Genomic DNA, 72,089 nt, shown 5'->3' with positions numbered 1-72,089 from the left:
AAAAGGAAGGATCAAGGCTGCCATCACTACTCCATCCAGGGAGAGCAAGTAGGTTCATCCTCAGAGCCAGTTCTTTGTAGTGGCTGCCTGGAGCAATGTGTTGGGAAGGATTCGAACAAAGGCTGAGCTCAGGGAAGAGTGTTCTGTGATCCATTAATGATGTCTGCCAGAGTGAGAAGGGGATAGAATGGGGGGAGGTTCACCATGTTTTTATTACTCCTGCACCCAGCTTCTACATTTATGTTCCTGTAGCCATGAGCCCATGGACCCAACGCAAAGTAGGAAAATGCACATGATGAAATCTTAGACAGAATATTTCAGGAAGCTGGCTCATTTGGGATAAGAGAGCAAGGAATCATGAAGTCTGGGTTCTGTTCTTTGGTCTGTCACTAAATAACTAATAATCTTGGAGGAAATCAGTAACAGGTTGGGAGCCCTATTGAAACCAAGTCCCCCTAAAACCGAGTTCTCCTGTCAAGTTTATGATTAACTTGTCCTTCCAAAACTTCATTCCCTTTCTTGTCCTGCCTCTGTTCCCCTCAGGATTGAGGACTACGAAAGAAAAGGGGGTATTGAAGCTGAGCAGGACCCTGCGGGACCCTCCTGGGTACAATCCTCTCCAAGTCCCTGCATCTCATTTAACCTTCCCTGAGTTCCAAAGAGCAGACTCAAGCAGTTAATGATTAGAAAAACGGAGTCACTGGTCTCCTAGTTCCTCCTGAAGGGACAGACAAAACAATCTGATGCATATATCTGAGTTTTTCAGCAGAAATTAAGATCTCCACCAGGTGGAGGATGGTGACTATGTGGTGACCACAAGCACGTAGATGCCAGACTGGTTCGAACCAGAAGGTTGATGATTAAGGTTCCTGACACATCACCCTGTTACCTCACCACCAACCAATCAGAAAAATGTCCATGAGCTGATCACCCTGAGACCCTCACTCCCAATGCTGCCTTTAAAAACCCTTCTCTGGGGACTTCCCTGGTGGCGCAGTGGTTAAGAATCCACCTGTTAATGCAGGGACACAGGTTCGAGTCCTGGTTTGGGAAGATCCCACATGCCACAGAGCAACTAAGCCCATGCGCCCCAACTACTGAAGCCCGCATGCCTAGAGCCCATGCTCCACAGCAAGAGAAGTCACCTCGATGAGAAGCCCGCGCACTGCAACAAAGAGTAGCCCCCACTCGCTGCAACTAGAGAAAGCCCACGTGCAGCAATGAAGACCCAATGAAGCCAATAAATAAATTTATTTAAAAAAAAACAACAACATTCCTCTGAAACCATTGAGGAGTGTGGGTCTTATGAGCATGAGCTGAGCTGCCTGCTCTCCTTGCTTGGTACCCTGCAAATAAACTCTGTACTTTCCCTCTCCACAACCTGGTGTCAGCAGATGGGCTCTGCTACATGTTGGGCAAGCAGACTCTTGTTCGGTTCGGTAACTCTATGGTCTAGCATCTGTTATGGTTTGAGGTGTGATAAGGAAGGCCACTGAAGGGTCTTTGAAGTCAGGGCGGCATATGGACCAGCCCTAATGGTCCTGCAGCCACGGAAAGTGTTTCTTATGGGCAGTTTGGCCCAGTTTTGCCTTAATTAATGTTGTAAGTGTACAGACTTTTAAATAAATAAGGTGATTTATATATTTTTCCATTGTGATATATTTAAAAGGGCAGAAAAAAGAGACCAAAGGAAAATTGCCTATACTCCTATCACTTGGATCTAACATTTGACATCTTGTTGTATTTCCTTATAAAGAGAATTTGATGTAAATGTCTTCTTTAATAAGTAGTAGATTTACTTTTTTTTTTTTTTTTTTTTTTTTTTGGTCACATTCAGGAAAGTAAACCACAACCCAGAAGAATGAGATATATTAAAAATTCATTAGGGCTTCCCTGGTGGCGCAGTGGTTGAGAGTCCGCCTGCCGATGCAGGGGACACGGGTTCGTGCCCCGGTCCGGGAAGATCCCACATGCCGCGGAGCGGCTGTGCTTGTGAGCCATGGCCACTGAGCCTGCGCGTCCGGAGCTTGTGCTCCGCAACGGGAGAGGCCACAACAGTGAGAGGCCCGCGTACCGCAAAAAAAAAAAAAAAAAAAAAATTCATTAGATAATAATTACTTAATAAAGTTAATTGGTAATAATAATTTCATGTTATGATTATTACCATTATTATTGTTACTGAGCAACTAACCAAGGCCAGGTGAATGTGACACTCTTTATGCCAACATTACTTCTCAGTTTGCATATAGAATTGAGGCAAACCAGGACCTTGTGGGAAGTTATATGTAAACGTGAATAAGGACCAGAAGGTAACACATAAAAATAATAAACTATTTTTTAAAACTTTATTTGAAATTATCTTATTCAACAAAATAAAATAAACATCACTTGCACATGTGAAGTGAAGCCCTAGGATGGCTTTCCAAGGCAGGGAGGAGCAGTGTAGCATACTGTACTGGCTAGACCTATTGGTTCTGAAGTCAGACTGGCCCAAATCCTGGCTTGCCCAAATGAAGAGGATAATAGTGCTAACTGCCTACAAAATCACTGTGAGGATTAATTGAATTAACACATGTATGATGTGTAATTTTATATGTCAACTTGACTGGGCCATGGGGTGCCCAGACATTTGATTAAACATTTTTCTGGGTGTGTCTGTGAGGGTGTTTCTGGGTGAGATTAGCATTTGAATCACTAGTCTGAGTAAAGCACACAGCCCTTCCCAATGTGGGTGGGCCTCAGCCAGTCCATTGAAGGCCTGAATAGAACAAAAAGGCTGAGAAAAGGAGAATTCTCTCTCTCTCTCTCTTTCTCTTCCCATCCTCAAACTAGGACATCAGTCTTCTCCTGCCTTCAGACTGGGACTTGAACTAGAACTATACCCTCGGCTTTCCTGGGTCTCCAGCTTGCTGGCTGCAGATCATTGGGTTTCTGACCTTCACAGGATCTAACTCCGTATACTAAATCTCTTTACACATATGTATGTATATCTCCTATTGTTTCTGTTTCTCCAGACAACCCTGACTAATACAACGTGTCAAGTTCTTAGAACAGTGTCTAGCACATACTTAGCACTCAATAAATCTTGGTATTAAGATGTTGAATCAATATCATCTCACACCAGTCAGAATGGCCATCATCAAGAAATCTAGAAACAATAAATGCTGGAGAGGGTGTGGAGAAAAGGGAACACTCTTGTACTGCTGGTGGGAATGTGAATTGGTACAGCCACTATGGAGAACAGTATGGAGGTTCCTTAAAAAACTAAAAATAGAACTACCATATGACCCAGCAATCCCACTACTAGGCATATACCCTGAGAAAACCATAATTCAAAAAGAGACATGTACCAAAATGTTCATTGCAGCTCTATTCACAATAGCTTGGAGATGGAAACAACCCAAGTGTCCATCATCGGATGAATGGATAAAGAAGATGTGGCACATATATACAATGGAATATTACTCAGACATAAAAAGAAACGAAACTGAGCTATTTGTAATGAGGTGGATAGACCTGGAGTCTGTCATACAGAGTGAAGTAAGTCAGAAAGAGAAAGACAAATAACGTATGCTAACACATATATACGGAATTAAAAAAAAAAAATGTCATGAAGAACCTAGGGGTAAAACGGGAATAAAGACACAGACCTACTTGAGAATGGACTTGAGGATATGGGGAGGGGGAAGGGTAAGCTGTGACAAAGCGAGGGAGAGGCATGGACATATATACACTACCAAACGTAAGGTAGATAGATAGTGGGAAGCAGCCGCAGAGCACAGGGAGATCAGCTCGGTGCTTTGTGACCGCCTGGAGGGGTGGGATGGGGAGGGTGGGAGGGAGGGAGATGCATGAGAGAAGGGATGTGGGAACAGATGTATATGTATGACTGATTCACTTTGTTATAAAGCAGAAACTAATAAAAAATATTAAAAAAAAAAAGAAATGTTGGAGAGGGTGTGGAGAAAAGGGAACCCTCTTGCACTGTTGGTGGGAATGTAAATTGACACAGCCACTATGGAGGACAGTATGGAGGTTCCTTAAAAAACTAAAAATAGAATTACCGTATGACCCAGCAATCCCACTCCTGGGCATATACCCGAGAAAACCATAATTCAAAAAGACACATGCACCCCAATGTTCATTGCAGCACTATTTACAATAGCCAGGTCATGGAAGCAACCTAAATGCCCATCGACAGGCGAATGGATAAGGAAGATGTGGTATATATATACAATGGAATATTACTCAGACATAAAAAGGAACGAAATTGGGTCTTCTGTAGAGACATGGATGAATGTAGAGACTGTCATACAGAGTGAAGTAAGTCAAAAAGACAAAAACAAATATCATATATTAACACATATATGTGGAACCTAGAAAAATGGTACAGATGAACCGGTTTGCAGGGCAGAAATAGGGACACAGATGTAGAGAACAAACTCACGGACACCAAGTGGGGAACGCAGTGGGGCGGGCGGTGAGATGAATTGGGAGATTGGGATTGACATATATGCACTAATATGTATAAAATGGATAACTAATAAGATCCTGCTGTATACAAAAATAAATTAAATTAAATTAAAAAATTTTTTAAAAAAAGACTAGTTTTTTCTCCTTTAAAAAGAAAAAAAAAAATTCTTCATGCCCAGGCACAATACTGCACACAGGGCAGTTTCCAAAGTTCAATACCAGATGGACTGATTGGCTGGAATTCTTCTGAACTCAGTTGAGAGCCAACTCCAGACCTTTCCATCTGTTGTCTCCTTCTTTGTACGAGAAGACCACATTTTCCATTTGCTTTAAGACAGCTTAACATTTTTGCTGCATTACTGAGGCCACTTTAATTTATCACTTTGTTTTAAAGAACCACACCATCCAAAAATAGCATAAAATTACTCATTCTATTGGAGGGTGGATAGTACTGCAGCCTTTATATGAGATGTGCAATCTTTCACTGTTTGGGTCGGTGTGAATTCAGTCGACTTTCTATGAGTTCTAATGGTCATGAATGGGAGGCACTTGTCTTTCTGAAGCAAGTTATAAAGTTTTTTTTGTTCTTTGTGTCTTTTTTTTTTTAACCACCAAAGCCACTGAAGAATGTCTGAGCAGCCACAGAGAGAATCTGGGCAGCTGGGTTCTAAATTCCTCCCTTGTCTAGATCCAGGCAGGCTGAAATAGTTTAGAAAGAGTTGACTTACCAAACCTTCTCTTTCTCTCAGCTTTCCACAATGTCATTTCATGTATCTATTTCTAAAATGTTTACTTTTACATCAGATTTCGTATTTTAAGCATCCTAAAGAACTTAGTTTGGGATTTCACTGGTGCCTGGCAGATTATTCAAAGGGAGAATTTCTTGAGGAATAGAAATCAGGCTGGTTTTTCCAGAAGTTTTGTTGGGATTATTCGTGATTGCTCTCATTATAGTCCCTTCTTGCTCCTTTTGCTTTCTGCCCCCTACCCCACCCCACGTACAGAAGAGGGTCTGGTTTTCATGGTCTGTCTTGAAAAATCACCATAATGGAATATATATGAGGATTAGGCACAGAAACGACAGGCCTTATTAAATCTCAATAATCAAACTCACTCTTGTGTTTCCCATTACCGCTCCGTCTTTGAGACGTTCCAGAAAGGAAGAATTCGCTCGTCCCATGGGAGATGCAGACCCTCCCCCAGGTTTAGCAGAACCTTGACTGGGGTCAGTCATTATTGGAAGACTGAGATGTTTTCCCTCTTGTTGACTTTTAGAAAATTCTATTTCAGAGAAAACTTTTGGGAGATTCAGGTCATCAAATTCTGTCAGGGAGGGGAATGTCTAATTGTTCGTGGTACTATTAAATGCCCTGTATAAACCACAGAATCTGGGCATTCATAATCCCTCTCCCCAAGGAGCTCAGAGAGCTTTGGAGGCCTTGCTTTCTTTTACTTATCCTCACAAGGGACGTGAAGAGAAAGAGGGGGCCAGAGTGCATTAACCAGTTCTTCCAGCATGCTCAGCTGCTATAGTACCACATTCCTTAATTTTCATTCTGGGCTCCTCCAACTAAGGAGAAATGTGAAGACTTAACAAGGTTTAGAAGGAACCCTAAAATAACTACTAAAGGTAGAGCCTCCAGAACGGGGGCAGTTGTCAGGCTTTAGAGGCACCCCTGCTTTCATAGCTAGGCAATGACATTGGCAATCCACTTGTGAGGGGGAAAGGAGGCTCCTTACTTTATTTAATGCATGGAAATAAGCAGGTGACTTCAGGCCAGAAATGATTTACTGACCCAGGATACACCTTGCCCGAAAGGGAGGCTCTCCCCACTTCTGCCGCCAAGGAGAGTGGCTGACACATCTCGCTGGCAGTCTTCCACTTTAAAGAACTAATCTGCTGATCAGTGTAGACTCATCTTCCTATGGGCCGACAAGAAGAATCTGGGTCAATGGAAGTTTATGGTAGTAGGAGCAGCCAGGCCAGGATGTGAACTATGGTCTTTCCATATCTCACTTTGTGGCCAAAGTGACCAGGAACACTCTCAAAGGAAAAAAATCCCTGATGTCAGCCCGGTCTCTAGGCAAAAAGTAAATCCAGAGTCATCTCTTCCCTTTTGGCATCATATTCCCTCTGGAGGGTTGGAAACCTTGACACACACACACACACGCACACACACACACACACACACACACACAGAGACTCTTCCCCGAGCCCTTATTAGCCCATGACTTTGCTCAATATGCTTTACAGAAAAGATTTAATGAGGTTGCTCTCAGTGAGATTGTTACCTCACCGAGGGGTATTTGCATTTACAGAAGAACCAAACTAGAGGTTGAAGAGAAAAACTGATATAGATGGGAAATTGGCAAGTCAAGTGGAGGAGGTATAGTACATCCATCCCTCCCTTACACATAGGTTATAACAGAAGTGTGGCAGACATCTGTTCTACCTACTCCAAAATTCAGGGCATAGAGAAGTGCAGAGACCAGCCTGGAGGAGACCTGAGTTATCCTCAGAGGTCCGCTGCCGACTCTCCAGCACAATGGCTTGGGCCTGACCCTTCACCTCTCTGGGTGTCAGTCTGCTTCTCTGGAGAATGACAGATGGGAAGAAGATGCAGTCACACCAGTCCTTCTCCATCTCCTCTGCTCATCCCTCTTCCTTCTCCCTCACTGTTGGGGTCACTGTGTAGATATCAGAGTTTACTGGCCACCTGTGTAAGCCAGAGTGGAAAATCGTCGCCTACTGCCAGGTGACTCCAGAATGTTTATATAAGTCAAGTTAGGGAGTAGCAATTTGGTGGAAGGGTGGAATTAGCATGCACTGAGCTTTACATAAGAAGGTATCCATTTCCCCAAGCCTTCTTTGGCTCCAATACTAACTACCTGGTCCACAAGACACCTAGAGTTTCTTGGGGATAGTCTAGAGTTTCAGGATTCAAAATGTCAGCCTCAACGCTGGGGTCTGATCTTCTGGCTGCTTCAGATGGACTCTCTCTTCAGCTCTTCTGTGCTCCTTTATCTTCCCTTCTTTTCTGCTCCAGCCGTCTGGAAACATGCAGTCCCCTGCTGGGCACTCCCTTTCTTACATGGGAGGGAGAGTGGAGGCACTGGAAAGCTCATCAGCTCCCACCAGCCCTAGCAGAGGCATCGGGATGGGCAGAGCAGCGGCCAGGAAAGGGCATAACCCAACCGGTTTTATCCGAGCTACCTGCCTGAGAAATAGCAGGCAGGGCGCAGGTAATGATTTTAATAAAAATTAAAAATAGAACCTGCAGAACAGGTCTTGTTCTTTTTTCAGTGTGCTACTGATCTTGGAGCCTACTGCCAAGATCAAAGTGATCCCCACGGGTGTGATGACTGTGGGGGAAGACCAGAGAAAGCACTGGTGAATGCCATGAAATTTGTGTTGTTTTAACCTTTCTGCAACACTGCTGAGGTCCATGCGCCTGGTTCCATGCTCAGATGCTATCCAGATGATTCATAATCTAGTGTTGTTGGCTTCAACACATATTGAAAGGTAACTAGACCAAGTGTACACTAAGCCAGGAGCTACTCACCTGCAGGCCCTTCAGTTCAGGGCACCAGTTGTGTCACGGGGCCCCTATCACGTGCTAACCATGCTGCTAGGGGCTGAGGATACACGGTGAACACTCCACTCTCCCTCCTTCCCTCCCCTCAGGGGCCAGGCGTATAGTCAGGTGACTTTAAAATGACATGAGATGCAGAGAGGGCCATGGGAGCACAGAAGCGGGCCCCTTCCCCTCTCTTGGTGGTAGGGCAGGGCCTTGGGGAGACAAAATGTGAGGTGTGCCTTACAGGATGAAAATTTCCCAGGTGAGAGGGAGGAAGGGAAGAGCATTCCCAGCAGAGGGAGCTCTCTTTTTGTATATCGTGGTTGGGAACTCAGGTGGGAGATGGGAAGGAAGTGATCAGGGGGAAGAAAACGATTGCATCCTCTCTTTGTTCGGTTCTCCCCACCTCCACTCTTATCCCTGCAGGAAGAGAGAAAAATCACCTTGCGGGGTGAGTTTTTGCAGCTTAAAGAAGATATAATATTGGAGTACTGTTTCTGATAGCAACAAAACCAACTAACAAAAACCCAACCTGCAAACAACTTGAATGTCCATGCACAGGGAAATGGTTAAACGTATATGGTGCATCCATCTATATTAAAAGGAATAAGATAGATCTATATGTGCAAACAGATATCTAAGAAATATTAAGTAAAAAAGTAAGTCGTAGAGAAAATAAGATTAAAAAAAAGTAAGTCATAGAAGAATATGTATAATGTGTTCCCATTTTTGTAAAGAAACAAACACTTCATCTGAATTTATTTACATGCATATACATATATAAACACAGAAAAAAAGTTCTGGAAAGATACTCAACTTCTGGGGAAAGGCGTAGGATTGGAGGATGGCAAAGAAAGAGGGACTTTCACTTCTTATTAAATTCACTTCTGTATTATTTACATTTTTACCTGAGCATGTATTATTTGGGTACTTTTTTTTCAGTGGAGGAAAAAGCAATCGAATAGAAGGACAAAGTTCTTCAGAGGAGTGCTTACAGAGTCTTCTTTGTGCATGCCTTTCACTCCCACATTCCTGCCTTCTGGACACTCACCTAAATCCAGGGGAGACCAAGATGCCCCAGAAGCTCAGCTTTGCAACTCTCACCATAAATAAAGCCCAAGTGAGGGAACCAAAGTGAGTCAGTGTACGAGGAGCCATTGACTCGTTTGCAAGCTTCCATGTTGTTAGAAGAGGGTGGTTAATTTGATTTTCTCTCAGGGTTATTTTTCTAGTATTAAATAATTCTGGGGAGCCCTTTTGTGATAGCCTACAAATAAAGAAGTGAAAATGTCATTAAAATAAATCATTAATCAACTTATTTATTTTAATATATATTTAACATATATATGACTGAATCACTGTGCTGTACACCTCAAACTAACACAACATTGTAAATCAACTATACCTCAGTTAAAAAAATTATAATGTTGTGTCAGAGGCTATCGTACCCAAGAGCAGTATCTTCTAAAATAGTTCCTCTCACCCATCTCCCACTTCCACCCACACATCAATAGATTTCATTTGATCCAATGTAAAATCAACCACAAAACAGAAGTATGTATCGCTAACAATGCTTCAATGATATCATGTTAAAGATTTCCCACCAATACTAGATCATCTAGTTCTTTAGTGTCTCCCCTGCAGAAAAGTTCTAGGGAAGGTGCTGTATCAAATCAACCCCCCTAGACGAGGAGTCCCTGATTATCCTTGAGATTCCTTTCCTGGACCTCTGGTTCAAGTCAGATCTAGTGAGAGCCTCTGGCCTTCTTAACCCTTCAACTTGCCAGGGATAGAAAATGACCGTAAGTAACAGAACTTTCTCCCAAGTCCAGAAATCAGAGGCTGTGGTGTTTGATGGCCTTTCCCGCTGTTTGGTTCTGGAGGCCTGGTCACTTAACCTACTTATGTTCCCATTTCCTCACGTCTACAATGGTTATGCAGTTTTTATGCCAGAGAATGTGTTTAAGCTGGGTGCCATCCTCAAGGCAAAAGCTCTGAAAGTAGAGAAGAGAACGGTGGTCTCACACCAAAGCAAAGCAATCCATAGAGGACCATTTTCTTTTGCATAAGATATTCTCCAAATGAGAAACTAGAGGTAAGGATGTTGCCCTGTTAGTCAGAGACCCTTACGCCCAAGTTTGTCTAAGTCCGAGGTTTGTAACTGGGCTCCCAGGACATAGTTCAGAGGGTTCATGAGCTAGCTGGATGCAGGAAAAAAATCTGCCTTTATTTTTACTAATCCCTTTCTGAAATTTAGCAACTTTCCTGTTTTAAATGTGCTCACAAACCACAGCAGTATTATTCAGTCAGTACCTGTGACTTGGTCACCACTAGGAATCACAGATAATCTATAGAACATTACAGTTATCCCAGATATTGGCACTCATCTTTACTCCAAAATTATAGTAGGTATTTGACCTGCAGTTAGATCTTGTTATTTAAGGCTTAGTCAAGAAGCACATATATTATTACTATATCACAGATTTTTAAAAAATATTCCAATAAGTTATTTCAATATAATCAGATTCCTTTATAACCTAATATGTTTTCTTTTACTGTCTTCTTTAAAGACAATATTCTGAGAGGGGTTCATAAACTTCACCAGACTGCCAGAGGAGTTCATACCCAATAAAGATTAAGAACCTCTGCTCTAAGTGGGGTTAGAATGGGGCTTGCAAATGTTCCTAAAGGTCTGTGTCAATGTCACTTTATTTACACATTCCTGAGATTCAGCCACCAGCTCACTGAGCGCCTCCTAACCAAAAATGCAAAGGAAGAAGGTACATCTGTATAAACACCATCCGACTAAAGTGTCAGGTTTCTTCTTCTTCTTCACAGTTGTTTGAAGCCAATAGTTAATGGCATTAGAAGGATCAAATATCCTGTGTGGCTGGAAGAAGAGAGAGAACCTTCTATGAGATTATAACCCAGGCGTTTTGGTTTAACTCTGCTACACTGTTTGCTTTGCTTTGAATGAATAAGTGTTCTGAAAATGAAAGAATAAGTCACAAACCTGTAAGTTGCTAGTTTATTTTCTCAGTAGGACATTGGGGCATCACCTAATAGCTGCTTAACAGCACAATTTTGAAGAGTCATGCCTCTGATCAGTGCCTAGACCAGGCATGACAAATGGATTTTGCCCTTATCTGATCAAGTTACCATTGTGTTGGGAAGGGTTCTGAGACCAACTCCAGGCTTGAGGGCCTGTGATTGATTGTTGATGTCTGCTATGGTAAAGGGATGTAGCTATGTGCATGCCTGTGATTATCCTGAGTCCAGTCCTTACTGGTACCAATGGCCACCTTTACTTGAGACCCAGATAGAAATACATTCTTAAACAATCCTTCCATATCCCCTCTCTGTGCTGAAGAGAAAGGGAAACCTCAGTTCCTGCAACTATTTTGCCAACTTATTGATTTAAATTGATGAACAATTTAGTGATGATCATTAAACACAACATGACATTGTAAAAAACTGCCTGAGAAACCAAAAACATTTTAGCACAATTGATGAGGGGGAATTTACTCAAGATAATTAATCTGATCAAAGAAAATGAGATTCCTGTGCTTTCCTACTGCTTATTTGTATCATAAAGTTTGATCTCATGACTTCTGCTCAGAAACACATCTTCCAAATCTGATGCTCATGGACTCGGTTTCCCTGGCTTTGTTTCCTGTAGACCATGCTAGACAGAGTTAATGTCACACCCTGTGTTTACAGAGGGCTCTGGACTTTACAAAGCTGATTTCTAAAACACTCTCTCTTGTGGCATCTCTCAGCAGGCAGGGAAGGCTCAGTTGTTATCATTATTCCTATTTCACAGATGAAGAAACTGAGGGCCCAAGAAGTCAGGTGACTTACCCAGAATCCTATCATCAGTTCAGTGCTCTTTCAACCACAGATGTTGCCTTGAAACATTCTGCTTGCTTATTTCAGGGTCTCCTGATATATTAGGGTTACAGTTATGGTTAGGGTTAGGGTTTCCTAAATAAAGGAAGTATTTTCAAAAGGAAAAGAAGACAAACCAACATTCCTTTATGGTTCAAAATATACTGTCGTCTATTTATCCAGACTTCCCACATTGGCCAGGATGAAGGTGATTTCTGGTTTTCTTATTTTTACTCCTGTTTTAGCAAAATTTAAGGAATCTGCTTAACTATTTGCACTTTGTCCTTCCACAAGTCTGATTCCAATTAATGGACTCTCAAGCCAAGATTCTAATACATCTAATACAACTCACCAAGCATCCTAGCTTGTCTGTGATTTGGGTTAGTTTTTGTTTGTTTGTTTAAGAAATGATGAAATAGGCAATTTGTCTGACATGTAAATATTGACAGGAAGGGGAGGACTATTAATTTCTTCTAGTTAAAATATGCAAGGAAAGAAAATGGATGGATTTGCTAGATTGCCTCAAACAAACCTGATTAAGGTGGTAGTTTCCCAAGTAATTCATGGCTCCTAGCAGTCTCGTTTGACTAGTGGTTGGGGCCCTGGCCCATATTTTGTCCGAGATTCTAGTCCAATTTTCTGATCTCCCTTTACCCATAGCCGTGGGCTCTGGCTACAGAAGTGGTAGCGTTCCATTGTTTCTTCTAATCTCATACATACATTGTTTGTGCACCAACAATGTGCTTGTCACCCTCAAGGAATTTACAGTCAAGTCAGAAAGAGACAAATGAAAGAGTCATTCAATTTAAAATAAGGAACTCTACAGTTCTTTAAACTCTATAGTTTAAAATAAAAAGCTCTAAAAAGGGAACGTTACTACACTGTTGGTGGGAATGTAAATTGGTACAGCCATTATGGAAAACAGCATGGAGGTTCCTCAAAAAGATAAAAATAGAGTTGCTATGTGATCCAGCAATCCCACTCCTGGGCATATATCTGGACAAAACTCTAATTTGAAAAGGTACATGCACCCTTATGTTTTTTGTGGGTTTTTGTTTTTGTCATTTAATTATTTATTTTTAAATTTTTTAAATTAAATTAAATTTATTTTTTTATACAGCAGCTTCTTTAATTAGTCATCCATTTCATACACATCAGTGGCACCCTTATGTTCATAGCAGCACTATTTACAATAGCCAAGATATGGAAACGTGTTTATCAACAGATGAATGGATAAAGAAGACGTGTTACATATGTACAATGGAATATTACTCAACCATAAAAAAGAATGAAATAATGCCATGTACAGCAACATGGATGGACCTAGAAATTATCATACTAAGTGAGATAAATCAGAAGGAGAAAGGCAAATACCATATGATATCTCTTATATGTGGAATCTTAAATATGACGCAAATGAACTTATCTACAAAACAGACTCACAGACATAGAGAACAGACTTGTTGCCAAGGGGGAGAGGGCATGGGGGAGGGATGGCTTGGGAAGTTTGGATTAGCAGATGCAAACTATTATATATATATAGAATGGATAAACAACAAGGTCCTACTGTATAGCACAGGGAACTATATTCAATATCCTATGATAAACCATAATGGAAAAGGATATGAAAAAGAATATATATACATATATATGGGTATATATGTATATATATGTGTGTGTATATACATGTTTATAAAACTTTGCTGTACACCAGAAACTACCCCAACATTGTAAATCAACTATACTTAAATAAAATAAATTTTAAAAATAAAATAAAGAAGCCAACAGTGTCTGATTGAGAACCTCAGTCTTTGGGGCTCACAAAAAATCTCTTGGAAGAAAAGACATTTAGACTAAACCCTTAAGGAAGAGTAGGAGACAGCAAGGGGAGGGGGTGAGGAAACTCATGTAAAAGGTGAGAAGGCAAAAGAGTGAGTTCAGGGAAGAGGGGTTGGCTCTGGAGCAGAGTGTGTAAGCGATGGGCTGGAGGTAGGGGAGATGTGGTGAGAACAAGGCTGGAGCAGTAAGCAAGGGCCAAGACCATAAACAATCTCAAGTGCATACTAAGAGTTTGGAGTCATATCCAGAGAGCAATTATAAAATATTACTTTTATAATGTTTGCTTTGGCTGCTCTGTGGAGAATGGAGTTGAGGGAAACAAGATTGCAAGCAGGGAGGCCAGCCTCAATCCAGGCCAAGGGTTCTAGCAGCTTTAAATAGAGTAGAGGGAGTGGAGATGAAGAGAAAAGAATTCAAGACTCACCAGGTCAGTATTCCAATGTTGCAGGCAGTTCCTGATGGTCCCCTTCACTGGGTTACCATTTCCATGCTGGCCTTGCCCTGTTTCACTCACCCCTGAGCTGCAGGTACTCAGAGCATAAGGAAGATCCACAGTTAGTAAGAACAATTGGTTAAGCACAGTGCGTCTGCAGTGGGTTTTTTTAGGGTCTCAAGTGAAACCACCAAGTGTTTGCAACTATGTTTCAGTTCAGGCACCAATTCTGATGCGAGAGGCTGAGACAGGTGTTGGATGTTTGTTTTAGGACACACAGGAAAACAGGGAAGCAGAGGGAACCATCTTGACAGTGATAAAGCCAAGCTTCATGGAGCACTAAAATGTTCCTCAAGACACCACAGTCCCCCAAGAGGCTCAAAGCAGTCTGGTAGCCAGGATTTCTCTGCCTCTGCTTTTATTCCACCATCAACTATAATACCAACTCCCTGGGTACCTCATGGCTTCTGCTTACTGCCTTTTATGTGCCTTGGTCTCTACTGCTTTTTCCCCCAACCCTTGGCAGCCCTAGCTTATAACATTCCAGGGTCCCCAAAGGCCAGAGATCATCCTCCTTGCTGGTTCAAGCGGAAAACTACTAGGGAGGATTATTAGTGGTTCTTTTTGGGTCACATACCTATATCCCTGCACCAATCAATGAAATTAGGGGGACAAGAATACATGTGCAGCTGAGGACTGGGGGCCCTACTGCAACTACATCTCATGGGGAGGAATTCTTCACAAAGTGGTAATCCATTAGCAGCCCAAAGCAACTTTTCTGAAAAGAAAAAAGTGTCATTGGCAGGTACTTTGGGCTTTGTGGCCTGTCCTGAAGATATTTTTCTAAATATAGGTAACTGCTTTCACAACTTCGAGTTTCAATCTCTTCTGCTAGAGCACAAGAATTTGTCAGGTTAGATGGTAGTCAGTTTTTAAAATAAATCTCAAATCTATAGAATACCCATCAGACTTTGGGGTACGGGCAGAGAGAAACAAAACAAAGAAAAACTACTATATACTGTCTTTTTCTCAATCAAGAGTCTTTTAGTAACACACTGTACCAGTAGTGTTTCTTTGATTGCAAGCAACAGAAATCGACACTGGCAAGCCTAAGCAAAATAAAATGTATTGGGAGAATATTGGAAGGTAACAGACAGGGCATCTCTGAAGGCTATGAAACAGGAATCATAGGATTGGTAGACTTTGTAGCAGAAAGAGTATGTCAGAGAATACCACTGGGATGAAGAGCTCCAGATGCACACATAGGTGATGAAATTATAAAGAAAAGCAGGAAAATCATCTTCATAAAAGTCAGGATAATGGTTACCTCAAGAAGTGAAGATAGGACCAGCTACCTAATTTGCAGGGCCCAGCGCAAAATGAAAATGCATGACTGCTAGGTTAAAGATTATTAGGAATTTCGAGATAGCAACTGCAAAGCATGAAACAAAGCCTGGGACACTTCTGAGCATGGAGCCCTGTGCCACTGCACAGATCGCATACCCGTGAAGCTATCCCTGAATGAGGGAGAGGGTTTCAATTGGTGTGGGACACACAGGAAGCCTTAGGAGGCTGATAATCTTGACATTGGTTCTCGCTTTCCATTATTTATAAATCTTTCATGTAGTTTTATGCACTCTTCCCTAAGTGTCATTATATTTCACAATTAAAAAAAAAATCCAACCACGTCTTCTGTCCCATGTCCACCATACAACATTCAACATTCCAGGGGAAAGAGTGAGTGGCAAAGTTCAGATCAAATGTCATTGTCCCAGCTGCCATAGGAGGATAGTAATCTAATAATAATAACAAAAATGGGAAGGCAAACAAGAACAAGATGAAGAACAATAATAGCAAGTAGAGAAGCTAATACTACTGAGCAGTTGCTACATGTTTCAGATGAATTAACTCAGTAAATACACATTACAACCCTATGAGATCGGGACTTCCCCCTACAGCTTCCAGAGTGAGAAATGGGCGCTTGGACTTATTGATCACTGAGATCTCACACCGCGAGGGAGAGAGAATTCTCCAAAAGGAAAGTGGGTATGTTGGGATATAGAATGGGTGTGGATAGCCAAGAAATGCCGAAGTCCATTACACAGGTCAATGAGAAAATAGGGCTTTGGTACAGGCTGTTCTTTTTTGCATTTAATAATCATTGGTTGGTTTTCCAAGTTTAATGCCCTATGGTAGGTAATATACAGAGAAAACAAAGCAGAACAAGAGAGTGGCCTTCAAGTTACAATACGTCACTTAAGAAAAAAAGGGGAAAGAAGGAAAAAATACCTCTAAGGAAAGTTCACGTACATGGAAATAATATATAAAGTGCTCAGGATCTAAGGAAGATGAGTGTTGGATGTGTTCAGAGGCATTATTATCATATGACTTATTGCCTTCTTAAGGTAGCTTCAGCCCTGCAAAGATGGACTCAGAAACCTAACCCTGCTAAGGGGGCCATTTCTTCTACAGTGAGTCTGCCTTCAGAGTTAACCTGACCACAGCCATCATCACTTTTTTGCCAGACTGGAACAGCTGAAGAGCATGACTACACACATTAGATTCATGGATATGCAAGGCTGCCAAGTGGGGACTCATCAAGACACAGAAATCTGGAAATCCCATTAGCGACAGATGCAGCCCAGCATGCGTGTCTGGGGAGGCCTTGGCTACAGCTCTTGGGACAAAGACGGATTCATCTTGGATCATGACAGCCATTCCAGGCCAACCTGAGATCAGTGTGAGGAGGAGACATGTCACAAGGAAGGAGAGGATAAAGCCAGGCAGGTCACAGCCATCCACTTGCCCCAGGGCAGGGCAAAGAGGCCAGCTGTTGGAGACAAGGGCTCAAATCCCTGGAGGTTCCCTAACCCAGTGTTTGAATCAGGAACCTGAATGCCTGAGTTTGAATCCTACCTCTGCCACTTCAACTTGAGCAAGTCACTGCGCCTCTCTCTGCCTCGGTTTCCCATCTGCAAAATGGGGATGACACATCCTAGGGTTGTTAGGTTTAAATGAGATAACCCATACACACTGGCAGTGATGATTATTGTTACTGGTGTCCTGTATAAAGTGAGGGATGGAATAAAAGGATCTCTACGTCCCTGTCTGATGCTAACATTCTGTGACAATCTTAAAGCAAAAGTATTTATGACTGGATTTCTATTAACGGAACTTGTTCAATTGAAGGCACTACCTGTGAGTGTATTTTTGCTTCCATTTTTATGTCTATTCAAATTTCTGGTGATATTCATGCACTGGCTCATGTAAAAGACGAGTATTTTAACCTAACCGCTTTCACATTTATAATCAGTGAAGCCAAGTGTTGAACAGGGAGGGAAACTTGGAGACCTTATTTGTTTGTTTTGACTCAGCCCTACCTTTTACAAAGAGTTCATTCAGGAAGGACTGCACTGAAGCTGAAAGGGGCACACGTAAATGTGAAGATGGTCATATGACAGGAGAATTCTAGATTTAGAAGTTCAACGTGGAGATTATACTGGCTGAAAATATTCTTAATGTATATTTTAGTGGTAAATTGTTAACATTCTTTCCATATTTCCTGACCTCAGTTATTCCCTTTCCTCCACTGTGGTTAAGGGTAAAATTCAGGAATGGATAACTTTCAGAGAACCGAGGAGACAGAACTTTGCCTGTGGTCAGAAAAAAAAGGGGGGGGGGATTTTAGTTGCTTCGAAGTTGGTTTATGAAAAGTCAGGGGAAGGAAGGCAGTGGGAGGAGGCCTCTCCGGGGGCCCAGCTGAGGCTCCAACTCCCCATTTGTCTTAATTTGGCTTGTGGTTCTGAAGGCCCAGGGAAAACACAGACTTCCACTAATGTAGCCCAGGCAAAATATTGGAAGAAACAAAGCTTAGACATTTTGTACAAACTATAGAATGTAAAAGCAATTAACTGCAAAAGCAGATGAGACCTTCCTGATGGAGGTACTGTAATATCTCAAAGCCCGTAAAAGAGTCCTTCAAATACATCCTCAAAGCAGCTAGACTATTTATCGTGGTGTCACATTTATGACCCACATAAGTAGCAGTCAACTAATATCATTATAAAACTCTGATTTATAAGCACTTACATTGGATTTTTCCTCCTACTGGAACCTCAGATTAGACAGGACCACCTCCCTATTTGCATGAGGAATTCCTGTCGTAATTGGGGACCGTGGATGTCCTGCAGTCAAGATGGTTCCTGTTGATGACAGTTTTACATATTCCATTTTTTTCCAGGGGCAAAAGTCATATGCATACGGTTGAATTCTTGGTAGGGGCTCTTTCAGTTTCCATTATGTCGATAATCAGATACAGAGAATTTCCCTGGGAAAAGATCTCTAATAAAATTATGAATAAATCACTTGGACTGATCCCAGATGGAGAACCCAACGTGATTTTCAGAAGTTGAAACCTTTAGATTCTTCGGCAACATTTTGGTAAATCCATTTCTTAAAACAGCAGCAAGGGCCTCCCTGGTGGCGCAGTGGTTAAGAGTCCGCCTGCCGATGCAGGGGATACGGGTTCGTGCCCCGGTCTGGGAGGATCCCATATGCCGCGGAGCGGCTGGGCCCGTGAGCCATGGCCGCTGGGCCTGCGCATCCGGAGCCTGTGCTCCGCAACGGGAGAGGCCACAACAGTGAGAGGCCCGCATACCGCAAAAAGAAAAAAAAAAAAAAAAAAAAACAGCAGCAAGCCACACATTGGTTTTGTGAATTATGTCTATCACCAGACTTGTGAGGCCGGGGCCTAGGAAAAGATGACGACAGTAACCCCGCAAATGTTTCATTTCTACCCCCACTCCCACCCCAGAGGAACAACTATCGTTTCAGAGCCAAGTCCTGACTTCAAGGCTGCCCACAGTACCGCTCTCCGAAAACCCTGTAGAGAACTAGGGGGTGGAAGGCGATCATTTAAAAGAGATCACATTCAGTTTTATTAAAAAACCAAAACAGCTGGGGCATTGATTTGCAAGCTCTGTAATGCCATTGGTATGCCTGACCTGGCCAAGATCTTAAAAAGATATTTAAGGCAATGTCAGTAAGTGTCTCCGGCACAAGCTTTGGCATATTCGAACGGCAGTATGGAGCTGCGGGTAATTCGCCTTCCTTTATGTTTCGCTATGCGGAGAGAAGGGGCGGGCACGTTTACAAAATGATTTACTGTGACACATCCAGGCTAATGAAAGCCTGTGCCGCCCGCCAGCACTCCTGGCCGATCTGCCCCCTCCCAGATGCTCGGCCATATGTCCCCTGCTTGGCGTGAGCGACAATTGTGTTGGTGCGGAGCGATTCCTAGGATCTGGGTGTTTTTAATAGCAATCCCAGAAAGCTCTGAGGTTGCTGGCTTAGGTAAGGAGGGCTGCAGGAAAGGGCCCATTAGTCTGGGGCTAAGTGTTTTTAAAGATGCTCCAGCGGTAGAACCAGAGGATGAAGTAAGATTTACTGTCTCCTCGGGGCCTGGAGGATTGCTGGCAGAGGAGTTCCGGCTTAGTTGGTACAGGTTTCCACCATGGCTGGCCTCCCCCGCTCAGGTTCTCCTCTTTCTTACCTCCCCCCCAGCTGGCTTCCCTCGGACTTCCTGCAGCAGCCGCATTCCTCAGTTGCCAGAAACTCGCATCCTAGCTCCGTCTCAGCTGCACGGTTACTTACCGCTTGCTTCCTGGAAGCAGCTGCTGCTTTGACCACGTGCATTTCTAGCCCCCTGCCTATTGCGACACTAGCTTAATTGCCTTTGCCTCTTGGAAGGAAATCAACGTTTATTGAATACCGACTATATATAAGACATCATGCTTGGCCCTGTGAAAGACAGAAAGAAATCTGGTGTAAAGATGGGTCTTTGTCTCGAAAAGTCTACAGTCTGAGTGTGAATTAATGCTCCCAGCTTGGTCTTTGGGCAAGTGTCTTAACCTCTCTGTACCTTAGTTTCTCCATCCATAAAATAGGGAGAATAGTAATACGTAGGACTGCTGTAATTAAATTAATGTGTGCAAAATGCTTAGAATAGTACATGAAACGTGATAAGCATTTAATAAATGTTAGCTAGGTTTGAGCCCTAGTTGGAGGAAAGAGAAAACAAGAGAAGTAACATAATATTTATCTGCCATACCCTATAATAGGAGTTTTATAGATGTTAACTTAATCCTCACAATACTATGTAAGGTGGGTATTACTATTACCCTTTCATTTTGGAGTCAAGGGAGATTGCCAGGTTAATAACTTACGTGAGTTTCCACTGTTGACAGAGCTTTCAGTCAAGGCCAAAACTACTTGGTGCCAAAGCCCATGATTTTGAAAAGTCAAATGATTTAAAATGTAAATAATGTTTCCAAAATACTAGTGGATGTATGGCAAGGTGATATGTCATTGATTTCCCAATAACTTGCACAGAAAGACATTCCAACAAAAACATCAGGGAGGAAAGACTAACTGGAAAAGGTGGGGCTGGAGGAGAATCTTGAGGGATGAGTGTAATTTTGGAAGCGGGCAGCAGAGGCCCGTTGACTGTGTGAGCGATCACAGGGAAGGAGAAAATTGCCCCATCGTTCAAGAAACGGAGCACAAACCGGTTTGACCAAACCTGAGAGCTCTGGAAAGTCTAAAGATGGCATGTTTGAATACCTTCCTATGGAGGGATGGGGGCAAACTGAGTGTCTTAGCAGTGCTTTAGAAAGATTTGCTCCACAGACATGGAAATCAAACTTGTGGTTACCAAAGGGGAAAGGGGGGGAGGGATAAATTAGGAGGTTGGGATTAACATAAACACACTACTATATATAAATAAAATAGATAACCAACAAGGGCCTACTGTATAGCGCAAGGAACTGTACTCAATATTTTGCAATAACCTATAAGGGAAAAGAATCTGAATAAGAATATATATATGCATATATATGTGTGTGTATGTATAAATGAATCACTGTGTTGTACACCTGAAACTAACACAACATTGTAAACCAACTATACTTTAATAATACATATATATATAATTTCTTTTTAAAAAAAGAAAGGTTTGCTTTACAAGAGAATACAAAATAATCTGGAAAGCAAGAGTCCATTGGGGGCTTTCATAGTCCTCTTAGCAAGAACTACCAGGGTCTGCCTGAGGGTGGTGACGGGGGTAACAGGTAAGCAGGAAACAGATGGCATCCTCAGAAGGGGTGACTGAGGGGTGAACAAAGTGACACTTTGCAGAGGGCCGGGTAGGGCTGGACTCTACCATCAAGGATAGGGTCACCCTCTCGAGCTAGCAACAGGGAAGAGCCCTTTCCATCAGGATGCCTGAAGGGCTGAGTGCAAAGAGCAATTCCTGGACTCAGGGAGAGGAGCTGGACGGGGAGCATTGCCTGGCGGGGGCTGGGGCTCTGGGCAGAGGGACACGGCCAACCTGCCGTAAGCAGCAGACAGACGCCAGGAAAAGCAGTACCCCATCCTTGTCTCCTCCCTCCTCTCTCTTGCCAGTGCCCCTGGGCAAGGGAGCCCTTTGCTACAGTCCATACAGATCATGGTTCCTGAGCAGAGAACGGGATGGAGAAGAATAGAGGGAAGACTTGGGCATATGCAGATGGAAGATACCCAACACGAGGGATTTGTTACAGGATTAGGTAATTGACATGGCACTGCGCCGGGCACACAGAGGATACTGAACCCTTGATGGTTAGTATTATTTCTTATTGTTTTTCCTGCTTTGGTTGGCTTGGTACTCATGTGTCCAGCTCAGCCCCTCTGGCCTCACCACAAAAGAAAAAGTTTTCAAATCCCTGCAGAAGCATGAGAAGTGAAACACTAAAAAAGTCAACTGAGTTTTTTTCCTGCAATCTTTGGCCTCTAATTTTTTTTCTTAAAGAAAAAAAAAGGAGGCTTGGAAATCATCTTTTTTAAACACAACCATTGTGATTTGTTTTATTGGAAGTTCTTAACAGAGGAAAGGGACTTGTTTGTTTAGATTGCTATGCAACAGGAAGCATTGAGTAAATGGTTTCTCAGTTTTTATTATTTTAAACTTCACCCAGGAGAAAATCGATCCAAGTTTAAGAAAGAGAGGAGGAAGGGAATATAGGCTCTAGTGTTTTCAAAATTCTAAATGGCATTGCAAATAATAGAAGCTTAAAACAAACATTCACAGACAGAAAAACTGCCTTCATAATTCTCACTTTCAAGGTAAAATCAATAGATAATGTCTTCATCCAGCCAAACATTTTTTTCCAGCCAATTTATACGGCTACCTGCTAAATAATCACTGAAAGTTGAAAATGTATCACTTTCAAGCAAATATCAGCAAAAGGTTAAGTGGCTCTAGAAGAATTCTTTTTCATCGCCTTTCCTGGCTCTTGACATGCACAAAGCACAGCTAGGCAGAAACAGTCAGAGGTAAAAAAAGAAGAGGGGCAGATGCCTCCTCAAATTCTCACCCTATTTTAAGCTCCATCTTCAGTTTTGTTTACAAAAGCTTCAAATTCCCCCCATTGAACTATTTCTCATTATGCCTAGAGGTTTCTGGTTGACATTCACACTGATGCTAACTCTATCAGATTGGCAGCCCTCATGTAGTTTCTGAATTTTCTGTACAAGCTAGAGGGGGAAAATGTACGTGAGTTGAATGCCCTGAACTTGGTTAAATCGGACATCTGGAAGCCCATGGTGAGGAAAGAGAGCAAAGGTTAGGAGAAAACTAACAGTAGCAACCAGCAAAACAAACTTTTGTCTGGAGCAACAAGAAGGCACTGCCAACAGAGATCATCCCCTATGGCCCAGCTCATCATTGAAAACACAATGTCTTACTGCTTTATCTAATATCAGAATATACCACAAAGTATAAAGAAGTCAATAAAAGTATTCAAATATAGCTACCCAAAGACTGCCAATACTGACAAGTTGATACATTTCCTCCCAAGTTTTTTTTTAAACATGTATATATTCTACATGCATATGCATATAAGTTAAGATTGCAAAGAAACACAATGAATATTTTTGAAACTAAAAACAGGATTATTTTACACATGCAGTTCTATGTCTTGCATTTTAGGCCTAACATTATATTTATGCATTTTCCCATATCGTTAAATATTTTCAGAATGGGTATTTTTTAAAATTAGCTACATAATAGCTTGTCTTGCAGAAGCAGCATAATTTATTTAACCAACCTCATATTGTTGGCATTCACGTTGTTGCCAGTTTTGACTGTTACAAATAATATTTTGATGAAGATCCTTAAAAGAATATCTTTTTTAAAAAATTTATTTATGTTTGGCTGCGTTGGGTCTTTGTTGCTACGTGCAGGCTTTCTCTAGTTGTGAAGAGCAGGGGCTACTATTCATTGCGGTGCGCAGGCTTCTCACTGCGGTGGCTTCTCTTGTTGCAGAGCATGGACTCTCTGTGCGTGGGCTTCATAGTTGTGGCACGTGGGCTCAGTTGTTGTGGCTCGCGGGCTCTAGAGCGCAGGCTCAGTAGTTGTCGTGCACGGCCTTAGTTGCTCCAGGCATGTGGGATCTTCCCGGACCAGGGCTCGAACCCGTGTCCCCTGCATTGGCAGGCGGATTCTTAACCACTGCACCACCAGGGAAGCTCCTTAAAAGAATATCTTGTCATTCTGTCTGTAGGGATAAATTCCTAGAAGTGAAATGACTGGGTGAAAAGCCATTAAAACATAGAATCCAAACTGTCATCTAGAAAAGTTAGACCAACTCTTGGTCTTGTGGGCAGCTTATGAAAACACTCATTTCATTACACCCCACCATTCCTGCAAACTGTCATCTTTAAAATTCTTTGCCTATTTGAGGGGTGGAAAATGGTGCCTCGATATTTTCAAATTTCATTTTCTTTCTAAACATTTATTTGCCATGCCAAACCAACTTTTACCACCTTTGAAAAATCTGATTTTCTTTTGAGTGGACTTTGGAATGCCAACTCCCTGGGAAAAAACTTCCATGAGCCATGTGAATACAACCCTCTTAATATAAATGTCACCAAATCTCTATCAGCCTGCATTTTTTTTTTTTTTTTAGATGTTGGGGGTAGGAGTTTTTATTAATTAATTTGTTTATTTTTGCTGTGTTGCGTCTTCATTTCTGTGCGAGGGCTTTCTCTAGTGTGGCAAGCGGGGGCCACTCTTCATCGCGTTGCGCGGGCCTCTCACTATCGCGGCCTCTTGTTGCGGAGCACAGGCTCCAGACGCGCAGGCTCAGTAGTCGTGGCTCACGGGCCTAGTTGCTCCGCGGCATGTGGGGTCCTCCCAGACCAGGGCTCGAACCCGTGTCCCCTGCATTAGCAGGCAGATTCTCAACCACTGCGCCACCAGGGAAGCCCCCAGCCTTCATTTTAATACTAATGCCAAACAATGGATTCTTTCCTGTCACGTTTGTAATATAGTCATACCAGCCTTCAAAGGCTGGTGCATCCTGGAACTGTAAGCAAGAGACACTGGCGGTTCTCCAATCCGGAATGACAAGCGAGCATGTCTGTCACTCTGGGCCCACAGGGTGATGGAACAGACACATGGGATCGAGTGACATGAGTACCCATCAGCAACCTGACACTCATTCACCCCTCATATGTCAGGGATTCCCAATCTTCATGCCAAGGACCCTTTTGACAGTCAGATGAATTCTACAGATCCCTTCTCGGAACAATGACTTTAACTGCATAAAATAAAATACCAAGGATTATAAAGGAATCTAATTATACTGAAATTTTGTTTTCAGAATATTTATAAAAATCTGTAACATAGCCAAATATGTGCTTATTTATTAAGCACTAAATAACAAACTCTAGTGGCAGATCAAATAATTATCGTAATTGCAAAGTGGTAATGAGGGTAAAGATATTCCAAGATATCTACCAAACTGATATAATATGAGAATATTTATTATTTCTGTTAGTGACAAAGGCCAAGTTCTGTCTTGGTTTGTTGCCTACCTTCATGATGAAGGAAATGCTACCTTTCAATAAAAGGTTAGTAAAAGATGTAATTCTTTTTTTCCCATCATGGAATGCCTGCGCTCTCTCCATGGATCCATGGTTACATGAAGTGTTCTGAAAGTAGGAAATTATGTAAAGGCATTATCTGTACCTCCTCCCACTTCTAGAACTGTGACATTTTCTCTGGGCCCTGTCCATTATTTTTTTTGCTCTAATTACTACAGTTCTGGGAAGCTGTTGGAACAGGGCAGTAGGGTTGGCCACAGTGGAAGATCTTAGTCAAAGGGTTGAAGCCATGTGTTAAAAATACTGTCCTTGACGAAGTTGCAGACCTGCACTCTGATCGCATGCCATGTCTAGGACTGCTCCACCAAGCCTGGGAGCCAGGAGCTCAGGGTTCTAGCAACAGCTTTGCCATTAACCAGTGTGTTACTGTGAAAAAGCCCTTTGACATCACTGAGCCTCAGGTTTTCTTAACTCAAAAACAAAAAAAAGAGATTTGGAAAAAACAGTCTCTAAGTTCCCCTTCCATCGCGCACAATCTTTGACTTTAAAACTTTCAAAAACTTCCATTGTATTTTGATGATTAACGTAGCTTTCCAGAAGAGTTCTTTAGTATCCAGAACAGAAAGCCTTACCTGTTTTCTAAAATAAAGTTTATCTGTCACTGTCAGTCCCTTTCTCCATTTTTTCCTCATCCTCCTTCTAAAACAGAGACTTTTTCTTTTCCTGAGAGCAATGGAACCTGAACTCTTGTGTTAATTCTAAAGTAGAACTAGAAGTTTCTCTGGAAACCACTTCTCCCCACCAGGTCTGAGTGCCTAGGACAGCCAGTCTCCATGTCAGCATCGGTTCTAATGGTCCCCAACCTCTGCTCATAGAGCATCCTTCCTTCCTCAATAGGTAAGTTTCCCTTCTGTGCTTTTTCCCCTGAAGCACTAGGCAGGGACTTAACTCTCTCTGTGTTGTTGCAGTGAACAAACTGAGCAAAGTATTCTGTTCTCCTACTCAAACAGAGTTCATGGAGTAAATATTTCTCATGGATTTTCCTTCCTAATCACCCAACATTTTAAAACACTTGGCATTCTGCTCCATTCAAGTGGTCGGGGCCACATTCAGGGAGAGTCTGAGCTTCAGGTGTCAGAGTAAACAGGAGTGCTGGATGAATGAGGGGGACTGGTAGGAACACCCTGGGCCCTGTGGGCCCTAAGAATACTAACAAGGCTGAAGGGAAAGGCTCAGAGGCAGCCCTGCTCTTGGCAAGCCCAGGCAGGGTTCCCTTTGATGTGAAGTCTTGCTTGATATTGCTTTGTGTGTCTGCATTTGTCCTTGGCAGGCAGAAGGCAGTTCCTTTCCAACAATGAGGTGCCCTTGTGTATTGCTGCCTTCCACTGAAACAGTGATGCATGCAAGCAGCTCCCAGGGTGACAGGCAAGTGCAGGGGGGAGGCTGGGGCTGGTGGGAGGGGTGGGGAGGACGCTCAAGGAGAGCCCAAGTGCCAAGGATATTAACAAGGAAGCTGAGACAGGCCTGGGAGTTTGTACCAGAGCTCTCAAAACATTTTACCTTGAAGTAGGAACAATTTGAGAGAGATACAGAGTAATTAGCAGCAAAACGTTGCAAGTGATTTCCTTTGACTGAAACACAAAGAGGTTTAGAAATATGAATTGCAATTGCCTCAAGTTATTCTGGATCAAATAGTGGCTTGTGAGTATTAATAGTCACAATTGACTAGACTTATCTTAGGTTTTGTGGATAATATTAGTACTGTTCTCTAAATATTTCCAGTTCTCCACCCTTTCAAGCAAAGTGGATTGCACTTCCTGGTCTCCTTGTGGTTGGGTAGGGCCACGTGACTAGTTCTAGCCAGTGAGTAGAAGGGACATGGGTCTCTTCCTGCCTGGAGTATTGAATTACTGATGTAAGGCTCTCTGGAATGGGGACCACCAGTATTTGAGATGGTAGTTTCTCCATCAGCCTGAGCCTTTAAATAACTATAATATCAGAGTCCCCCTGCCAGCCTACAAGGGACAAGTAGCATGAGCAAGAAATCAACGCTTTTGGTTTAAAGCCACTCATATTTGAAGGCTGTTGGCTACAGCAACATAACCTGGACTATTGTAATTGCTGAAGGCACAGAAGACGCTCCTTTCCTTGTCCTGTTACATGGAGATTAGATATTGAATTGTATCAAACTGATCTTAGACTTCCACGAGAAAGCATCCTCACTTTATTTAGGCAATAGGTGCTTTCACAGCCAGGGTATTTCTCTAGGGAGTGACATTGCAAGTCAGTTGTCTATGGATGCATCTCTAAGCCTTAAGCTTGGGAAGCCCAAGGTGTTGTAGATAAGAGCCATGATAGGTCCCAGAAGATGCAGAAAGATGTTCATTGGGTCTCACTTACCTCAAAGAGAGCCAAGAGGGAAACTTTATCAACGGAATGCATGAATTAACTGTCTCTTTTCATATCTTTCTATGGTCAGAGGGCTTCAATCCCTGAGCCACTTTTAATGTAAGAGTAGAAAAAGTGGAAAAGGAAAAAATATGGCTGGAGAAAACTCACAGATTAAAAAGAACTCTGAAAGAATACTGGCAAAACTGGAAGAGGTGTAATTTACATTACAAAAAATAGTTTACAGTCCTGGTAAGGCACAGAAGAAGGGAGATTGGTTGGGGCTTCATGTGAGGTGTACAGAGGGCTGCAGTTAGTCCAAAAAAGCTTCACGGAAGTTGTTTTCAAGAACTACTGGACTTTTGGAAGGAAAAATAGAATGGAGGGTCAAGAGAAGGGCAATACAACCTGAAGCCCTTCTAGAAGCCAGGTCAAGGTGACTCTACAAGAAGGCATTATAGAAATTTGGCCTGAGGGGTCTGGTGGGGTGTTCCATTTTTTGGTAGACATAGAAGAGGGAAAATTCAGATGGTCAGAGGTAGGCTGATAGAGAAAGAATTTTAAAATAATTAATGCTAGGAGAAGTACTCCAAGTAGAATGTTCCAGGTAGGGGGGAGAGGGTAAAGTGACAAAAGCAGTAGCATTAAGATTATGACCTGGGATGGGGATGGTGTTGGGGCCTGAGGGAGCAAGAAAAGAGAAACTGCCAGCCTCCATATGAGGGAAGACTGAATGGTTACAGTGATGTGACTGGGAGCGCTAACTGTCCTCCATATGCTTCCTTGCCCCCTTCCTTAATGGCACTCCCTATTTTTAGCTGAGTATACAACCGTGCAGAATAAAGATTACCTTGCTTGCCTTCTTCTTCAAATAGATGTGACCATTTGAAACGAGGACATTGATGCCCTTAGTAGTGACGAAGGACCTCCAACTTCAATTTCTTTTCTTCCATCTCACAATGACGTATCCTTGAATGACTATTTCCCTCTGCTATACAAGTTTCTTCATCTCTTGTTCTTGTCAGTGTTCAGTGCAGGAAACAGAAACCATTTTAGGTACCTCAAGTAGAAAGGAATTTAATACAGGGAATTGAGTGCTACAAAATTATTGGAAGAGCTAAATGTAAGTGAGGAAGTCCTCTTAGATGGAAACCTCCTGCCTCTGCTAGTTTTTGAGGTTATAACCCTGTAGCTCTGAACCAGAGGTCAGGAAATCACTGTCAACACCCAGAGGTTAAGGAACTGCTGCCAATTTTACAGTTGCCCCATATCCGTGAAGCTGGTCACAAGAAAGTGGGATGTGAAGTCTGTCCACAGCAAAAACTAATTTCTGCCAGAACCTGTCACTGCTGCAGAAATAAAATTGGCCTTCACCTGCATTTCACCTTCAAAATCTCATGGGAGGCATCTGAAACCCTGGCAGCAAGGGAGCCTGAGAAATGTAGCTGTTAACCTTCCAGCCCCTGTGATACAGGGACCATGCAGAAGGGGATGGGTATGAATAGTGAGCGCCAACAGAGCACACCTGATCCATCCCATGTTTGTTCCCCTGGAGATGTCAGACATTCTCAATAATTTTCTTAGATGGCTTCCCTGCTCATGTATTTCTCTAATTGCCAATTAAAAAATATTGTCATCTATTTATTACATGCTAAGGCTATGCTGGGCACTTCAAAGTGAACAGAGTGATAGCTTGGCTCCTATCATCTGAAGCCTCTTCCAACTCGAAAAACATGTGTTCAATTTCTGTCAGGTACTCAAGAAGCATCGATAGCTTCTCATTATCTACCAAATAAAGTCCAAGTGCCTTCATTTAAATCTAACAGACTCTCTAGAATCTGACCTCAACTCTTGTTTTCATTTTTATCTCTCATTTTTCCACTTAATGAACTCTTATGGACCGAAAAACGGGATTGTTTTCTATTCTCTATACATATGCCTCTCTTTTCTGCCACCAACACTTTAGCTACACTGTTTCTCCTCCTTAGAATGTTCTTCTTCCCGATGTCTCTCTAGGTCAAAGCACCACTGATCCCTTAGTATCCAGCTCAGATGTCACCTCTTCTAGGAAGCCTTTCTCAGTGCCGTACAGCTGGGATACTCCTTCACATAGCAGAGTCCCTGGAACTTGATCTATATTCCTGCCATGGAATTTAAAACAGTCCACCTTGTATTACAGCTTTTTGTATAAACATAATTTCTTCTCTAGTAGACCATGGACCATAGAGGAGCAAGGATTACATTTCTTATTTATTTATTTATTTATTTATTTATTTTTTATTTTATTTTTTTTTCTTTTTGCGGTATGCGGGCCTCTCACTGTTGTGGCCTCTCCCGCTGCGGAGCACAGGCTCCGGACGCGCAGGCCCAGCGGCCATGGCTCACGGGCCCAGCCGCTCCGCGGCATATGGGATCCTCCCAGACCGGGGCACGAACCCGTATCCCCTGCATCGGCAGGCGGACTCTCAACCACTGCGCCACCAGGGAGGCCCTCTTATTTATTTTTGATCCCCCACAGAGCCATAGAGTTTATTGAGTGAATAAATGTAAACCTGGAAGACAGTCATTATTCTCAAAGATTTTATAATCCAACAGTCCGATATTTTTTAAAGTACCTTCACTCTCTTTTTCTTAGCATGCGAAATCTGAAATTCTTTGCTCAGAATTTCATGCTCTCCAGCTAATTGGCACCCCTCACATCCCATCTCGTAATTTTTTAACTTTCAGTGACAATAAGTAAGCTTTTTTGTTCTCCCCACATGTCTTGTTCATCTTTCATTTCCTGTTATTCCTGCAACTTAGTGTGTAATTTATATGATGTCATTTTCCATTTGCTCCTAAACCCCAAATAAGATGGGAATGCCGCCTTAATGTCTATAGCAATAAAAAAACAATTAGCAGATTGTGTTTCTAATCTAAACCAACAATTAATACAAAAGATGTAGCTTGATTATACATGATGAAGAATATATTTCACCAGTATATTTTAAAATTCCATGTCAGGTAACTCTATTCACCAACTCTTTATTTATGGAACACCTCCAATTATAAAACAAGTCATAGGCCTTAATCTTTTTTATCAAACAAAAGACCTTAGACATGGAATTAGACACAAAAGCATTATAATTTAATTGTACCTTTTTTCTGCCCTACGTCGAATTTACCCTTTATTAAAACAACAGCGGTTGTAAATGTTTTGGTTTCCTTTCTCAGATACAATATGCCTATCCTCACAACTAGTTCACAGGTTCTTCAAGAGAAAATACATCTTCCTTCCCTTGAACTTTTTTTTTTTTTTTTTTTCGGTACGCAGGCCTCTCACTGTTGTGGCCTCTCCCATTGCGGGGCACAGGCTCTGGACGCGCAGGCTCAGCGGCCATGGTTCACAGGCCCAGCCGCTCTGCAGCACGTGGGATCTTCCCGGACCGGGACAAGAACCCGTGTCCCCTGCATCGGCAGGCGGACTCCCAACCACTGCGCCACCAGGGAAGCCCTTCCCTTGAACTTTTATCCTCTAGTGTCTAACCCATTGCATCTAGTATTCCAGTCTTTAAACAATAAGAATTCAAATACTGCTTATTTCAAGCCATTACTACTAGAAATAACAGGAAGGAAGTTGTCATTGATTTCTTTGTGCAAAGTTTCCCTCCAGATATTATCTAAGCAACCTCTACCCACTGTTCAACAAAAGAATATTTTTTCTAGTTATTTCTGAGAACATACCTGTCTGTTATACGAAAAATAACATGGTCTTGGGCTACAAAATGAGTAGGCTTATAACCAGTAATAGAGGTACATAAACCTGGACTCTACATGCTATCATGGAGATGGAGATGCAGTGCTAAGGGAATAGAGTAGAAAGAATGATTACCTCTTCTTCTTGGGACCCATCTTCACCAGTCAGAGAACATTTATCCAGCAGGCATACATGTTGGTTATGCTTCTGAATTTGTAGAAGGAGCACTTAACCCTCCCCTCTCACTAGCAGGTTGTTAAAGCATCTATGTCTGCTCTTATCAGCAATGCAGGCTTTTATGTTCCAGGTAGGTTTGTGCTGGAGATTACAGCCTTTAAGCCCCTGTGGTCGCATTCTACTTCAAAGTCCAGTTGTGAGAAATAATATTTACAAAGGAGTGGTACAAGGACCTTGCTGCCCATACATTACACTAGCTAGGCTAACTGTTGCCCTTGGATTAAACGAGATCATAACAGGGCTGTCAACTTGAGGTTTGATCCCTCGTAGACCTCCCTTTTCCAAATTTGTGCCTTAGCCTAAGCCATCAGCCTATAGAGAGAAACACAAAGTCTCATGGAACACAATAGTACTTGCTGCTGCATTTTCTGCATGCATTGATGTTTAGGGCATAATCTGAGGAATCACACAGTATCCTCCTTTTGAGGACACCCAGAAGTGAGGCTGCTCTACATCAGGAAAAACTGTTGATATTATCTGTAGAAGACACTAACCCAAAGCCATTCCCAAGGCCCTTGCCTGTCCTCCTTTCTCTGTAAAGGCCAAAAAGTCAGATGCTCACTTTTCCAGTCTCTCTTGTAGTGAGGGGGAATTCATATGATCCCATTGTGGCCATGAAACATAGAAGGAAGTCTGCAAGGAAGCAATGGCAATTGGCAAAAGGAAGGGATGGCAATTACTTTCCTGATGAAAAATACATGTGGGAGGAGAGATCTCTAGCCTGTCCTTACCTCTTCTCTCTACCTTGGTCATGGATGTGATGTCTGGAGTTGTAGCAGCCCACTTGAGGCAGTGAGGCTACAGAGCGATAAAAATCAACACCCTAAGGATAGTAGGGAAGACAGATAGAAAAAGCCCGGGTCTCTGATAACATGACTGAACAAGTGCCCACCTCTGGACTTCCTGTTAGTGAGAAAAATAGCCACTGATTCATGTAAAGCATTATTAACTGTGTTTTCTGTTAGTTGCAGCCTAATATATAATTAATTTTTGTTTTATAAAATGTTATGTCTTGTAATTAAACCTGTCTTTGTCTTAGCTTTGGCTACCAGAAAGTTACAAAATTGTAACTAACATCCACCATGACTCTGCTAATTTTTGTCTCTGGATTTTGTGGGCTTTTTACTCATGTTTTTATTTCACCTGATTCCTCCAAGTACTTATTTTGTTATTTTGCATTATATGCATTTTACAAGTCAAAATTTTTTTCTAGAACACAGCAACGTATAAATAATACATAAACAAAAAATCCAACCCTGCCGGAAGATTGAAGAAGTCATGTTTGAATAAAGATTTCCCAGAGGGACAACATCTGTGCCTCACTCTTTAGTTAAATTCAGTAATTACAGTAATTCCTAAGGTTGTAACTGAAGTGAATCAGTAAGTAGTTTAAATAGTGGCCTATTAAACATTGTTCTATATTAAAATTCAGAACTCTAAGATCTTAAAATAGGGGGAGCACAGACTTCAGGAGATCTATAAACCTTTTGACATAAACACAATTTTGTTTGTACACACAAACGTGCGTTTTCTGGGGTAAAAGCCTGAGACTTTCATCAAATATGCAAAGTCTGTTATTCAGAATAAGGTTAAGAACTTCTGGGTCAAGTTACATTTACCCTTTTTGAGTCTTCCTCCCCATGAATCACCATTGTGGTTCATTTGGGGTTTTGCATTTCTGTCAAGACCCCGAACTTCTGTCACAGTGCTGATGCCTGCTTCATCCTGAGAGTACACACTCCATCAACGTTAGTTGACTTGCATTGATATGTAATTATGTACACTGCATTTGGTGTCTGGAACGGCAGTCTCTTGTTGATCATCCTGGAGGCTCTGAATCCATCGGCTGCATCCCAGTGGGCTCGGTGTGTTGTAGACACACAAATCAAAGTAGTGTGTGGGAGGAGAAAAATCATTCCCTTCCAGGATAATACATTTTTCATGAGAAACAGGTCATTAAGAACCATTGCCTGGTGCTTGCTCTCATTCTATCTTTTCATCCTTCCTCTCTTGTCAAATTATTTGGCCTCCTTCTTCTTCTCTCTGTGTTTCCCCTCAGCTTTATTCCTCTGCATTTGATTATTTTACCATCTCCTTCTTTCTAATGTATTTAAATGCTTTCTACCTGATATGCATCTTTGAACTCTTTTCTTGCCTGACTTTTTTCCTTTTCCATCACATGGTATCTGTCTCCTCATTTGCTATTGTGCATTATACTCACATTCTAGCTGATATATTGCACAGATTTTCCCAAACTTATAATTTCAGTTCCCAGTACATAAACAGACAATGCTCTTACTTGTTTTTCCATGATACTTTGATTCTCCCTGAAGTTTTAATTTTACTGCCCATTGTCATATTTTTCTATTCCCTTTTACGCCTGTGAATACAGACTCAATCATTTACTTGTGCCAATTTTCTACGCTGTCATACAAATTCTGTGGCAGTTCCCTCGCAAATGATGGACTTGAAGTGATCAATCCATTGCATGTCTTAGAGCAACTTTCTCTTCTCCGGTTAAAATCAGGAGTGGGTTTAAGTGAGCCAGAGATTTTTGAGGAAGGAGATTTCTGTCATGAGAGGAGTGACTACCGTGAAGGGAAAAATATCTCAGTGAAAACTTCTTTCATGTTTCTGTTGACAGTTCTTTTTTTCAAGCAACTGAGTCAGTTATAATTTTTAGCAAAATTTAATTACATGCAGAGAGTAAACATCTGGAAATCATCTTGGGTAATCAGTGTGAACTTATACGGTAAATCAGAGACTTATATGCCAGAGTTTAGAGATTACAATCTTAATAATCATTATTCATAAAAACCTTTGTTTTCAATCTGTCTTTAAGAAATAATTAGAATTCAAGGCATTCATGAAACAGGAAACTTGCCACTTTTTTTCTTACTTTATGTATATCTCCCTCAGGACAGTGGGGGTTTTGGAAGAGGGAGTTAAGTACTGGTTTGTTTTTGGTGTGTAAGCTTTTGTCTTTAAGTCATTTATTTGTGAAATTTAAGAAGCAGTAGGGATTCTAAGTCAGGCAAGTAAGCTGGAAAACAATACAACTTGAAAATTACCCAGGCGTGAAATCCCCTTGATCTAAGGAATGCTTCCAACATTAAGTTCTCCATAAGCATGAACTATAAATGATAACATTCCAAAATTAGTTTTTTGAAGGAAGGCTCATAACAGGAAACTCGATCATCTGAAATTAACGCAACCTACCTTCTTACTAACCTAAAATGATAGCCTCCGCCCCTACCCAATATGACCTAAAAATAATAGATTGCATCTCACACCAATGTAACTTGGCTTGAGCCCAAGGATTAATACATACATGACACTCAGCATTGCATCCAAAAGAAGAAGCAGCATTCTATTTCTTGTGAGCTGTCACAGCGCGGTAAGCCTCCCTGGCTCCGTAATCCTAATGAATGTTCGTCGTCTACACTGTGTTCCAGTGTGAAATGCAGAGCGGCAACACTCTTTGCTGTGACTCTCAGGAGGCTGCAATTTCAGAAGGTGTGTCTCAAACTCTCTATTCTGAGTCTTCCATTCTCAAAGGGATTTTGTGTCTTCACTCTGAAAGCTGATAACCTGAGGAATTAAAAGGCTGAGACAGGAAAGAAACACAAGGAAAATGCTTGTTTTTATTTTCTCATTTTACACGAGATAGTCGTATGGATATAGACCAGAAAATGCTAGAGGTAGGAGAATAATCGGTTTAAAACAGTAAAGAGTGGGGAGAGACAAGGAAGAGATGAAGGTGTAGAAAATAATGGAAAACAGAAAAAGTGACCAAAGGGGAGAAGCAGATAGCAGGGCTGCATACTGACTTTTGTGGGCCTTGGGAACTTTTGCCTTATGGGTTTCATTCTCCATAAGAAAATATTAAAAATTAGATTTTACTACAGCGTTGGAATAAAGGTGAATATACTGATATTTGTATTAAATTGTTTTAACCTGAAAGGTCATGTTTTTCTGCTGATTTTAAAAGAAATAAAAACATTTTTGTGTGCTTCTAAATTATTATGGGCCCAAGGCACCTTTCCCCTCTGCCTAGTGGAGAAGTGGGCCTTATAGGTAGAGTGAGGGAGAGGGAGTTAGCAAGAACTCTGCTCAGAAGTGCGGGGAAGAGTTTAAACTAGCAATGTAAAAATTAAATAAATACAGATAGCAGTGCTTCACCATAGTCTAGATCTAAATTATGTGTTATTCCTAATCACTCCAGCTAACTGTTATTGAACAATTACCATGCGTTAAACACGTCACATGCTGTATCTCACTCATTCCACACAACAACCTGAAAGTTAAGCAGACAAAGATGTGCCTTGAAACCTTAGGGCCCTTCACTTGCTCCGCTTCCTTCCAAGCCTCTGTACCCAGTTTTTAAGAGGGTCTCTCAAGATTGTATATGCGTCAAGCCCTACAAAACCTGAACTTGTTCGTATAGGTGTATATGTATAATCGGTGTATGGACAGACAATATCCCCCCAATTCACTGTTCAGCTCACTGAAACACAGAAAGGCTAAAGGATTTGTAGATTGTTCAGAGTCACAGGGCTACTGGTTAAAGGATAGACTTAGGGAGATTGAGTGTGACTAAAAAAAATCTTGATTCATAGGTTAGAATCAGATTGGATGCAAAAATAAGTGGAAGGTGCCCAGAACTCCATTCTCAGCCTACGTTTCCCAGGTAATCTCTTTAACATCTCCGGCTTTAGCTGTCACCCCATGGCTGGTGACCATCAGATGTATAGCTTCAGCCGTTTCAGTTAGGATGCTTTCAACTGCCATTAATAAGATCCTCACCCAATGATCATAAAAGATATGAAAACGCTCATGTGAGAGGCCATCCAGTGGTAGAGTAAGCTTCCAAGATGGCTGATGCACAGATTCAACAACATCGTCAAGGAAACAGGTTTTCCCTCTGCACTCTGCAGTCTTCAGTGCTGGCCTCATCCTGTAGCTTAACACCTTTGTGTCTGTAGGAAAGTTGTCAGCAGCACCAGACCTATAGGCTTCCTCATCCAAATCCACTGAGAGAGAAAGCCTGGCTTCCCATGCCTTTCCAGAAGCCTCCTTGCCTCTCATTGATGGGAATTAGATCACATGCCTATTCCTGAACTAATTTCTGGCAAGTAGGATACTTTTAGATCAATCAGGCCTACCTTCGAGATGAGGCCAATTTCCTAATTCACTGAGAGAGGAGTGGAATGGGTGTTGCAGAGTCGGCAACAGTGTCTGCAATGTGAGCTCCAGACCTGGTCTGATAAGTGCCCAGCAAGCATCTCCCAATCTTACCATCCACAGTCATATTTGGTGCAACATGTCCAAAGCTGAACTCATGGTCTGCTTCTAGAAACTGCTCTTCCTCCCATGTGCCTTATTTGGAAAAATACAAAACCAGAACTCAGAAAATAACCTTCAACTCCTCTTACTTCTTCACCCTCCCCATTGCCCAGTCAATCATCAAGGCTACTGCCCGCCAGTATCCTCAGCATCACCCTATTTCATCCCCTCATTACTCCTTACTTGAATTATCATAATATCCCCTTACGTGGCCTCCTTTGACCCATATCCCCATTTGCTACCAGAAGTATGTTTCCAGATGGAGTAATAAGGGAAAGAAAGCTCATGTCATTACTTTAAATAACTTCCATTAGTAGCTCCCCATTAGCTTCTGGATACAACTCATTTATTCATTTATTCAATATATACTTACTTGGGGTCTCCATAAGACAGAATCTGGGCTCAGTGAGATGGATAAAAGGATGAATAAAATCAATGGGGTCCCTGCCTTCACTGGGGTTTACAGTCTAGGGGACTTTGGAGGGCATGGATAGGAGGCACCTGGAGGGAAGTCCTGATCCAGTTTTTATAGTAAATCAGCACTTTGAGCTTGCACGTGGGAGGGAGCTGGGAAAAGAGCAAATAGCAAGCAGTGTCCCCAGCTCCCAGTGTCCCCAAAATTTCCTGAACCTTAATAAATTACTCATTGTATTGTCCTCATAAGCGTTTGATTATGTCCCCATCTCTCCATTTAGACTATTGTCTTGTTCAACTTTATATCCCCAAAGACTAAAATTTCTGTGCAGCTTATTTTTCATTTCATCAATCTGTTTATTTATACCCTGCCTTGGTTCCCCCCCCCCACCAAAAAAGTATTTGGGGCTGCCTGATCCACAGTAGAAATGCAACAAATATGGAACAATTTTACAAGTAAAAAGACCCCGAGACCCAGAAGCTTAAACCTGTTGACCAAAGTCAACCAGGTAAAATTCTTCTGAAAACTTTTCCTGTGAAAGTTGGAAGAGTTATCACGAAAGGCAAGTTCTCAATCATAGGAAGTATCTGAAGACAGGCTGGATGTTGTGGGTCATCGGTTATTCTTAGGTTCTTGTGGTCTTGTCCAAGCTGTGATTCTACAAAGCACAGTACAGGTAAGTGATTTACAATACCTTAGAGAAGTTCTTAACTTTAAATACATTTTACAGTGATTTTATCTCTCAAGTTCAAGATTTTAGGTATTTTAGGGAATTTTTGGTTAATACCTATAAATAATATTTATATAAAGTTTAATAGTCTCCAGGCCAATACATACTCTAATGAGAATCCAAAAGTATGTTTACCTAGATAAATTTACCTTTTAGAATATGAATGTGGGGCTTCCCTGGTGGCGCAGTGGTTGAGAGTCTGCCTGCCGACGCAGGGGACACGGGTTCGTGCCCCGGTCCGGGAAGATCCCACATGCCGTGGAGAGGCTAGGCCCGTGAGCCATGGCCACTGAGCCTGTGCTCCGCAACGGGAGAGGCCGCAACAGTGAGAGGCCCGCATACCACAAAAAATAAATAAATAAATAAAAATAGAATATGAATGTGTATAATAAAGATAGCACATTTTGAATTTTGTCCACAAAAGCAGTTTCAAGTGAGTGAGTTGTGCTAAATGGCTTTAAAGAATAATGCAACTTCTGGAAATCCCATGGAGGCAGCCAAAGTTGTCAATGAAATAAGAATTAACCTTGAGGGATATTTTAATATACGAATGCTCCTAATGAGTATGCTAAAATCATGTGAAATATCTCTCATCAGTATCAACAATTTGTGAGGCTTATCACGTGGATGGAATACTGAGGATATGAAGGCATTAAATGTCCAAAGCCATTGCCTTAGGATGCCCCTTGGATTCTTAAGTGCAATTTTTATTTAATTGGAGTTCATAACTTTTCACTGGACATTCTACCTCCAAATTATAATTAAAGTAATTGTGAAAATTATTGTTCTTATTTTGACTGTGTGACCAAAATTTCTGCCATACATTTTGTATGGAGCAGGGTGAAATTATTCTGTAAAAAAATAAAAATAAAAAAATAAAACTTTGAAGACATTTTGATAGAATTTACCTCTCCTAAAAACTTTCTGGTCTAATCCACGATATCTAGCTGAATAGCATTGCCTACATTCTTCTTTATCTATTAAAGAGTTATTTGTAGACTCTACGATGAGCCTTCTCCTACCTTTCTAGAAATGCCAGAAATACTACTAAACCCATGAGATATAGTAATATTTTTCTAAAAAACACCTAATCAAATTTCTCCTTTCCAGGCATTTTCTTCTTTGTGGAAATGAGCTGCAAAAGACCTGGCAATTCAACTCTCAATTATAAACAAAGCCTACTTATCTTAAAACTTGGTCAAGGCAGAACTCAGTCCACAAATCTCTTTTCAAATTGTGCCTAGTAATTTGCTTTGTGTTTGTGGAAAGACACAGCTTGTTAATAGTAGGGCTCAACTGCTAAACTTAGAAAGAGAGTCCAAGAGGAAGAACCCAAGGTAAACAGAAACTTCCAAAAGTTGTAAATAACAAAAGACACACAGATGAGGTGTGTTTCATTGAGTTGCCACATCATAGGCTCATAGTAAATTAGTACAACATGGCTCAAGATCTATGTGTACAGTTTCTCCTATTACCTAACACAATGTAGACACACTTATCACACTCCAATCCTTGCCTTCAACTAAGAAAAGTAAACAGTGTCATGACATCATTCACAGCCAATCACAGCACAGCCACGAGGACGAAGGAAGTGTTGGGAGAGTCCTTTTGCAGCTGAGAGACAAGGTGAGAGACAGTATGTTTGATAAGTTGTCCTAACACATTCCTTGGGGGTTCTGAGCTGTATTTATAAAGTAACATTTGTTGGTGGCTCAAAAACTGTCCTAGGAGGTGGGCAATATGTCACGTTCCAAAGAGGAGTGATTGTGGTGATGGACCTAAGGTGACCAGGAACAACCTTTGTTCACTGTTCCATCACATGGCTCTATAATAAATATTAGTCATCCAGTGTACACATAGGATATGGTGAGGCTTCCTGTTGAGGGCAAAACCTTCTTCCAGAGATCAGAGTACACTCCCTGTTCTAGGCAGATCCCTAATCAGATTTACTATCTTTACCTTGGAAAAAACCACGGCTTCCCCATTAAGTAGAAGCTGTCACAGAGCAGCAGCATTGGCGCCTATATATTACAAGTTCTCCTTTTTCCTTCTGAGTCCCAAAGAGTTCATGGTTTCCTGGTTTTGATTAAACCAGATTGTATGTTAAAGTTGTGCTTCTCTCCCTTATCTAGCCTCCCCTAATTTAATGTAAAATGTTCCAAATGATCTCACCCTGTGGCTTCATTGACTAGAGATACTGCAAAATCAGAAGGCACCTCTATTATACTAGGAGGCACACGCGCATTTTATCAGACTCTATCTCTTCTGTTCTCTACGAGAACACAGTTCTCTCAACACAGGTTTGTAGATCCTTTACTGGACTTCAGAAGTTTAAAAAAAAATAGACACTATGATATCATCAACCACACAAAATATTGTATTATTTCTTTGGCTGATTTTTACTTAAAAATGTAAATATAATGTGGTTTTGACTTTTCCCCTACAATAGAATAGCCTGTTACCTTAAAAATTCTCAATATAGGACACATCATATGCTATCTCTTCCTATTCAAAAAAGTAACAGTGAGTTAGAACTGACAGAAAGAACTGACACTTGATACCTACTTGGGATTTATGGAGAAACAAAATAACATGTTATATACACAGAGCAAATCCTCTGAGCAGCTTTACTGACCAGCCATACACCCACTTTATAGATACTGCCTCATAGAGGATGAAGCCTGAGCCAAGTTAGATCCTTTCATTGTGACTGTTGCCTTTCTAAGAAGGATTGTAGAGTTTTAAGGAAGGCCAAGCACCCTGTTTGGGCAGCCTGGTGACTGTAGCAAGACTTTCTCTTAGACCCCAGCCCATCCTTCACTCTCACCAGGCACTTCACACTTGCTCCAATCCTCCTAGATGGAGCGAAATATTAATAATTAGAACTCATTGGGTAGCTGGAGTCTCTTGGTATATTTTAAATTCCTCCGCCTTCAATAAAAAGCTCTCTCAGTGACACTGACTGGCATTTAATAAGATGTACAGCTGGTTCTGCATATAAGGTGCCTGAAAGTTGCCACTGTGTCTTAACAACAAGTAAAAAGCCGAACAGACTGAAAAATCAACAATTCTTCCTGGATCCTTAAGAGCAGGGAGGACACAGGGCTAATCACTGCCCCCAAGATTGAAGAGAGAGACATGCGAACACAGGGAGCTGCTGCTTACCAGAACAGAGACTCAGGAGTACGTCTGGGTAGGAAAATTCCCTGATCTGTAATTAATGAATTGCTGGAGGCTGAGTGAGAAAAAATATGAGAGTTAAAAACTCCAGGGGCACCCAGTCATACGGGGACCCCAACAATATTGTAAGATTTACCTCCAGGAGCTTGACCAGTTTCCCACAGTAAATTTGGGGGGAAATCCTCTTGAGCTCCCTGCAGGAGGAGGGGAAAATAAACCATTTTGAAATATGCCAGAGCATTTTGTTCCTAACAAGCCCTGCCCTCAGGTGGCACTATTTCACCAGACCCTACCTGCTAGGGTATTATCACAACCTAACTGACATGGGGAAGGGAAATACCCAACTCCAGCCCACTCTAGCCATCCTGACCCACCTAAGAGGGGAGAAAAATACAGAGAAACACTTTTGAAGTCCATAGTCTAGAAGCATAGGCTCACTGAAAGACTGAGATCTAATCATAGGAGTATAGAACACTTCCCCTCTCCCCACACCTCACTGTCACATTACTAAAGGTTTATTTACAGCAGTTCCTTTTATCTAGTACATTATGCCTAGCTGTCAACAAAAACATACAAAGCATACTACAAGACAAAAAATTTGAAGAGATAGAGCAATCATCAGAACCAGAAGTGGCAATGGTATTGGAATTATCAGACCAGGAATTTAGAACAACTATGATGAATATGCTAAGGGATCTAATAGATAAAGTAGAACAGGTGGGCAATGTAAGCAGAAAGATGTGAATCCTAAAAGAAGAACCAAAAAGAAATGCTGGAGATCAAAAATATTGCAACAGAAATGAAGAATGCCTTTGATGGGCTTATTAGTAGACTGGACACAGCTGAGGAAAGAATCTCTAAACTTGAGGATATCTCAGTAGAAATCTTGAAAACTAAAAAGCAAAGAGAACAAAGACTGAAAAGAAACAGAACAGAATGTCCAAGGACTGTGGGATAACCAAAAAGGATATAACACATGCATAATGGGAATATCAGAAGGAAAAGAAAGAGAGATAGGGACAGATAAAATATTTGAAATAATAATTTCAAATTTCTGAAATTCATGAATGGTATTCAAAAACTGAGAATTTCCCCAAATTAATGTCAACACAAACGACATATCCAGGAAGCTCAGAGAACACCAAGCAGGATTAAAAACAAACAAACAAACAAACAAAAAACAAAAAAACCCAAAACTATACCTAGACATATCATTTTTCAAACTACAGAAAATCAAAGAAGAAGAAAAAAGTCTTGAAAGAAGCCAGAGAGAAAAAACCTTGCCCACAGAGGAACAAAGAAAGATAAGAACTACATCCAACCTCTCTAGAAACCATGCAGGCAAGAAGAGAGTAGATACCAACCTAGAATTCTGTACCCTATGAAGTTATCCTTCAAAAGTGAAGGAGAGGGCTTCCCTGGTGGCGCAGTGGTTGAGAGTCCGCCTGCTGATGCAGGGGACACGGGTTCGTGCCCCGGTCCGGGAGGATCCCACATGCTGTGGAGTGTCCGGGCCCGTGAGCCATGGCCGCTGAGCCTGCGCGTCCAGAGCCTGTGCTCCGCAACGGGAGAGGCCACAACGGTGAGAGGCCCGCGTACCGCAAAAAAAAAAAAAAAAAAAAAAAAAAAAAGTGAAGGAGAAATAAGGACTTTCTCAAACAAAAATTGAGAAAATTTGTTGCTAGTAGACCTGCCTTACAAGAAATGTTGAAAGAAATTTTTAGAGAGAAGAAAAATAATATAGGTCAGAAACTCAGATCTACATAAAGAAAGGAAGATCATTGAAGAAGGAATAAGTGAAGGTAAAAAAAAAACCTTTATTTTACTTATTTTTAATTGATCTAACAGATAACTGTTCAAAATAATAATAGCAACAATGCATTCAATTATGTATGCATGTGTATATTGCTCATGCATATATATGCTTATGGATGCGTATATATAAATGAACTGAATGACAGCAATGATAAAAGGGATGGGAGGGAAGAATTAGTATTATTTTGTTATTATAAAGTACTCACACTACCCATGAAGTGGTAGAGTGTTATCTGAAAGTAGACTTGGATTAGTTGTAAATGTATATTGCAACTCTAGGGCAATCATTAAGAAATGGAAAAGAAAAAGCATAACTGATATGCTAAGAAACAGGAGAAGATGAAATCACATAAAATGCTCAATAAAACCACAAAAGGGGGCTTCCCTGGTGGCGCAGTGGTTGAGAGTCCGCCTGCCAATGCAGGGGACATGGGTTCGTGCCCCGGTCCAGGAAGATCCCACATGAGCCATGGCCGCTGAGCCTGCGTATCCGGAGCCTGTGCTCCGCAACGGGAGAGGCCACAACAGTGAGAGGTCCGCGTACTGCAAAGCAAAACAAAACAAAACAAAACAAAAAAAACACAAAAGGCAGAAAAAAGTGGAAGACAAAAATAGGAACAAAGAACAAGGACAACGAATAAAAATCACAGTAACTAATATAGTAGCTATTAATCCCACTATATCAATAATCATTTTGAATGTCAGTGGTCTAAATGCACCAATTAAAAGACAGAGATGGTCAGAGTGGATACAAAAACAGGACTCAACTATGTTTTCTACAAAAATTCCACTTGAAATGTAAAGGTGCATATAGATTAAAAGTAACAGGATAAAGAAAAATATACCATGCTAACGTTAACCAATAGAAAGCAGGAGTAGCTGGACTTCCCTGGTGGCGCAGTGGTTAAGAATCCACCTGCCAATGCAGGGGACACGGGTTCGAGCCCTGGTCTGGGAAGATCCCACGTGCTGGGGAGCAACTAAGCCCGTGTGCCCTCAACTACTGAGCCTGCACTCTAGAGCCCGTGAGCTACAACTACTGAGCCCTCGCTCCACAATTGCTGAAGCCCACACACCTAGAGCCCGTGCTCCACAACAAGAGAAGCCACCTTAATGAGAAGCCTGCACACCACAACGAAGAGTAGCCCCCGCTCACTGCAAGTAGAGAAAGCTTGCATGCAGCAACAAAGACCCAACATGGCCAAAATTAAATAAATAAATAAATTTATATAAAAAGAAAAGAAAGCAGGAGTAGCAATATTAACTTTAGACCGAACAGAAATCAAAGAGGGGCATTACATAATGGTAGGGGCCAAGTCTCTGAAAAAGATGTAACAGAGCGTCAAACCTCATGAGACAAAAACTGATAGGAGAAATAGATGAAACTACTATCATAGTTGGAGATTCAACACCCCTCTAAAAGAAGTGGACATACCTATCAGACAGAAAATTAATAAGGATATAGTTGAACTCAATACTTCTATCAACCAACTGGATATAATTGACTCTTTCATAAAACAACAGCAAAATATATGTTCTTCTCAAGCTCACATGGAACATTCCCCAAGGCAGGCCACATTCTGGGCTATAAAATACACCTTAGCAAATGTAAAAGAATAGAAATCATACAATATCTGCTCTTGGACCACAATGGAATTAACTAGAAATCAATAACAGAAAGATAACTGGAAAATCCCAAAATACATGGAAATTAAAAAACACACTTCTAAATAACACATGGGTCAAAGGAGAAATCTCAAGAGAAATTAAAAATGAGATTTACATCTACCACACACCTAAAATCCAGGATTGTTCTTGGCCAGAAGTCACTCACAAGCCTGAGCAACTGCTCAGATCACTGAGATCCATCTATGGACAGTACCATCTTACCTGTACCTTAGCCCTCAAGCCAGCCATCACTGTTTCCTTTACCTTGGTTTGCCTACTTCCCTCTAATCTCTGGGAAACTCTTCCTACTTTACTGATCTCCCTCTGTTCTCTATAAGGCGAATGTCATGTCTCAGACCTCCAACCACGTATGCTATCACAGTCAGGACCAACACCAGGATGCTAGGACGCCCAGGCCTAACTATCCACCCTCATCTCCTTCAGCTTTGTAAGGGCTGCTCTGAGGCCATTGTAGATTTGCCCATTTGACTTTATTCTGATCTTGTGTCCAGAGTTTAATGGGGGGAAGGTGAAGGTACCTTCTGTCAACCTCAAAACCTATGGTCCTCAGTCAAAAGGATTTCAGGGACAACTGATCCCGGAGAGCATCCACTCTTTTCCATCCTTACCCCCAATCCAAGATTTTATCTGAGCATCATAAAATAATATCAACAGCCCTTCTCTGTTTCAGTCAGTTTAAGTCAGTGATTTAGTGATTTTGCACTTCCTGATACTTTAAAGGACTTTTGAAACAGAGTCCTAAAGTTTCTTTTGACCTTGTTAAAAGAGTTGTTTTGGAACAACTTTAGAAAAGATTCCAAGATGGGATTGGGAGAAAAGAGCTATAGACATAATATGTTTTATATTCAGAGTTTCTTCATATCAGATAAGATTATTTTATAGAGAATTTCTCTTTTATATTCTTATTTTTTAAACCATATTTTTCTTGCTGAGATGTGTCCAATGGAATTACTGAGCCCTAAACTTCTTTCCTACAAGGGGCAGAAAGTGTACTTCCTAGAGAGAGATGACATCTCTGAAATGGAGCTATTTGTGGAAATTCTTAAGTCTCTCAGGGGGACTTTTTCTTTCACTCAGAAGGATCGACCACAAAGCAGGTGGTCCATGCTCTGGTGAGTTCCAGGGCTAGCCTTTGACAAAACTGAGTAACTGGCAAAGTTAGACTTTGCCAAATCCTCCTACACATCCACACCCACGGCCCAGACATACACCAAACACCACGAACCCTAGTCTGGCCAATGTCCAGAAACCTCCCACCTTCCTTCTCCCCTTTCTGTGAAAATATCCCCTCAGGAGGCTTACCTACTCTAAATAGAGAAAATAGGATCACATTACAGAATATTGAAAGTCATTGGAGGTTTTACAGTTTTAAAAACACTAAAAGTCATCTAGTAGAATTCTTTTCAGAGTTGTTCATTTGTAATGTTTTAGCTGCAAAACTCTTTCTTCAAAAGAAAACTTGAAAGGAAGAAAGCAAATAATACAGATTATGAATATATATCAAAGAAAAGCAATATATACACAAAAAATCAATATATAAATAAGACAATCAAGAGCTGCTAGAGCCCTCTCCTTCCCTAGAGGGGAAACTGAACATCTCCAGGGTTAGAAAACTACCAATCTAATCCAGTCTCTTCAATTCACAGATGACGATCTTGAGCCCCAAATTGAACCAACTTGTCCAACATTGCCCAATGAAACGAAGACAAGGGTCAAATGCTCTTCAGGGACATGTCCTTACTATCACCGAGCCTGACACAGGTCCTCAGAGATCCTGCAATAAATGTCAATTATCTGAATTCAACAATTTATGCTATGGTGTTAATGGCTGGCACCATCTTTATACATTACCCCTCTTAGCGGTGTTTGCTTTCATTTGAACAGGATTCCGTTCCTTAGATCAAAGAAAGGAATATCTAACAGCAAATATCCAGATGTCACGATAGTCTTGTTGGTACAGAAAACTGAGTGTAGAATAAAAAAAACCTCCAGAGAGGGCTATACTGTCATTTGAAAATCATGTACAATTTTATAATATAATTTGTGTGCTGGGTCAGGGGCCGGGGAAGAATCAAAAGCAATACTTGTTGTTTTCATAAAAGTATCTAAAATAAGAAAACCTAAACCAAAGCATACTGACTGGTCCGATGTGCTAAAGTTAGAATGAGGAAATATTCAGAGTTGGCCCTTCAGGGTAGGACATGTTTGTTAGCTACTTGTGATGTTAGCACCTGTGTGGTACAATACACTCTATGTCACAACATGAGCAGAATGTTTTCTGTTTCAAGATGAGTGTAAGTTTTATTTTAAAGTTTGCCTTGATATTACAGTAATATAGTACAAAAATAAGGCTTTCAGGCCTTCAAAATGTATTTCTGTCTCTTATTCTATTTCTTCCTGCCCATAAATTGAGAAAGTTGCAAGAAATAAGTGGGGGTTATCGAAGTAAATGATGGCAGGTATTATACTGTGAACAAATGCATCAATGGAAAATCAACAAAAATTCCATTTCTTGGAGATTTAGAAAAATTGAGTCTTTGGAAAAAACAACTACACTACCCATCACCACCAGCAGCCTCACTCATTACGCAACCAAGCTGAGGATATACATTCCCTTCAGTCCTTCTCCTTTTTACATTGTTACTATTATTGGAGTGTGGTTTGTTACAATGGGAAGAAAAAAAGAAACTCATGTCAATTATGGTTTCTCATTTATTGCAAAAAAAAAAAGAGATTTAACTTCCCAGTGTGTTGTAAATCCCAACACTCAACAGCTCTGTGTGACTATCATCTTGATAGTCAAAATCATGCAAATCTAATATAAAATGCTATGAAGTTGTTTATTTTTCTTCAATTCACTGGTGTCGGCAACACATGAAATTGAATAAGGAAGTCACAAGGGTGGTGAAAGTTTTCTATCTTGAAGTTAGAAGTTAAAAAAAAATCCATTTTACATTCTGTGTTCTGTCAAAGCTATAGCTGGCAAGAGAATTAAGAAGAAATTCCAAATTATTTTCCTGTCCAATTCTACCATCAAATGACGAACATCAGTTTTTGCTCTCAGTCAAATCATTGTCCTTTTCAGCCATTTTGATGGCTCCATCAAAAGGGTGTTCTGTTCAACTGTTTGCTCATGTGTCCAAAGATGGTGGGGAGGGAAAAATTCTATAGTGGATCCTTAGACAACGTGGGTTTGAACTGCATGGGTCCACTAATAATGGATTTTTTTTTCAAAAGTAAGTACTACAGATTACAGTACTACATGATCTGTGGTTGGTTGCATCCAGGGATTCAGAACCACGGATACAGAGGGCCAACTGTGGAGTTATACTGGATTTTCAATTGCCCTAACCCGCACCTTGTTCAAGGGTCAGCTGGATTTTGTGAACTATGCGAGACTATCATTAAGGCTTAAAGTAAAAATGATTAGAATGTCTGCGGAAGGTGCTCCAACCATCAGAATTCTTGCTGAAAATCCAAGAATAAAAGTTAACTTTTGTTGCCAAATATCAGCCTCCAAATCTGGCCAAGGCATCTGCAGGAAGACCTCAGCCTTGTTTCCAGAGCACTAGACTGTCTACCTTGCTTTGTGAAGATCTGCATGCTCGTCACATATTTCTAGCCTTTGTTGAGTTCTAGATTTTTTGAGAAATATGATTAGCTGCTTTCAAGAATTTAAAGATTCAGTTGCCGTATTTTTGGAATGCAGAGAAAGGGCTAGGAATAAGTCTTCAAAATACTTAATAATCAGTACTGCATGGGCAAGGACAAGTGAGGACTCAAGCTGGCCACAAATAATAGGTATGGCTGCATTGGACTGTGTGTAGTGAATACCAATTTTTTCACCCTTCAAAAATAACAATGAGAACGAAACATAGGTATCAACATGGAAAGATGTCCAAGTTAGAGACAAGTGAGAAAATAAAGTTGAATGATACTATGTATAGCATGGCTCCATTTATAAATGTTTAGAAGCATCTAAAGAGACTTACAAAATACTCCCATAGAATTTTGACAAACATGTGCAGAACCTTGGGCAATAAGATCTCCTGAGGCTGATTCCTAAATTCTAGTCCTGATTCTATCATGTTGCTTAACCCTTTCATGCCTCAGGTTCTGTACAATCAAGGAGTTAGATTAGAAAAATCATTACACCTATCTACAGTTCTAGTTTGCTGTGAGTGTAACAGTATTCTTCCTTAGTTTCCTTTTGTGAAATAAGGGGTTAAAAATAGCTTCCTCAAAGATTATTGTGAGGCTTTAAACAAGCAGGTTTGTAAAAGTCCTTGGTAAACTTTTATATTATATTATATTATATTATATCATTATATTATATTATATCAATAATAATCCATAGCGTTAAAAAGCCTCCACTACCATTTATTAGTTGTTTGTACTAGTTCCTCCTAACTTCAGCTCAGTTGGGGATATTACCTACACATATTCTTTATCATCAAACAAAGAGCTTTAGATTTAAGGTTATTTCAGGGGCTGAACCATATCAAATGTCAGCCTCAGGAAGAAAAATCTATTGCAGCAAAGTTGACAATTAACCTCTGAAAAGTGAATCCCATTTTCCCACTGATGTCCTTAGTGAAATCAGAATCATGTTTCCCAGAAAATATTTCAGTGGATTAGGTGACAAACTCATTTTCCTATTTGAAAAATTATAGAAGTCAGATTAATCTTTGCAGGGTCTTTGTCAACTAAAATAGTCTATGGTTCTGATTGTATTTTAGGATTCAGTCCAGGAGGTACTCTCCCTCAAACTGAGATGACAATGAATGGGACCCGCTCAGATTTCCATAGTGCCTTAGGAATGTGTATCCTTTCTTGATGTCAATCCAGTAAAGTTGAGTTTATTCCAAATTTGCTTCTTATTAAACTGTGTGAGAGCAGAAATAGGATTTGGTGATGGATGTCACTGAGTAAACAATTTAATATAAAGAACTTCCTAACAGCCAGAGTTGTCCAATATACTGGGTTGGCCAAAAAGTTTGTTCGATTTTAAGTAAAAATAAAAGACATTTTTCATTTTCACCAAGAACTTGATTGAACAATGTATTTATTAACCGAATGAACTTTTTGGCCAGCCCAATAGAAATAGCCTGCCATTGGATGAATTGAGTTCCCTGGGAGGAGAAACAGTCAGGAGAGGGATCTCACTGATTGTTGGAGAAGATTGTCTATTTTGTGTAGGGTACTTGTGTTAATCTTTCAACTCCTCTAATGAATTGTCATCATGCTGAGAACAAGTTTTTTCCTTTGGCTTGTTTCTGGATTTCTGGACACATTGTAGACATTCAATAAATATATCTTTAAAGAATGAAGAAATAACACAGAGAGGAAACTTGCATTTATCAAGAGGGGCATAGAGAAAGTTTAAGATCTCTTAATTGTGAAATTCTTGGAAGGGTTCATTGTCCCTTGGAAAAGTAAATTCAGTAGTAAAAGTGCAATGTCATAGTGACCGTTTTGAAATTTTTCAGAACTCTTTGCTACCTCCAGACAGTTGTCCATTTTTTCTTTCAGTTGTCTGCTTAGACTATTCACTTTCTTTATAATTTCAGGCCCTAACTTTATACTTGGACCTTCTGGAACTAAGAAATCATTCTTTTCGCTGCACCATGTATAATATTTAAAAGAGCTATACTGCCAAATCATCTTTTACCAGTGGAAGCCACATATTGATAACAAAAAACGCTTGATTCCAAAAAGTTTGAAGTCTTACATTATGGCAAATAAATCACAAAGTTGGTAACTTCTGAACTGTACAAAACTTGTCTGATTCGAATAACATATTCTTGAATCTCATGTTATTCTTGAGTCCATCCAGTACCCTGATTTGCTCATGTCTGTGTTTCACACCCTGAGTCTCAACTCTTTAGTTGGTGGTAAAATCAATTTAATGGGTTACAAACCAGAATTTTTGAAAAAAAAAAAAAAGAGTGAAATGGCAAATATCAGAATGCATCATATCTAATAAGGTGAAGTATTTTTTCACAAAACTTTTATTTTAGTAATTTAGATTTATGTGTATGTGTGTATATACATGTGTTGTGATGTAAAATAGATTTCTTACAATGGATCATGAATGAAAATAGTTTTGAAAACCACTGGTTTACAGGCTGCTCCAGGACCCTTAAAATAATGTCAACAGTATGTCTCTGGCTTAAAAGGTCCACTCACTGCCCAATTTTCTCAGAAGATTCTTTTGATAGATAATCAGGCTTATACATGGTAAAATTACTCAGTTCAAAATTTTTTATCAGCAGTAGGAGGAACAGATGACCCAGTTCTCAAAGTTCATGCACTTGAGCCAACTGGAATGAAAATAAGAAGTGTAGGATGTTATTTATTTTACATCATCCACAGACGAACGGAAGGACAAGTGCTTCATAGCGCCAAGGGTCCCGACATTTATGACCTGCTTCCTTCTCTGGTGTCTATACACAGGCATCCTTCCTTCCCTGGATTTATCTTTGTTGCCTTTCTTCTTTCTATCTTAATAGCCCACTATTACAGTCTCCCTTATTTCTTTTTTTCAGGCACTTGGCAAATATGGGAGGCAAAGTTTACAATAGTTAAGTATTTCTAAGCATCTTACTTTTAAAAGGTTGTTAGAAAGGAGCCCTTTCATCTACCCTCCTGACTTTTTTTTCCTTCTCTTCCCCCGCTCTCCCAAAACCACAAGAGAAGTAGTTAAGGCCACTCCTGTTGCTTAAAGTGGGCTCTGTCTCCTCTAGAGTGGAAAAGATTCTATGTGTGCTGGCACTAGTTGGAATAAGTCAAAATCTTTAAAAAGATAAGTGAATGTAAACAGTTTTAAATTACCTTTTTAAATGTTCTTTCAGTAGCTTTACATAGCTATAAATAATATACAGTTCACAAGAAGAAGAAAGTTGATTCTTATAAATATTTTATTCTTTCAACAGAACTAAAATGTTGAATGCATTTCACTTGGTAATATATTCTCCATTTAGTGGTGCTTTTCAAAAAAGCTTTTTTTCCCCCCATTTCCATCTTATCAGTATGGTGCACAGAGAATATTTTACTTGAGGCTGAATCTATTTTCCCAATTTTTTTTGGAGTGTCTATTCTCTAAAGAAAGTATTATTAAAAGCAGACTTCTTCAAAATGGACTTTAACAGTAATTATTTTCTTTGAATATGAGAAGGATATTTTGATTTCCCAAATGCACGTTAACTGAATTCTTGAACTGGATCCTTTTGTGGCTGAATTTTCTCTATTTTTTTTCTGTAATAGAAACATGACATTGCCTCCGAGAGAATGCTCAAGCTTAAGACTCCTTGGTACGTGTCTTGCATGAACTAAAGCCGAGGATATCAACTTCATTTTTCTACTCTGCTGTGACTTCTAGAGGTCACCAGTAACTTTTGAAATATGGACATGCTCAGTTTATCTTCTTCTTTTTTTTTTTTTTTTTTTTTTTTTTGCGGTACGCGGGCCTCTCACTGTTGTGGCCTCTCCCGTTGCGGAGCACAGGCTCCGGACGCGCAGGCTCAGAGGCCATGGCTCACGGGCCCAGCCGCTCCGCGGCATGTGGGATCTTCCCGGACCGGGGCACGAACCCGTGTCCCCTGCATCGGCAGGCGGACTCTCAACCACTGCGCCACCAGGGAAGCCCTCAATTTATCTTCTTGTCAAGCTCCATGAAACCGCTCTTCAGAGACAGCAAAAACAACTCAAGTTTTCTGTGAAGGCACCTCTGATGGTGGAAAAGACATTTTGTTTTGGGGGGGGCCTCAGTAACCTCCACTTTATAAAGTAAGAAAGTTAGCTAGAATAAACTCCAAGGACTTTTTTTTTTAACTTTCTAGCTCTAAAAACGCTTTGATTCTGTGAACCAATACTTAATCGTCAAGTTGACACAACCAATTTTTACATTATTGTTGTGCTACAAATGTATTAGTTTATTTTTATGCTGCCTAGAGTGGACTTCTTAGACATATATTGAATTTCATTGTATTATATGTAAACCTGAGCATTTGTCAATGGGAGAAAAAAGAGGAAAGCTAACACTGGCTCAATTATTAAATAAGCAAAGCAAAGACACTGGAGGAGTGTAAGAAAATTTCACAAGGCCAGAACGAAGACAACCTTTGAATTTCTTCTCTCTTTTGTTGAGACAGGTGACCTGTAAAATGTGCAAGATCAGAAAAGACTCCCAAATCAGATGGTCAGGACAGTGGCAGCCCACGCCCACAGGACACAATACAATTTGGTCAAGGTACAGTAGTTCGGTTGTTAAGAATCTTATCTTTCTTCTAGTAGCTATATAAACAGTTTGATGTGTTTGTTTTTTCAAAGGCTCAAAAAAAGGAAAAGTTGCCAACATGATTCCCAAAATAATTAAGGAAAACCCGGCTCAGCCAGCAGCAGCTGATTTGAGTTGACCAGCCTGTACCTCGAGGCAACAGGAAAAAAGATCCTTGCAGCCCTCTCCTCAGGCAGGAATGCTGCCATTATCTTGTTCCCGATGGAGAAACACCTCCCCACACATTCCCATGGATTGCTGAAACTAAAGGTCATTTTCCTCCAATCTAGAAAACAAGGTAAAGGGAACTAAGGTAGGGAGCTCAAATGTAAGTTTTGAGAAGCTTCCAGAAGCCTTCACTTCTGCCTAGAAACTTCTCAAGAGGAGGCCTAGGGCTAGGGAGATAAACAGTACTATCACATTACTGATCCTAGAGATGTTTTCCCCACTTCCATTTGTCTTTGAAGTAAGGTACCCAGAAGCAAAAAAGAAAAAAAAAAAAAAAAAGAAAGAAAGAAAAAGAAAACAACAACTTGGGATAGACACAGGAACTATATTACATAGATCCCTATCTCCACCTTACCAATCTTTTTTTTAAGTTTATATATTGAAAATTTTCAATATACAAAAGTAGAATAGTATAAAGCACCCCCATGTACCCATCACTCAGCTTCAACAGTTGTCAACTCCTGGCCAGTCTTGTTCATCTCCACCCTTCCCACTACCTGCCCCCCTCCCAGATTATTTTGAAGCAAATCTCACACATCACATTATTTCACAGATTTTAGAGATGACTTTTCTTTTTTTTTCTTTTTTTTGGGGGTGGTTTGCAGGCCTCTCACTGCTGTGGCCTCTCCTGCTGCGGAGCACAGGCTCCAGACGCGCAGGCTCAGCGGCCATGGCTCACAGGCCCAGCTGCTCCGCAGCATGTGGGATCTTCCCGGACCGGGGCACGAACCCGTGTCCCCTGCATCGGCAGGAGGACTCTCAACCACTGCGCCACCAGGGAAGCCCTTGAGATGACTTTTCTTGATGACTTAATTCTAAGTCTTTCATTTTGCGGAGGTCAGGAAATCCAAATGAAGGAAGCAAAATGAAAACTTTAGGTAAAATTATGACTGTGATTAAAATAAATTATATAAACTTGTTATAACCTAAGTGGAATTTTCATTATATCCAAGAAATGGATGTCTGTTAACCATCAGGCAGTCAGCAAATATTTATTGAGTGTCTCTTATGTTCCTGGTTCTGAAACCATGCACCTCAGATTGGGACTTGAACTCATGTGTTGGGACTCGAATCCAGCCTAAACCTTGACTGGGACTTGAACCCGGCCAAAACCCACAGTCTTCCAACTGAGATCACACACCTGGTTTCAGGACTTACTGAAGCTCAGGTTCTTGATGTCTCATCGCAGAAAGAATTCAGTGAGAGACAAAGTGATAGGTAAGAAGTGGATTTACAGAGAAACACACTCCACGGTTTGGACCATCTCAGAAGATGAGAAAGTCCTTGGGAGAAACACACTCCACAGACAGAGTGTGGGCCATCTCAGCAGGTGAGAAAGGCACCAGGGTATGGGGTTGTCAGTTTTTATATTGATAGGTAATTTCACAGACTAATGAGTGGGAGGAGTATTCCAGCTATTTTAGGAAGGGGTGGGGATTTCCAAGAATTGGGCCACCGTCCACTTTTTGATCCTTATGGTTGGTCTTGGAACTGTCATGGCACCTGTGGGTGTCATTTAGCTTGCTGATGTGTTACAGTGAGCCTATACAGAGGCTCAAGGTCTAGTGGAAGTCGACTTGTTCGCCATCTTGGACCCATTTGGTTCTAATCAGTTTATGTCATGTCCTTGGGCTATGCCATTCTTTCAAAGGTTGTACCCTGCCCCCTTCCCTCCTGTTTCACTTCTGTCAAATCACAAAGCCTTAAAAAAAAGACCAATGGCTCTGATATATGAATATACAGTTATTTTCCTAGGAACAGACCAAAGGGGGGGAAAAGTAGAAGTACATGCACATCATTAAAGAAAACAGGTCTTTGTGGTCACAAAGTTAATAAGCTTTTATTATTTATTAGAACTCAAAAACAACATGAACTTAATTTATTAGACATTCTCAAGGATAATAAATAGAAGATCTGAAATCACCCTTAGACATTTGGTAAGGTTTTTCAGTAGATTTTTTATCTAGCAAAAATAAAATACGTCAGAAGACAAGGCCCTCCTGATTTTAATAGGGCTACCTTTTCCCAGCTAGCCTTCTAGGAGCAAATGCAATCTTGTCCACACAGACTTACATGCACCTACATTCCTGCAAAGAGTGCAATAAAGGTAAAGATGGGACTTCCCTGGTGGCACAGTGGTTAGGAATCTGCCTGCCAATGCAGGGGACACAGGTTCAAGCCCTGGTCTGGGAAGATCCCACATGCTGTGGAGCAACTAAGCCTGTGCACCACAACTACTGAGCCTGCGCTCTAGAGCCCGCGAGCCACAACTACTGAGCCCACATGCCACAACTACTGAAACCCGCACGCCTAGAGCCGGTGCTCCGCAACAAGAGAAGCCACCACAATGAGAAGCTCGCATGCCACAACGAAGAGTAGCCCCCGCTCGCTGCAACTAGAGAAAGCCCGCGTGCAGCAATGAAGACCCAATGCAGCCAAAAATAAAACAAATAAAATAAATAAATTTAAAAAAATTTTAAACCCTATCTTTAAAATAAATAAACAATAAAGGTAAAGATGAAGAAAGGCTTCATTATGGGGCCACTTTACATCTTTACATTTCAAGATGCAGTTCTTTACAATCTAACAGCCTATCTTTACAAGCTAGTAGTGAGGTTTTCTTTAAAAAAAATAGCTTAAGAATAAAGATTCTCTTATCTAAAAAATTTATTTTTCTTTCCTTTCTTCAATATCAATATTCTATTTTCTGATGAGTTGAAGATTTCTCTTGTCCTAAATTGGCTCATTAAAAATATCCGTAGGCTTCCAAATTTACTTTAACTTGAAAAAATTTTACCTCAGTTTTGAAAGAACTGTCTTCTCCAAACATTCCCACTTCTTCTGAATGCTCCCTACCTCAGGGAGAGCAAAGTTTCAGCTTTCAGTAACTCTGAGCACAGCTCTCTGCCTCAGACAAGACCCAGATTCTCACAAAACCAAAACAGAGACGGGATGGGACAAGGAATTCTCATGAGGTCTCACTGAGAAACTCATAGTAGACCCTTTCTGATGTCTTCTAGCTCTTAGACAGTTTGGACACAGTTTTGTTTTATGGCAGAATCTGTATTAATTGTTAAAGTTCTTATATTCACAATCATAAGCATTTTTCAGTGTTCATTCATTGAACCAAAGTAGAAATTTAAAATTTTGGGGGGGAAAGTTTACTTATATTATAAATAATATATTTTCATCATCCTCAAATGTCTTGAACACAAACTGAATGTTTACTAAATAATGCTCTGTGGTTCTTGAGTCAAATGTTACTAAAACTTGGTATGTTGAGAAAATTGAGTAAAAGAAGCTCCACATCAAGGGGAAGAAATACTTCAAGAATTTTCCATGAGTTGGTATGTCTTCAGATTGAAAAATATGTAAATATGAACTTCTTTGACCTCTTCATGAAATAGATGTTTTTCTTTGAAAAAGAATTATTCATACAATTAGTTATACCATAAAGAAATCTTTTAAATTCCATCTTTGCTAGTAATTACAGGGCTATTTTTCATTCCCACCTCCAATATTGACATACCATGACATGCAACATACGGCCTTATAAAATCAAAATGTATTCAAAAGCCCTACAGAGAAGGACCTGGCAGTCAAAAGGGGAGCAATCCTTGCAGAATATTCTGATGATAAAAATAATGCCAGACTCATGGACTCTTTAGGGACTTAATGTCCAGGTTATATAGTTTATAAAGTCTTACATTTATAAATGAGATAATTGGGACCCAAGGGCATTATGCTGTCTACCTAAAGTTGTAATGGCAAAAACCACTTGTTTATATCAACAAACCTTTACTGAACATCTGCTCTATAGCTGGCGCTAGAGATGTTTTGGAATAAAGAGATGCAAGCCACAGTTCCTGCCCCTGCCTTCCCTGCCCTGCCCAAGGGGTTCACAGTCCAGCAGAGATGACTATCTAGGAAGCAGATGTACAGAGTGATAGGCATCTTGATGGAGGAATCCACAAGGTGAACCCCAAGACCCAAAGAGCAAGAAATCAGGTAAAACTTTCTGGATGTGGTGGGCTTTGAGCTGGAAATAAAGGAACTGGTCAAGAAAGGAAGAGATCAGAAGAAGAGGGACCGGCTCCTCGGGTCTTTCTGCATTCACATCAGACCACATCTACTGTTAAAATATTTGGAGTCTGAGTTTGGTTTCTGTCTGTGAATGATTGTTTCTCTAGGTCAGAATATGGTACTAAAGGAATGAAAGCCATAAAGGGAAAGAAACCCAAACCAGCCACTTAAAACAAGTCTCCCACTGACCACAAGGGGGAGAAGATTAGAGATGGCTGGGTTCAGGCAAATCACTCATCACTCTTGCTAAAAACTACCAGTAAGCAGCTTCCATGGGCAAAACCTTCCTATAAATGACAGTTTGCTTCCTGACTTATTCATTTTATCAGTCTGTGTTCCTTTCAACAATCACTTTGACATGTAGGTAGAAAATAGGAAATCTTCAGGATAGAATATGTAAACCACAACTTCATTAAATCAAGCATTTATTGAGCTCCTGTTATTTGCCATGTCGATTTTTTAATGATATTTTAATCATACTTTTAAACCTTTTTAAAGGGTTCTTGGTCTTTGGATTTCCCCCATTTATTTATGTGTTTATCCAGCCCCGACCTTGAAGGCATTCCTAGTCTAGAAAGATAGTTACACAAAGAACTCCAGGACGATACTGTGAAAATTACATTGCCCTACGGAAAAGAGTGATCAAAATATAGAGGACGGAGCCCTGTGGATTGAAGGAGACCAATAGACTAAGTATTGATGAAAAACAAGATGAAGAGTGGCTGCAGAACACCCGCAGAACAGCCATAAATGACACAAAGTTACGAAAAGTGGGATTTCTGGATATTTTAAATTTGTGTGTAGTGCCAGAATGTGTAGAGTTGGAGAGTGGTGTCAGAAGTTTATTTATTCATTTATGGAGGCTGTGGGCTCTTCCCTGTCCTCTAGGCTCTGAACAACTGGCGATCTTCTGGACCTCTGGAAGAGAAACCTCATTTCTGACCAAAATTTAGGACCCATGGTCTGACAAATATATGAGGAAAATGCGTCGAAGATTTTAAGTCAGGGTTGTCACAGAAAATCCAGGGTGTATGGTTGCAATGGCCAGCAAAATTCTATGGGCTTCCTGAGGGGGAAAAGAATCAGGAATTCCCTGGTGGTCCAGGGGTTAGGACTCAGTGCTTTCACTGCCGAGGGCCAGGTTCAATCCCTGGTCAGGGAACTAAGATCCTGGTAACCGAGTGACACTGCCAAAAAATCAGAACAAAACAAAATAAAACATTCCTCATGGGCAAGGAAGTCCTTTGGCCTAAAAATAAATGTGATAAACAGAAAATTATGAATCAATACTGGGTCACTTCAGACCTAGTTCAAACTGATTCCCTGTCAGTTGCACTCATTAAGCTCAACTGAGCAAAGTAATTTTCCAGTGTCAATGGATCCCACATTAAGACAATATTATAAAGACTTAGCAAAGAGCTCTGGTTGCTGGAAAATCTAGAAGTTGCTTTTACTTGTTTTTCTCTAATTTATCCCAGTCTACAAATATTTATATTTTCACCAGCATTTACTAGAAGAACTATTCACCAGATATTTCCAACTCTCTGCAATCTGACATGTGGTCATATTGCACTTTGTCGGCCCTTTTTGGTTGGCTCAGGCCATGTGACTATTTCTAACAAACAAGATGAAAAAAATGAAATAAATCAGAGCATATAATTGCTGTTTTGAGAGTCCTCAGATCACTCTTCTTTTTGGCACAGAGGTCAATTACGTTCAAGATGGCAGCTGCTCTGTTAGCCAAGGTCAATGAGAGAAGACAAAAAATGTAACCTTTGTCTCAGCGTCTGCAGCCAGACCTAATTTCCTTCAAGACACATTCCCACAGCCTGGTGTTTTCAGTGACTGCCATTGCCTTTCTTGTATCACCCCAAGACTAAGCAGTCTCTTCACCTCACTTCTCTCCCTTAAAATGACAGGCTATCATCTCCAAAGATCAAATTCGTTTATGTCCCCAGTTGACTTCTTGGAAGTGTCTTTACCTATATGGGAGATATTTTTCCTTCTCTTTGGTCTACAACATTGACTAAATGTCAGAACAGAAGCTGTACTAGGCAGTAAAATGACAACCAGCAGGAGTAGCACAGAAGGAAGGCCAGAACACTTTAAATGCTACTTTGGCTCTGAATTTTCATGACAGAAAAGAAAAAAGTAGAGAATTATAATTACTAAAACTTATTGAGGCCTTACTGTGTGTCAGGCACTGTTCAAAATGCCTTTCACTTTTTTGGTTTGTTTTGGGGTTTTTTTGGGGGGGGTTGGGTTTTTTTGCGGTACGCGGGCCTCTCACTGTTGTGGCCTCTCCCGTTGCACAGCACAGGCTCTGGACGCGCAGGCTCAGTGGCCATGGCTCACGGGCCCAGCCCCTCCACGGCATGTGGGATCTTCCTGGACCGGGGCACGAACCCGTGTCCCCTGCATCGGCAGGCGGACTCTCAACCACTGTGCCACCAGGGAAGCCCCAAAATGCCTTTCATTTAACCCCCACAACAACTGTATAGATAGGTATGTTACTACTGATTTAACAGCTGAGGTTATCAAGGCTCAGAGAAGTTGGGTAACTTGCTCAAGGTCACCCAGACAGTAGAATATTGTGACAGGATTTCATCCAAGATAGCCTTGCTCCATAGTGCATGCTTTTGACCATCACTCTACACTCACCGCCTCTTTAGGAATTGGGTGGGAGATGGGGAATATGCTTTTTATATTTTGGTGTAGCATTATTAGGCTTGAAAAGTTATTGGGCTTGAGGAGAGGCCGTGTTCTAACTCCTTTGTGAATGATTTTTATTTAATTCTATTTACTTATCTCACAGTTTTGTTTTTACTTAACTTTCCATATGTTTTTTGTCTTGTCTCTGTAACAAGCTTTTAACCTTCTGAAGACAACCCTTTGAAATCCTCTAGTGCCTAGAACAGTGCCCCTTGCATAGGTCAGGGATTAGTTGCTGATTTGAGTTTCAATGAGCACGATTCCATCACAACTTCCTTTCCTCCCTCCCATCCTGCCCTGGGCTTTTTTTTTTTTTTCTTTTTAATCCTTTTTTTAAAGGCTTTACCTTTTTAGAGCAGTTTTAGGTTTACAACCAAATTGAGAAGGAGGTACAGAGATTTCCCATATACCCCTTGCTTCCATAACCTCCTCCATTATCAAAATGTACCATATCACTCACCAGAATGGTACATTTTTTACCAAGGATGAACGTACCTTGACACATTATAATTACCCAAAGTCCATTGTTTACATTAGGGTTCACTCTTGGTATTTTATTTCTTTGGCTTTGGACAAATGTATAATGACATATATTCTCCATTAGAATATTGTACAGAGTATTTTCACTCCCTAAAAATCCTCTGTGCTCCGCCTATTTCTCTCTCCCCTCCATTCCTACCAACAATAGCACACCCACCCCATCCCTGGCAACCAGTGATCTTTTTATTGTCTCCAAAATTTTGCCTTTTCCTGAATGTCTTACAGTTGGAATCAAAAAGTATGCAGAGTTTTCAGATTGGCTTTTTTCTGTTAATAATATGCATTTAAGATTCCTCCATGTCTTTTCATGGCTTGACAGCTCATTTCTTTTTAGTGTTGAATAATATTCCATTGAATGGATGTACCACAATTTGTTTATCCATTCACTTACTGAAGGACGTCTTAGTTGCTTCCAAGATTTGGCAATTGTGAATAAAGCTGCTTTAAACATCCTCGTGCAGGTTTTTGTGTGGACGTAAGTTTTCAGCTCCTTTGGGCAAGTACCAAGGAGCATGACTGCTGGATCATATGGTAAGACTATGTTTAGTTTTGTAAGAAACCACCAAACTGTCTTCCAAAGTGGCATTTTGTATTCCCACCAACAACATATGAGAGTTCTTTTTCTTCACATTCTCGCCAGCATTTTGGCTATTCTAATATGTACATAGTGGTATCTCATTGTTGTTTTAACTTGCATTTACCTGATGACATATGATGTGGAGTATCTTTTCATATCCATATTTTCTATCTGTACATATTCTTTGGTGAGGTGTCTGGTAAGGTCTTTGGCCCATTTTAAAATTGAGTTGTTTGTTTTCTTATTGTTGAGTTTTGTATTCTTTGTATATTTTGGATAACAGTTTTTTATCAGATGGATCTTCTGCAACTATTTTCTCCCAGTCTGTGGCTTAACTTTCCATTCTCTTAATGGTATCTTTTGCAGAGTAGAAGTTTTTAATTTTAATGAAATCCAACTTATCAATTATTTCTTTCACGCATCTTGACTTTGGTGTTTTACCTAAAAACTCCTTGTCAAACCTGAGGTCATCTAGGTTTTCTCCCATGTAATCTTCTAGGAGTTTTATAGCTTTGCATTTTACATTTAGGCCAATGATGCATTTTGAGTTAATTTTTGTAAAGGGTGTAAAGTTGTGCTTAGATTCATATTTTTGTATGTAGATGTCCAGTTGTTTCAGCACCATTTCTTGAAAAGACTATCTCTGTTCTATTATATGGCCTTATTATATTGCCTTATATTCTTTGTCAAAGATCAGTTGACTCCATTTATGTGGGTCTATTTCTGGGCTCTTTATTCTGTTCTACTGTTTCTATTTGTCTATTCTTTCACCAGTACCACGCAGTCATGATTACCATAGCTTTAGAATAAGTCTTGAAGTTGAGTAGCATCAGTCCTCCAACTTTGTTCAACTTCAATATTGTGTTGGGTCTTTTCCTCTTCATATAAACTTTAGAATCAGTTTGTTGATGCACATAAAATAACTTGCTGGAATTTTGATTGGGATCTGGGACTCTTTTTAACTCATCCTTTAACCTCCTGGGTAGGGAGACTTTGGGATAAGTGCTGTAAACATATTTTAGAGAAGTCCTCTCTTCTCTTTTCTCCTCCCTTCTTTTCTTTTTCTCCTCCTCCTCCTCTTCCTCCTTTCTTTCTCTCTCTCAAACTAGTTGTAAGACCACGAAGAGGGTAGGACCAAAGGGACCATAAAAACAGTCCATGCCTGCTAGACTTAAAATTTTAGCTGCTTTCTCAGGGATAGGATGTGGAGGTAACTGCAATAGCGTGAAAAGAGAAATGATCTAGGAGTCAGGACACAAGCTGGAGTTTTGCTAAATATCAGGATGTGCTGTACAAGTCACTTGGTCAACATGGGCCTCAATCTTTCCATCTGTAAGAAATAATGATAGCTAATATTTGTTGAGCATCTATTATGATTCCTGATACTGTCCTAAGAGGTTTAAATGAAGGAGGATGAATAGATCGGTGTTTTTCAAACTTTACTTTTATTCAAGGGAACCCTTTCTTAAAATAAAGTCTCACATGGCTCCCCAATACATAGAACAGATAAAAGGGGAATACCACTTTTATTTATAAGTTGAAAAGTATAACATTTCCTAATGAAACAACTGAAGAGATCTCAATTTGTGACCACCACTGCATCCAGCTTTGATCTATAACACATTTGAATAGCATGCATATTTTTAGTCTTAAAAATAACTAAAAATAAATTCACTCAAATGCTTGTGGATCCCTGAAAGCAGTTTTGTGGGATCCTTGGTTTCCACCGAACACAGTTAAGAAGCCGCTGGATGAGTTTATCTCTGAAGTCCCTTCTGAATTACATGTTCTTTCTGCATCTGAGCCTGGCTCAAATGGCAAAAAATGCTGCCAAGAATACACACAGACCAGTCACTTTTCTCCACATGAAGGAAGATGCCTCCTTTTCTATTTCCCCATAGACCAATGCCCAATACTATAAAGCTATCACTATGACTAGTTTTAATTTAGTCTCACCTTTAACAAGTGTTGGTGGCCAGTAGTAATGCTATAGCTGTGACCGTCATGACTGCTTTGGGTTTCAGCGTGGATTCCACCTGTATAAATCTGGATATTTCCAGAGGCATCAATTCAAGCTCAATACACTTTTGGATGCTGTCAGACCTGAAATCCAGGGAGGAGGAAGCTTGAAATAATATCACATCATGAATGTCAACAATGCTGCTTGGATGGAAAGACGAGTCCCCATCCCACTATTTACCTGTGGGATCCTGGCTAGTCATTTTGTATTTGGGGGCCTAGTTTCTTGAACCAGAGATCAACTCCATGTCCTTTGCAGCTGAATCCTTCTTTATTCTCTAAGTAAACACCCTTCTGTGATCAGCTGCACTGCCTTGTAACTTCATTGCTTCACAGTTATCAGCAGGGCTGGCTTCGTGGACAAGCATCCTGTGCATACAAAGGGCCTCACAGTCAGGGGGCCCTGTGCTTGGTTTAATGCTATGCCGTTGCCATCTTGAAATTCTTTTTTTAAAAAAAATTAATTTATTTATTTATTTATTTTTGGCTGTGTTGGGTCTTCATTGCTGCGCGCGGCCTTTCTCTAGTTGCGGCAAGTGGCGGCTACTCTTCATCACGATGTGCGGGCTTCTCATTGCAGTGGCTTCTCTTGTTGCGAAGCACAGACTCTAAGCATGCAGGTTTCAGTAGTTGTGGCATTCAGGCTTCAGTAGTTGTAGCACGTGGGCTCAGTAGTTGTGGCTTGCGGGCTCTAGAGCACAGGCTCAGTAGTTGTGGTGCACGGGCTCAGTTGCTCTGCAGCATGTGGGATCTTCCTGGACCAGGGCTCAAACCCTGGTCCCCTGCATTGGCCAGTGGATTCTTAACCACTGCACCACCAGGGAAGCCTGCCATCTTGAAATTCTTAATAATTTAATCTTTCAACTCTGTTTTGTAAGTGAAGTTCAATGCACATAAGCAGAAGGGATACAGGAGAGATGAATGTCCACCACTGTTCCTTGCCACCCCATTAGCATAGGCTTCAAGATGCCCACTGGCACAGAATCCCAGTGAACCCACAATGCATGGGAGTTCAGTAAGACCTGATGCAAGTACAAAGTGTGTTATGTCTATGACTGAGTAAGCAGTGGTGCTCACAGCTCTGAGAAGCCAAGCTTTCTATTCAAACCAGAACTTGCTTTAAATGCAGAAAGAAGGCAATGCCATTCTAAAGCACATAAACGATCAAGGAATACTAACATATTTTTTGTTACTCATGTTATTCCTCTGCATTAGCTAACCACTTATGCCAAAAATGATGACAAAGAAGAAAAGGGGAAGATAGGGAAACCTATTATGTCTTTTTTCTTTCAGTCCTTCCTTGCTCATCAGTAAGCGGAAGGCAGAGAGTGTTAGTAGAATACGTGAGTATCAAGAAGTGAAATAAAAGCAGCTGAACTAATTTTGTAAAGCTTTTCCACTGGTCTGGCAAGAGCAAAATACATATGCAACCATGAACTATGAAATAAAAATTGTATAATTTTGGTTATTCCACGTATGAGTGAAGTGTTCTTATATTTGCATTTAAATCTGGCATTGCATGATATAAAACGAATGTTAAAATTCATAATAACATTTTAATTTTTCTTTACTTAGAGCAGCATTAGATAGCAAATAAAAAACACAATGATATGAAATACATAGGTATAAAGCTAACAAAATATGTATAAGATCTCTATGAGGAAAACTACAAAATTCTAATAAAAGAAACCGAAGTAAGTAAATAAAAGGAGAAATATTCATAGATAAGACTCGATACTGTTAAGATGTCAGTTCTTCTCAGATTGATGTATAGATTCAATGTGATCCCAATCAAAATTCCAGCAAGTTACTTTGTGGTGATTGACAAACAGATTCTAAAGTTTATATTGGAAAGGCAAAAGACCTAGAATGGTAAACTTAATACTGAAGAAGAAGAAAAAAGTCAGAGGACTGGCACTGTACCACTTCAAGAGTTACTATAAAGCTACGTTTTCAAGAAAGTGTGGTGGTGTTGAAAGAACAGACAAATGAAACAGAATAGAAAGCCCAAAAATAGACCCACACAAATATAGTTGACTGATCTTTGACAAAGCAAAGGTAATTCACTGGAAAAAGCATATTCTTTTTAATAAATGGTACTGGAACAAGTGGACATCCACATGTAAATGTTTTTTTTTTTTTTTTTTTTTGCTGTACGCGGGCCTCTCACTGCTGTGGCCTCTCCCGTTGCGGAGCACAGGCTCCGGACACACAGGCCCCACGGCCATGGCTCGCGGGCCCAGCCGCTCCGCAGCATGTGGGATCCTCCGGGATCGGGGCACGAACCCGTGTCCCCTGCATCGGCAGGCGGACTCTCAACCACTGCGCCACCAGGGAGGCCCGTAAATGTTTTTTAAAAAGAATTTAGACTCTGACCATATATCTTTCATAAAAATTAACTCAAAATGGGTCATAGACTTAAATGTAAAATAAAAAACTACCAAACTTCTAGAAGATAACATAGTAAAAAATAAACATTAGGCATATGGAAAATCTCTCCTGGATTATCCTTTATTCTCACACTACTACCACAATTCACTTCACGCTTGAAACCAGATGTGTGGGTTTTCTACACATCAAGCAGTTCTCTGATAACTGGGCATCCTACAATTTAACTCAATTCTGACACTATCTACCTGGAGACCACATCAGATCTCACAGGTTAAGGGCTCAGCCCTATAAGACTGCCCTTGCCCCAACTTCAGAGGTCAATTGAAATTCCCAAGTCGTCACCTATACTTCTGACTGACCTGCTATAAATTGAGGTTCCCACAACCCCTTTTGGGGTTCCATAATTTGCTAGAATGGCTCACAGAACTCAGGAAGACACTTACTTACATTTACTGGTTTAGTATAAAAGGATACAGATGGAAGAGATGCATAGGGCATGGTATGTGAAGGGTCCTAATCAAAGGAGCTTCTATTCCCATAGAATTGGGGTAAAATACCCTTCAAGCATACGGATGTGTTCAACCAATCCCACTTTGGCGATTTTTATGGAGGCTTCATCATGTAGGTATGATTGATCATTAACTCAGTTTCCAGCCCCTCTCCCCTTCCTGGAGGATGGGGGAGTGAGGCTGAAACTCCAAAACTTCTAATCATGGCTTGGTCTTTCTGAAAACCGGCCTCCATCCTGAAATTATGAAGGAGTTAACCAAGAGTCAGTTCATTAGAACAGAAGACAGACCTATCACCCAGGAAATTCCAAGAGATTTGGGAGCTCCATGTCACAAACTTAGGTCAAAGACTAAATATTAGAACTAATACTAGAAATACTAGACAAAAGAGCTCCTAGTGCTCTTATCACTTAGGAAATTACAAGAGTTTTAGGAGTTCTGTGCCAGGAACAGGGGCAGAGACCAATATATATTTTTTTCTATTATTTCACACGAGATGACCTTGTGTTTGACAATGAGTTTTGTTTTTGTTTTTGTTTTGTTTTTTTATTTTTGGCTGTTTTGGGTCTTCGTTACTGGGCGCAGGCTTTCTCTAGTTGTGGCGAGCGGGGGCTACTCTTCGTTGTGGTGCGTAGGCTTCTCATTGCAGTGGCTTTTCTTGTGGAGCACTGGCTCTTGGTGCACGGGCTTCAGTAGTTGCAGCACACGGGCTCAGTCTTTGGAGCATGCGGGCCCTAGAGCATGCAGGCTTCAGTAGTGGTAGTGCGCAGGCTTGTAGTTGTGGCTCGCAGGCTCTAGAGCACAGGCTTAGTTAGTTGTGGTGCACGGGCTTAGCTACTCTTTGGCACGTGGGATTTTCCCAGATCAGAGTTCAAACCCGTGTCCCTGCACTGGCAGGTAGATTCTTAACCACTGTGCCACCAGGGAAGTCCTGACAATGAGTTTTTAAGATGTAATGCCAAAACGAGATGAAAAAATAATTGTTAACTTGGATTTCATTAAAATTTAAAACTTCTGCTCTCAAGAGAATGAAAAGACAAGCCACAGACTAGGAGAAAAATATTTGTAAAAAACGTATCTGAGAAAGGACTTGTGTCCAAAATATTCAAAGAACTCTTAAATCTCAACAATAAAAAAATAAACAACCTGATTAAAAAGTGCATACAGGGCTTCCCTGATGGCGCAGTTGTTGAGAGTCTGCCTGCTAATGCAGGAGACACAGGTTCGAGCCCTGGTCCGGGAAGATCCCACATGCCGCGGAGCAACTAAGCCTGTGCACCACAACTACTGAGCCTGTGCTCTAGAGCCCACAAGCCACAACTACTGAGCCCGCGAGCCTAGAGCCTGTGCTCCGCAACAAAGAGTAGACCCAGCTCACCAAAACTAGAGAAAGGCCGTGCGCAGCAACGAAGACCCAACACAGCCAAATAAATAAATAAATAAATGTATTTATTTTAAAAATATATATCTAAACAGACACCTCACCAAAGAAGATACACAGATGTAAATAAGCATATGAAAAGATGCTCAATGTCCTATGTCGTTAGGGAATAGCAATTTAAAACAACAGAGATACCTCTACATACATACTGAAATGGTAAAAATCCAAAATACTAACAACATCAAATGCTGGCAAGGATGTACAGCAATGGGAACTCTCATCCATTGCTAGTGGGAATGCAAAATGGTTCAGCCACTTTTGAATACAGTTTGATGGTTTCTTACAAAGCTAAACATAGTCTTACAGTAGGTTCCAGCAATTGCACTTCTAGGTAGTTATCCAAATGAGTTGAAAATTTTTGTCCACACACAATAAAATGCTGCAAATGAATGTTTATAGCAACTTTATTTATAGCTGCCCAAAACTGGAAACAACCAAGGTGTCCTTCAATAAGTGAATGGATAAACAAACTGTGGTACACTCACACATTGAAATATTATTCAGCAATAAAAGGAAGTGAGATATCAAGCCATAGAAAGTCTTGGAGGAAGAATCTTAAATGCTTATTGATAAGTAAAAGAAGGCCGACTGAAAAAATCATTTTGTATGATTCCAACTATATGACATTCTGGAAAAGGTCAAACTAAGGAGACAGTAAAAAGATCCAGTGGTCGTCAGGGATTTGCGGGAGCATGGAGGAGGAATGAAGTGATGGAGCACAAGGGAATTGTAGGGCAGTGAAATTACTCTGGAGAATAATGAAATGGTGGATACATAACTATGCATCTGTCAAAACCCATAGAGCTGTACAATGCTAAAAGTGGACCCTAATGTAAATTATAGACTTAATTAATAATTATGTGTCACTATTGATAACAAACGTACCACACTAATGGAAATAAATACATTAATAAAAGAGGAAACTGGGGGTGGGGGAGGGGTATATGGGAACTCTGTACTTTCTTCTAGATTGTTTTGTAAACCTAAACTGTTCTAAAAACATAAAATCTACTAGTTAAAAACAAGAACAACATCACAACCAGTCAAGAAAGAGAGGGCGGGGAAAAAGGGAAATGCTTTATATTTTAACACCTTCAGTAGTATTTTTCCCTGCTTTTTGAACAAGGGACCCAACATTTTTACTTTGCCTTGGGGCCTGAAAATTATGTACCTGGCCCTGTTTATCACTTTGTATGAATAATAATAACTAATGTTTATTGAGTACATACTATGCACCATGCACAATGCTAGGCACTTTTAATATATAATTCCATTTAATTTTTACAACAACCCTATGAGGTAGGTCCTATTTTCATGCCCCGTTAGAAATAAGGAAATCAAGGCTTGAAAAGTCGGTGTCTTGATCAAAGTCACTTAGCTTGTAGGAGAAAGAATCAGACTTGAACCAAGCCATCTGATTCCAGAGTCGGTCCCAGGTCCTGACCACCAACTATAACCACTGCCATCTTAGATTTCAAGCTTTCTGAGCTAATTCTTTAGCTATGCCATTGATTGCCAAATATAAACCTCACTGACTGCAGCGCTCAGGCATCTGCCAAGATGACAGTCTTGCAATTTTAATCGTCTTGGGCGTAATGTGAATATTCTCAACTAGCAAATACTTTTTTTTTTTTTGAGGTACGTGGGCCTCTCACTGTTGTGGCCTCTCCTGTTGTGGAGCACAGGCTACGGACGCGCAGGTTCAGCGGCCATGGCTCACGGGCCCAGCCGCTCCGCGGCATGTGGGATCTTCCCAGACTGGGGCACGAACCCGTGTCCTGTGCATCTGCAGGCGGACTCTCAACCACTACGCCACCAGGGAAGCCCAGCAGATACTTTTAACAAAGCCCCTTAAATTCTTTGGATGATGCAAGCTGTGTAAATGCACAGGAGTCTTGTGAACATCATCATGGACGGTACTTCTTTAGACACATAAATCATGAAGGATTTCACTTTCTCTAAGAAAACATGCAATAGATACATGCTTTTATAAAGCCGACCTCGACAATTTTGATTCTGAACTGAGAAGACTCACGCAAGATTTGAACAACAAGAAAAAAAATCAAAATGAGTCCTCTCAGCTTCTTTGCATAAGTTTTTCCCATACTTACTCCTGCTTTTTTTTTTTTTAACTGGCGCAGCACATAATTACAGGTTTAAGCAAATGAGAATTTGTCATCTGCATGGGTTTTGGGGCGCAGTTGTCTGTACAAAGTTCAGGACTATGACCATCCCGTAGGCCTCAGCTGTGTAGCACAGATGTGTGCCTCAACTTACCAGATCAGGTCAGCTCTGCAGAAACCAATCTCTCTCATAGTAACCGCTGATCTTTAAAGGATCTGATATGAACTGGTCTGCTGAAGTGGGTTCTGTTCTTCTGATAGAAAGCCAGATATAACTGAACGGTCAAGGCTGTCGTGAGAACCTTTAGAAGTTTGAAGTAGATGTGTTTAATCCTGCTGTGATAGAGTGAGGTAGCCCATACATCTCTGCTCCTTTGGTGCATGATGGAAGCATGGGGGATATGTTATGATAAAAATCCCAATTATGCCTTCCACCATCTGTTAATAGCATGTGCTTGTGGACACGTTGCCAGGAAATATCGAGAACAAAGGAATGAGAGGCTCTCATTCCACAGAAATGAATCTCAGCTCCCACTGGCGCTTGCTGGTTTGGTTACAGATGTGTCCGTGGCCTCAACGCCCAGCCCCACACAGCACAGAAGGCCGCCTTGGGGAAGCTAAACCAGGCCAGGTCTGTTTGCAAGATGGACTCAGTGGAAGGCAACATTGACGGTTTTCTTACAATGTCTCAAAAATACAATTAAAACAGAAAGAAGCAACTAGCTCCCACTTCACATACGTATATGACTAGCTCACTGATAAACTTATTAAAAAACCACAGCGCTCTATGAGGAAAAGGCATGCACATGGCATGTTTTGAATCAAGTTTTATAAAAGATTAAAATGTACTATTTAAAATATATAGTCTGGAACCGTCATATCTTTTTTTTTTTTTTTTTGGCGGTACACGGGCCTCTCACTGTTGTGGCCTCTCCCATTGCGGAGCACAGGCTCCAGACACACAGGCTCAGTGGCCATGGCTCACGGGCCCAGCCACTCCGCAGCATGTGGGATCTCCCCGGACCGGGGCACGAACCCGTGTCCCCTGCATCGGCAGGCGGACTCTCAACCACTGCACCACCAGGGAAGCCCTGGAATCATCATATCTTATTCCATCAAGAGAATTTTTTCTTCCAAATGACTGAGAATAACTGTAATAGACATAAAACAATCTATAGAAATAAGCAAGAACTTAATATAACTAATATCTATCTATATAATATAACTAATATCTATTATATTATAGATATATAATAACTAATACATAATTAGAACCCATATACAAAGCAATGCACTGAACTATTAGTTTCCACCTCTATCTAACTAAACTGGTATCAGAGTTAACCAGTAAAAATTCTACTATATTTTTGAGATTTGTCTATTTTATAATGTGATCCTAGAAAATACCTGGATTTTTAAGAGACATGTCTAAAGTACTACAAGATGGAAATTATTGTGTTCCAGGAAACGGATAGCATATATGAGATGTTAGAAGATGCGCGATTTGCCCATTATAACATATAACCAGGGATCTTAGCATACAGACCACATGCAGAAATTCCTTGGTAGAAGTTAGAAATACATCTGTGAAAGCACGAACTCTTCATCTATGTATAAAATAAAACAAAACTGAAATCTTATTTTTGTCCCCAAAAACCCCTTTGATAATACCTTTGAAAAGTTTTTTAATTAGGACAAAGTTTCCTACCAGCATCATCACTAAATAACACCTTCCTACGCTCACCTTGCCAAAATTCACTTCCTTCCTCTCCAGCAAACATTCCTTCTCTGGAGTCTTCTGGCACTGCATTTCCCTTGTCAGGGGAGCTGCATGGTGCCCCCATCCACCCTGAAAGCTGGCTGTCCTCAAGAGGAAGGTCACACAGAAGACCTTTTTTTTTTTTTTTTTTTTTTTTTTGCAGTACGGGGGCCTCTCACTGTTGTGGCCTCTCCCGCTGCGGAGCACAGGCCCTGGACGCGCAGGCCCAGTGGCCATGGCTCATGGGCCCAGGCACTCCGCAGCACGTGGGATCCTCCCGGACTGGGGCATGAACCCGTGTCCCCTGCATCAGCAGGCGGACTCTCAACCACTGCGCCACCAGGGAAGCCCGAAGATCTTGATTAGAATGAAATTCATGCATCGTTTTCTAGTGTAACCTACTCACTCTAGAGGTGAAGAAATGGATGCCCCCAAAGTTAAATGATCATCACATGGCTTCTTACTTTAGCTGCTAGAAATAGAACTTCTGATTCTCATTACAGTGTTCCTTCTACTACATTTGCTGCCTTTCTTTATCCATTTGTCTTTCCACCTCTCTACTCTTCCCACCCCCACTCCTAACAGAACCCCTAGGCCGAATCAAACTGCGATGGTTACTCTTCAACCCCATTCTCACTGGACTGAAAGGAGGAGAAGGGGAACGCCCTCCCCTTCCGTTCTCTCTTCCTGTGTCCCTTCCCCCTGTCCCCTCTGTAAACAAAATTTTAAAAGGGTTAATACCTAGGCACATCATTTTAA

At 40.9% G+C, this 72,089-nt stretch overlaps 1 long non-coding RNA gene across 1 annotated transcript; it reads right to left on the bottom strand.

Moving 5' to 3' along the window:
• Positions 1-37,246: 37,246 nt before the first annotated feature.
• Positions 37,247-69,972, bottom strand: LOC132491325 (uncharacterized). The gene is made up of 4 exons (XR_009532656.1): positions 69,726-69,972; positions 41,303-41,360; positions 41,152-41,221; positions 37,247-37,914 (listed from the first exon to the last, which is right to left on the bottom strand). It is a non-coding gene; the product is annotated as an uncharacterized LOC132491325 (long non-coding RNA).
• Positions 69,973-72,089: the final 2,117 nt, after the last annotated feature.

Source organism: Mesoplodon densirostris, chromosome 5, assembly GCF_025265405.1.
Source record: "Mesoplodon densirostris isolate mMesDen1 chromosome 5, mMesDen1 primary haplotype, whole genome shotgun sequence".
In the NCBI taxonomy this organism is placed as follows: domain Eukaryota; kingdom Metazoa; phylum Chordata; class Mammalia; order Artiodactyla; family Ziphiidae; genus Mesoplodon; species Mesoplodon densirostris.
Note: the sequence above shows the minus strand (reverse complement) of the source record. Positions and strands in the feature narration are given on the sequence as shown.